The 71810-nt window shown below is 48.5% G+C and overlaps 1 protein-coding gene across 1 annotated transcript; it reads right to left on the bottom strand.

The window, feature by feature from the left end:
* Window positions 1-17101: 17101 nt before the first annotated feature.
* On the bottom strand, window positions 17102-58610 carry MYL3 (myosin light chain 3). Its single transcript, XM_073329601.1, has 7 exons — window positions 58479-58610; window positions 38852-38879; window positions 28780-28929; window positions 25456-25629; window positions 21408-21485; window positions 20938-20973; window positions 17102-17941 (listed from the first exon to the last, which is right to left on the bottom strand). The coding sequence occupies exons 1-6, from the start codon at window positions 58608-58610 to the stop codon at window positions 20945-20947; spliced, it is 591 nt and encodes a 196-aa protein (XP_073185702.1). The 3' UTR covers window positions 17102-17941; window positions 20938-20944.
* Window positions 58611-71810: the final 13200 nt, after the last annotated feature.

Raw genomic sequence — 71810 nt, forward strand, 5'->3', positions numbered from 1 at the left:
ATCCAGACTCCAGCGAGAAACTGCTGAATTGGAATTCATTTGCAAATTGAATACTATTAATTTAGGCTTAAATAGAGACTGGGAGTGGCTAAGTCATTATGCAAGGTAGCCTATTTCCCCTTGTTTTTTCCTACCCCCCCCACAGACATTCTTTTGAAACTTGGATTTATGCTGGAAATGGCCCACCTTGATTATCATACACATTGTAGGGAGAGTGGTCAGTTTGGATGAGCTATTGCCAGCAGGAGAGTGAGTTTGTGTGTGCGGGGGAGTGAGAAAATCTGGATTTGTGCTGGAAATGGCCCACCTTGATTATCATGCACATTGTAAAGAGAGTGGTCACTTTGGATGGGCTATTACCAGCAGGAGAGTGAGTTTGTGTGTCGGGGGGTGGAGGGTGAGAAAACCTGGATTTGTGCTGGAAATGGCCCAACTTGATTATCATACACATTGTAAGGAGAGTGATCACTTTAGATAAGCTATTACCAGCAGGAGAGTGGGGTGGGAGGAGGTATTGTTTCATGGTCTCTGTGTATATAAAGTCTGCTGCAGTTTCCACGGCATGCATCCAATGAAGTGAGCTGTAGCTCACGAAAGCTCATGCTCAAATAAATTGGTTAGTCTCTAAGGTGCCACAAGTACTCCTTTTTTTTTTGCGAATACCGACTAACACGGCTGTTACTCTGAAACCTGGCATTGTTGAAACGCTTTATTTCAGCGGGGAGCAGCGAACAAAATGTCATTGAAATCAGCACTTTTTAAAAACCTTTTGATTTCAATTATGACTTTTTTGGTCGAAAAATGATTTTGACCAAAAAAATAAAATAAAATAAAATAAAATTCTGGCCCAATCTAGTGCTGAGTACTTTGGAAAACTGGATGCGGTATTTGGTAAAGCACATTGGAATCGTTAAAAATATCAACTTTTGGACTACATTTTACAATTAAAACAATAAAATGGAACATTTGGAGATGATCTGGGGAGGGGGCAAGGTACATTCCTCCATTTTTTTTGCCAGCTGTAGAACTGGTTGAATTTGTACAACATTTCAAATTTTGTAAAAAAAAAAAAAAAAAAAAGAGAAAAATATTTGAAAATGTTGCTATCTTTTGAGTATATTTTTATTAATAATATTTATTTAATTATTATTTGTATTCCCAATAGCACGTAGGAACCCTAGTCATGGACCAGGACCCCCGTTAGGTGCACCTCAGTGATCTAGAGGCCTAGATGCATAGGCATGGGAACTAGGGGGGCAGAGGGTGCTGCAGCACGCCCAGGTTTTACACGGGTCTCCTCTCCCAGCCCTGCACCTGGGGCTCCGCTCCTGGCCCCGCTGCTTGCCCTGTGCCCAGGGTCCTGGCTGCCTGCCCCCGCCTGGGTCTCTGGTCCTGGCCCCGAGCCCACCCCCAGCTGTGGCCCCAGCCTCAGCCCCCTTACCCCTGTCCAGGTTCCCCCCTTCTGGAGACACGGCCCTCCTCCCGGCCCCAGCTCTGGAGGGGGTGGTGGAAAGGGGTGAGGGGGCTGGCTTTCTGCACCCCCACTATTAAAAGTGTTCCAGCGCGCCTGCCTAGACGGGGACTGTAGGTTGCTGAGTTCTTTAGAAAATCTGGGCCTGGATGTTTATCCTACATTTGAGAAAGACAAGGTGGGTGAGATAATCACTTGTATTGGACCAACTTCTGTTGGTGAGAGAGACCCGCTGGCAGCTTTCAAGCTCCAAAGAGCAGAAGAAGAGCTCCGTAGAACTCCAATGCTTGCCTCTCTCACCAACAGAGGTCAGTCCAATAAAAGATACTACCTCCCAGACCTTGTCTCTCACATATCCTGGGGCCAGCATGGTTACAACAACACCATAGCCTACATCTAAGCATTTTGTGCCCAAGAGAATTTGAAGAACAAAATCTCCAACAGCTGAACTTTAAAAATGTTCCCAACTTTCTGTGCAGGAGATGAGAAAGAGAATGAAGTTAATTCCCATGACTCTTGGCTGCAAGGTAGTACTGTACCTAGTTGAGCTTTGAGTTCACCTCATTTTGGGACCTCTATCTGCAAGGTGCTAAGCACATTCAACTCTCATAGTCCAAATCCAATATTATTAAAGAATAAAACATTATTTAAAAAAGAATACCACGTCCAGCTGAAACTACAGTGGGATTACAAAATGCTCAGGGCTGAACGTGGCCAGAATAAATGAGAATTACAGACCAACTCATGCAAAAAAGTGCCATAGGGCCATGGTTTCCCAGTGTGTTTAAAATATTCATCTTGATCTCTATTGATCTATACTCCTTAGATCATGTCACTAGAAATCAATAGACTAAACAGCGCCTGCTTACACTTGCAATTGGTCCAATATGGAACAGCTTCCGTACAAGGAGAGATTAAAAAGACAAGTTTAGAAAAGAGACGACTAAGGGGGGATATGACAGAGTTCTAAAAATTCATGACTGGTGTGGAGAAAGTAAATAAGGAAGTGTTCTTTACTCCTTCTCATAACACAAGAACTAGGGGTCACCCAATGAAATTAATAGGCAGCAGGTTTAAAACAAAGATAAGGAAATACTTCTTCACACAACACACAGTCAACCTGTGGAACTCATTGCCAGGGGATATTGTGAAGGCCAAAAGTACAACTGGGTTCAAAAAAGAATGAGATAAGTTCATGGAGGATAGGTCCATCAATGGCTATTAGCCAAGACAGTCAGGGATGCAACCCCATGCTCTCTGTGTTCCTAAACTTCCAACTCCCAGAAGCTGGGACTAGATGACAGGGGGTGGATCACTTGATAAATTGCCCTGTTCTGTTTATTCCCTCTGCAGCATCTGGCACTGGCCATTGTTGGAAGACGCTGAGCTAGGTGGACCATTGGTCTGACCCCATATGGCCGTTCTTACGTTCTCTTGCTTACGTTTTGATTATTAATTATTATTATTATTTATATTAACACCTAGAGACCCCAACAGAGATCAGGGCCCAGGGACATCAATGGAAAGTCTCTTGTCGACATCACTGGGATTTGGATCATGCTTCAAATAAACAGGAGACAGACCCCTGCCTCAAACTGCATGCACTGTAAAGAGGGGGAAAAAAGCAGTGTTAACAGTCCCATATTACAGATCACAAGCTAAATACGAGTCAACAGTGTAACACTGTTGCAAAAAAAGGGAACATCCTTCTGGGATGTGTTAGCAGGAGGGTTGTAAGCAAGAAACGAGAAGTAATTCTTCCGCTCTACTCCACGGTGATTAGGCCTCAACTGGAGTATTGTGTCCAGTTCTGGGTGCCATTTCAGGAAAGATGTGGACAAATTGGAGAAAGTCCAGAGAAGAACAGCAAAAATGATTAAAGGTCTAGAAAACATGACCTATGAGGGAAGATTGAAAAAATTGAGTTTGTTTAGTCTGGAGAAGAGAAGACTGGGAGGGGACATGATAACAGTGTTCAAGTACATAAAAGGTTGTTACAAGGAGGAGGGAGAAAAAATGTTCTCGTTAACCTCTGAGGATAGGACAAGAAGCAATGGGCTTAACTTGCAGCAAGGGCAGTTTTGGTTGGACGTTAGGAAAAACTTCCTGTCAGGGTGGTTAAGCACTGGAATAAATTGCCCAAGGAGGCTGTGGAATCTCCATCACTGGAGATTTTTAAGAGCAAGTTAGACAAACACCTGTCAGGGATGGTCTAGATAATACTTAGTCCTGCCATGAGTGCAGGGGACTGGACTAGATGACCGCTCGGGGTCCCTTTCAGTCCTACGATTCTATATATTGGAAACTGAGGCATAGGAAGATCAAGGCCACACAGAAAGTTTATGCCAGGGCTAATAATTGAACCCAAATCTCCTGAGTCCCAGTTCAGTGCCCTAGCTTAAAAACAATCCTCCCTTTCCTGGATGCTAGTAATGAAGATGAAGAAACTGATTGAGTGAGGCCTTCACTAGGGGCCCACTCCTGCTACATGCCGAGTGGCTCTGTAGAACTAGTTGAGCATCTTGAATGACCCGAGGACACTTGGCACTGCTCAGGCGGGTCTCTATGCTTTGCAGACCCCCCCTAGTGTATTATTTCTGAAGAGTGACATTCACCCCTGTGCAGACACCCATCACAAGGTTCATACATCACTTAAGCCCTACGTAAGGCCCACATGGTCCTTGTGGTGGGCCTCTGCTTAATTGCACCCTAAGCAGTGCAGAGTCTGCTCATTTGAGAAGCTGCTGAGTCATCACCGGAAACACAACCCCCAAACGAGTTGTGTTTTCTCGCCCTTTTTTTAATTTCCCTGGTTTCCTAGGGCTCATGTGGGTGAAGGATATTTGCTGAGTGAGCTGAAGACCAGGCCTGCGGATTGTGCAAAGACCCTCTGAGAAAACATTTGTCCACCCTTAGGAAAATATTTAGCTTGTCTGTCCTTTCCCATCCCCACATCCCTTCATCTCGGTGCACTGTAAGTCATGATAAAACACACTGGCTATGACTTCTCCAGGAAGCCAGGACTGGGTGAGGAAACTGCCCCCCGGGAAGCAAATTCACCCAGAATAGGCAAACTGATCCATGTTTAGCACCGGTGTGGGGGCTTGGGTGTAGCCCAAAGCTGTTTTCTTTGGCAGAGTCACTCTGTCACCAGATGCTTTCAGTCTCTCTGAGGTTTCCTTCTTCCATACGGTAGCTGGCTCTTCCTTGATATTCTAGCTCCTTTCCCATGTGGGAAAACAATTCTTTGTGTATCCAGCGACAGAGGGAGAAAGAGAGAAAAATAGGACCTTTCCATAAAAAATAACCCCACTCTCCACTAAATCTCCGGAGAACTCTTCCAAGGACAGTGCCCTGAGATAGACTGGGTTTTATGAATAGCCAGTGGCTTAAAAAAAAAAAAAGGCTTCCAAAGCAAAACTAGTGATCCTAATCCTCCCCACTTACATTACACACATCCTTCATTGAAGAAGAGAGAGACTGCTGGCTTCTACCTGACACTGGAGATGGTATTTCCTTTTCATCTTTAAGTTATACGAGGCAGATCACCCTGCGTCCCAGCGAGCATGCAACTGGGGACCTACCCCATATTGTTGCTTTGCTTAAACACTGTGTCTCAGCTGGGTTCCTGCCTCAGCCTGCTTTGCTCTGGAGTGTTCCAGATGCCACGTCTTCCACTGGCATTGTCGCTTCCTTCACACGCACCCTGCTTACAGGGTGACACACATGCACAAAAGTACATGGGCATATCTGCCCCAGCCAGCATGCATGTGGCATAAACCAAAACATGCTCCTTTAAATTCATCCACAAGCATGTATTCAGACCCACCTGGAGACAGAGACCCATGTGCACACCTGGACTCAGACACACACACACACACACACACAATCATGCAGATTGCCCACAGACACCAAAATACACCCGTACGTATAAGTGCACATATGCAGAGAGATACATGCACTGCTAGACACAGCTGCATGTAAAAACATGTGTAATTATACATATACTCACTCAGGTAAACACAGTACCCACACACATGGAAAAACCTGCACACACCTACTTCAAACACACATATGTGTGCGTGTGTGGGGGGAGTGGCTTTGGTCATTAGTAGGCGAGGTGTCTCTAAATTATAGTATCGTAGATTCTGACAAGAAAGAGGATTCCCTAGAAGGTAGGAGGTAGATGTTCCGCCAAGAAACTGGGAGTTCATCTGACTCCAACCTTCCAGTTCACCTTGATTCTAACCTCCCCAAGCTGAACTGAAAAGAGCTCCAGAGCTGAGCAAAATTTTTCAGCTGAAACTTTTTGGGGGGAGGGGGAAGGGGTGCTAAAAATTTAGATTCAGTGACACCCAAACGTTGGGTAAATTCATGTCAGTTTCTCTGAGGTGTTTGTGTAAAAAAAAACCCAACACAAACTTCGGAAAAAGTCAAACTGTTTCATTTGGACATTTTTGAAAGGAAACGGGTTTTGTTTCAAAATTTCCTTCAATTTTATTTTTAAAAATTCAACAATGTTAACCAGCGGTTCAAACAAAAACAAAATGTATGCTTTCAGGTCCAAGAAATGTCTCATTTCACCTTTAGAGATTTTTTTTTACTTTTTGATTCACCGAAAATTTTGAAAATTTTTATTTTTCACCCAAAATGATTTTCTTTCCCAATTTTTCAGAATTGCCAGCAAACTGATAAATCTAGTATTTGCACAGCTCTAATCATGAATTTTGCAGCCTGGTCAGTTTCAGGATAGCAGCCTACTATTGCAGGAAGCAGGTGGAGCCACTCTTTTAGCTCACTGTGACATACCAGGGTACGATCCAGACCAGAGGAGAGTTGTATCACCCATGTCCTGTAAACTGGGGTGCCTTGCAATGCATTGCTGTTGTAGCATCCAACCTGGACTTTTCAACATCAGCCACCAGTATGCAGGTCACTCTCAGATGTGTTTGTGTAACTGCAGCCTGCCAGTCACACCTTGGCTTTCACCAGCCTTTGTTATACTGCAGGGTGACCCCAACTTACTCCTAGTCCCAGACCTTCCCACAGAAATGTGTGTCCTATACTGCCCAGCCCTCTCCTGGACAGTCCAAATATATTAAGTCTTTTATTCCTTTAACGAAATAATATACAGCATATTCCCTTATATAGAGTTACCTGGAAACTTCAATTTACACATACTGGATTAGATAAAACAATAAAACAGATTTGTTAACAACAAAGAGAGAGATTTTAAGTGAGTACAAGTAATGAGGCATAAAAGTCAGAAATGGTTACAAGAAAAATAAACTGAAAAGGCTTTCTATTGCCTAACTTAACAAACTAGGTTAGATTCAAGCAAAGTTTCTCACTACATGCTTCCAGCAAGATTACTGATCAAACTCCCCCAGAGTCCAAACTCCCCCAGAGTCAAACGGTGTCCTTTGTCTTCTCAGTTGCAGAGAATGTCATGGGCAGGAAGAGAGAGACGTGTCCCTTAAGTATTTGTCCCTCCTTTTTATAGTTTCATTTCCAATCTTGAAAAAACATTTCCAGCTGAGAACCAAGAGACAGGCAGTCTATGTGGAAGGATGTTCCCTGCTGTTTTTTTTTTCACCTGTTTGAGCTTTCTTTGTTTTCCCTTCTTGCTTGATGACTCTGTTTACTGCTTATATGCAAATTAAGCAGTGCACACATTCCTTTGTTGAGGACAGACCTCTTTGCCAACTTCTGCCTGAGCAGGACTGTGGGGTTTGGAACATGTGTTAATAGCATCATACCGGGGGATCTTATAAGTTCATGTACAATGTTGCCACACATATTTTATCAGGACAATACTGACCAGCAAATTATGAGTTTCCAGATGTTACCTTCCAAGGCCTACCTTGTACAGTGATTGTTACAATAGTGTGTAGGGTGTATTACATCACACTCACATGTAAGAGGTCTGTGTTGCACTGCTAGAGTGTGAACCCTGCTGATGAGCTCACTGAGGGGCGATGGGGTTGTTACACCAAAATCTCACAGCTTCTTCTTCGACATCAAAACAGCCCCTGAATCTTTATCCACTGCTCCATCCATTGCCTTTTCTCTCCACTTCCTTTGGTTACTGAGTTCTCAATGGCTCTTTGAAGTGATCCTGGGCACAGAGCTGTCTGTGGCTGCTTCATATAAAACAGTGTGTCTTAAATTAGCTTTAGTGAGTTTCCACAGCGAGCTGCTCCGTTTTCTCGTTGAAAGAACTTCTATTAAGTTTTCAGTTGGTGGCTGTATTTAATCCCAGCCCGGGAGCAGCATGGAGTTGTCAACACACCTAAGACACACCCGAAGCCACCCACAATTACATATATTTGATACTCAATATAACCCTCATTGAGAGAGAGTATTTGTGAATTATTCCACAAATATGTGTGACCCTAAGAGCCCCTGAATGGCAACTGGCAAAGGGTTCGTTGTTCTATAACAGCAACTCCTATCAGGCCAGACAAACTCACTACACTTAACGCTGATTTAATAGTATTTATCCAAAAGGGGTTGTGTGAGGCATCTAATAAAAGGTTATGTCACACTGAGCTTCATGACTGCAGTGAGATGTATGTACAAGTGATATGTAAGAATTAGCAAAATATAGTTTGCAGTCTGCGTCCCGGGCAGGGTTGGCAAGCAGGTTTTGCCAGATAAAGTCATGAATCTACATCCACCTGCCTGCCTAAGTTCATATGTCAATTAAGCATTGTAAGCCAACACAAGGGGAACCAGTTTTACACAGGGAGTCAACACGAGGGTGTGAAGACCAGGAAAGGATCCAAGTGGGTTAGCCTATCTCTGGGACAAAAGAATGAGTTTGGGGGAAAATAAACAGAAGCAAAAGGGCATGTTGTTATCCCTCACTGAGGTAGCCAAAAGGACAGCGCTTTTTGTATTTGCGAAAGATGGATCCCATTCAGGTTGAGTAGTGATGCTGGGGAATTGCTGCAGGGGAGAAATGACTTTAGACAGGGATTTTAGCCTGTTGAAGTTAAGGTTAGACTCTCAGAAGTGTGTTATCCTTTTTGTTTTATATGTGTGAGCAGGGTCTGAATGAGCTCTCCCCTGACATCTAGTGACGAGCTGTGAAAAAGGACTTCAGGAGCTGATCTCGTTTGCATGGGCACACCCACCCTGCCCAGGTGCTCAGCATGATGGGATTCCTTGCCCAAATGATCACTTTTGGCTGGTGCTGGATCCCCAGACTCTTTGTTATTGGGACAGGCATAATAAAGGGTTGTTATCCTTGCTGTGTGAATCAAGGGCAGCAGAACTGTGCTTGGCATACCCTGATTGAGGAGCTCACCCTCAACTTACTAGCACTCCCTAGGCAGGGGACATGGGTTCCAAAGCCCAGTGAGTGGAGAGAAGGTGGGTTTTGTGTAAGGGGTTATATTGCAATCATGTAATAAAAAAACAAAAGAGTCTGGTTACGTACACCAGAGCTGAAATCACTGATATCTATGTCTAAGTGTTAGACCTACTTTGGGACAGTGTCTCTGATGCAAAAGGTTGCTTAGTGTGCACCAGCAATGAGGCTTCCCCATTAACAGCTGAAATCACTGAGAGCTGTGTTAAGTGGTGGGAGCTGAAGACATCCTAGTGAGAGGGTGCCCTGTGGAGAGGAATGGCAAGTGAGTCCCTGGACAGAAAAGTGAGCAAGGTGTCTTCTTACGCGCTCATCCCCCCATGGTGGGAGGTGAACTTGGCAGATGCACCTCTGGGCCTGCACTGACCAAGGACAACAATTGTGAGTGGGGTGTGGAGAAGAGACAGGCACATTGAAGGGACTTGTGGTTGATGGACTTAAGAACCTGAGGGAAAAGGACACTGTCCAACTTACTTGGGGGTGGGTCTTTTGCTCATGGTTTATGTTATGAACCCTGGTTTGACAAAGATTGTTTGACAAAACAATGAATAGGGATGTTTTGCCCAAGACATCAGGAACAAGGGAAGGTAACAAACAAACGTCATGATATACGTAAGGTGGCGTGTAAATTGTGTATGTTAGTTTGGTTTAGCCTATAAATGTAGGGGTACTTCGCCTTCACTCTTTCTTTGGCCGAGGGGGCAGCAGAAGCGCCCGCCTCCAGCTGAGCCATTCCTTGCCACTGGCACTCATGTGTGAGCGTATCTGTAACCATGGAGCCAGGGCACCAGGACTGTGTCATGATGCCAATTAACCTGGCCAAGTGCCTTTGTCACTGAACAGTGCCTGTGGTCTTTCTTTATAAGTAACATCAAGGTCTGGGTGAACGAACATGCTGCACTATCTACTAATAACGTTGAAGCTTCAAGGACAGAAGGCCGGAGCAGCCTAACCAGTGTTATTGCGGTAATGACATTCCAGCCTTCAGTACTTAACAACAACGAGTAGTATTATCGAGACCTGCTAACCCAGCTAGCTATATAGGGCTGGACAGCGCACTGAAGGAACACACAAGCATGTAAGCCCACTGACAACAGCCATCACAAAAACAAGCTGGAAAGATGTCAAAGGGTACGTCTACACTGCATTGTAAATCATAGGCACCGAGTTTCTAATCTGCCAGGGGGTGCTCCCCCCAGCTCCACCCAGGCCCCTTCCCCCAGGACCCCACCCCCACCCTGCTTCTTCCTGTCCTCACCACGTCCCTTCCCTGCACATTTCCGCCCCCTCCCTCAAGCAGGCTGCGCCCTTGCTCCTCCCCATCCCCCACAGCGCCTCCTGATACCGTGAAATAGCTGATCTGCGGCAAGCATGAAGCTCTGGGGGGAGGGGGAGGAGCTGATAGGGGGGATGCCGGTGGGTCAGAACCCACCATTATTTTCCCATGGGTGCTTCAGCCCAGGAGCACTGACGGAGTTGGCACCTATGTTGTAAACTCAGCGCTTCCAAGCCTGTGACTGAGCATCCTCACTGTATTGTAAACCTGGGTTTACAATTGCTCGACCCAGGTCCCACAGCTGTGCTAACATGTCCATACCGCACTGCACAGATCTTCCGGCTCGGGTCTGTGGCTTGAGCTGAAGATATGCCGCAAAATGACAGAGCTTGGACCCAAGTCACAGGGGGACTCGGGCTCTGACCTTCCCCCACTCCAACAGGGTCCTAGGACCTGGATCATGAGTGCTTGCTCTCCCTAGTCACCCTAATTTGTGTGTGGACATAAGTGAGGCTTGGGCTCAAACCTGACTTATGAGGAGAGGCTGAGGGAACTGGGATTGTTTAGTCTGCAGAAGAGAAGAATGAGGGGGGATTTGATAGTTGCTTTCAACTACCTGAGAGGTGGTTCCAGAGAGGATGGTTCTAGACTATTCTCAGTGGTAGAAGAGGACAGGAGAAGGAGTAATGTAATGGTCTCAAGTTGCAGTGGGGGAGGTTTAGGTTGGATATTAGGAAAAACTTTTTCACTAGGAGGGTGGTGAAACATTGGAATGCGTTACCTAGGGAGGTGGTAGAATCTCCTTCCTTAGAGGTTTTTAAGGTCAGGCTTGACAAAGCCCTGGCTGGGATGATTTAATTGGGGATTGGTCCTGCTTTGAGCAGGGGGTTGAAGTAGATGACCTCCTGAGGTCCCTTCCAACCCGGATATTCTATGATTCTATGATTCTGAGTCAGAGCCTGGGCTTAGTGTACAGTGTAGACATACCTTAGAAGGCCAGCTGTGCATCCCCCTATGCCAGGACACCTGCTCCATAAGGCAAGTCCAAGCCACTTTAATCACCTGTGGGACTCACCATCAGTTTTGCACTTCTCATGCCTGGGCAGCCCAGAGAGCACTGTGTACCTGCCATGGGAAGCATCACTTGGCAGCATCGTTGTGAAATTCCCTCAGAAGCTTGCAGGGGATTGGTGTGAAGAGCAATAGCACAGCCAAAACAAAGAGTGTGGCCGAGCAAATAGGGCCTGGGCCTCAGGAGACCCTGGTTCAAATTCTGGCTCTGCTGCTGAGTGACCTTGGGCACGTCTCTCCCCGTGCCTCAGTTTCCCCAGCTGTAGTAAAGCAGTTGGAGATCTGCTGATGAAAAGCAAATTATAGGCGATTATTATATCTCCAGCAACGTGATGGGGCAAGATGTCCCCGTTATTAACCCAGGAGCTCATGTAAGCTCCCAGTGGAGCTCTGTACAGGCAGCGGCCAGCAGCCTCCTTTTGTGCAGGTGACGGGGGCCTGCCACGGAGAAGCCGAAAGCCGGGGCTTTGGGGGAAGCCGGCGCGGCTGGTGCCACGTGGCTCGTCCCGGCAGCGAGCTGGCTTTCGCCGCACGTGCAGGGGGCGTTTGTCACCCTAGCCAGCGGTGAGACCCACCCCCCCAGGGTAAGACAAGGAGAGGGGGGAAGGGATCAGCCCCCCCCTCCCCTCCCCTCCCCTCCCCCCCCGAGCGGCCGCAGGGTCGGCCTCACAGCATCGGGCTAATTTCGCGATCGCCGCACGGTCCACGGAATCGTGTTTCCCCAGGGCCACAGTTACCAGCCAGGGGCGCCCAGTGCGCCCTGGAAACCAGCCGCCCCCCCCCTCCCCGGCGCCGAGCCTTCCGCGGGCCGCCTGGCAAGGCGGGGTGCCGGGGGGGGGGGGCGGGTGCCCGGCTACACCCCGCAGCGGCCTGGGCGCGCGGGGCCGTCCCCCGGCCGCGGCCCCGGACCGCGCCATGAGCCGCTTGGCCGCAGCGGAGGCGAAGCCACCAACGCCGCTCCCAAGCCTCGCCCTGAGCCAGAGGCTGCTGCTATAAAAAGATCTGCGAGAAACTTGGCGAGTCTCCCGGCCCCATTTTAAGGGGGGGGGGGAAGCAACGTTCTCCAGAGAGGATGTCGTTTTCTTAAGCGGGGGTGTGTGTGGGGGGGATTATTTGTTTATTCTTGCTAGCTTGTGAGTGACTCTTGCGCTCACGAGGGCCTGTAACGGCACGTCCCGGGACAGGCCGAGCACGGGCTGAGCACGCGGCGAACCTCCAGCCCGCGCCTCAGCGCCCGCCACGCCGGCCCCGGGCCCACAAATCGCTCCGCGGACGCACCTCCCCCGGCACCGCGCCGGCCGGTTCGGCCTCTCCCGCCGCTTCGCCTCCTTCCGCCCCTCCCTCAGCCCCTCCCGAGAGCCCTGCGGCAGCCGGCCCCCCCCCTCCTCCCTCGCCGTGCCCTGGGCGGGACTTTTCGGCCCTGGGCCGCCTCCCGCGCTCCTCGCGCTCGCTGGGTGAAGCGGGAGGGTGTTGCCCTACGTTCGCAATACACCCCTGCGGCGCCTCCTGCTGGTCGTGGGGGGAATCAGCTCTTTCCAGCGCGGCGCGCCCCCTGCCGGCCGGTGATCCGCACGGGTCTGCCCCCCCTTCACGTGTCCCTCACAGACCCCGGTGCCCCTTTCTCTGGGTGCTGCCCCCTGGCAGCAGCACCCCCCCCCACACACACACACACGCTGCCTCTGGGTCTCCCCTTCCTGGGGAACCCCCAACCCACTATCCCCACCTTGCCTCAGGCTGGGCTCCTGCCAGTCATCACCGAGCCCCCGCGCCCTGGGGCAGACTGCCGTGTAAAGGCCACTCCTCTAGGCAAGGGGGTTCGGACCGGCTGCCTTCCTCCGCCTCCCAGTACCTCCATGGGCCTTGGACCAGGCCCTACAGCCTGGGGAGTTGCCAGCCTGGAGCACCCCCACTCAGCCTGCTCCTTCCCCAGCACGGCACCACCCTCAGTACCCGGACGGGCGGGCGGGCAGGCCCGGCTCTCTCCCGGCCTGGCGAGAGACTCCTGGCCCGCTGGCTCACAGCCTTTTCGTACAGGCCAGCTGGGGCCTGATTGGGGCATGGCCCAGCTGCGGCTGCTTCCCCAATCAGCCATCCCCAGCCCTCTGCAGGGCTGCTTTTAACCCCTTCTGTTTTAGGAGCAGGGTAGCCACCCCGCTACAGGCACCTAGAAAATTACAGGGACGCGAGGTGGGGAGGTGCCCAAGCTAGTCAAAGCCCACCAGAGGGGGGCGCCACCCCGCTCTCAGAGTTCGGCACCTAAGTCCGGCCTGCTGGGAGGTGCCGTGGTCTGCTTACGATCCACAAACCAGCGGGAAGATGGGCGTTCGGGGGTGATCCAGTCAGCGTGCCTGGAGGGCGCTCACCCTGCCGATCCTTCAGGAGAGTTCACACAAAGCAGCAGGGGGTTGGAGGACCACTTCCCTTATAACCTGTAGCCAATGGTCAGAGTACTTGGGTAGGGTGTTTGCCACGTCCCCCAGCTCAAGTCCCGCCGGGATTTGAACAGGGCCATGCTACTTCTCGTGTGAGTCCCTAACCACCAGGCTCCAGAGTCATTCTGACTCCTTCTCTGGCCCAATTAATATTTAATTATTCAGTTACTTAATTAAAATGGACCAGCTGTAGTAGGAGAGACTGGGGCAGACTCCATGGGAGACTATCCCAGGGTTTAGAGCACTTACCTGTGAGGTGGTAGATCCCAGTTCAATCCTCCCCTGAGGTGAAGAGGGGACTTGAATGGGAGAGGGTCTCCCACCCCCAGGTGAGGGTCTCCCACCCCAGATGAGTACCAACCAGTGGGCTAAAGGTTACAAGGGAGCTCTTCCCCTTCCCCCGGCCCAGCTGTTTTGCGTTGAACCCGCCTGAGGGGCCTGATCCAGTGGGTCGGGCCCCGCATGCAGCGTAGATGGCCAAGCGCCCATCTTTCCGGGGTTGTGAATCGCCCTGGGGCCCAGCTGGGAGAGGGGCGCCTCGAGAGAGGCAGCAGAGCACAAGCCCAGAGGCAGACACATCGGCGCCTTGGGAAATTTCACTGCACACACTTAGGTGCCAAGTGAGGTTAGGTGCCTACAGCATTCGGCAGGAGTTTTGTGCCGCCTAAAACTGGTCCTCGGGCACCTAACCCTGTGATTTAGGCACCTAAGTCTAGGGTGTATTAGCCTACGGACCTTTGTGGGTCCCACCCTAAGTGCCCAATACCAACAACCCATCTTGGGGTCTGGTTAAAATTCAAAATAGATACAGAAGACCCTCTTCTGAGCAGCCGCTCCCAGGCCTGTCTCCCCAGAGTCTGACCCTGCACTTTATCGCTGCAGGACCCCCAGACTTTTCCACCTGGAGTCTGCCACAGGCTCACAGCAACCAAATGACCCTCCCAAACCCTTCCACCAGCCAAGGGTCTCCTGCAGGGGCCTCCGGAGCAGAGTAGCTGTGGCCACAGCTTCTTCTCTCTCTCTGTTTCCTGGCCCTTTCTGGCTCCGTAGAGATGCCAGCTGTTCCCTAGCACAGTGGTTTTCAAACTTTTTTCCTCGTGACCCAGTTGAAGGAAATTGTTGATGCCCGTGACCCAACATAATTATATCTTTTGACCAGAGTTTTCATAAAATCATAATATTGCAATACATTCCAGCTTAACCCACTTACATAACTAACACTAGACACTAGCATTAGTAAGCCAATGGTAAGGAGTCTGGTAGGTGGCCCAGGGTAGGGCAGAGGGTGCTGAGGGCTCTGTCTGGGGCTGAGGGCTCTAGGGTGGAGCTGGGGATGAGGGGTGCAGGGTGCAGGAGGTGGCTCAGGGCTGAGGCAGAGGGTTGGGATGCAGGGGGTGAGGGCTCTGGGGTGGGGCCAGGGATGAGGAGTTTGGGGTGCAGGCAGGCTGCCCTAGGGCTGGGGCCAGAGGACTCCCCCAAGCCCTCTCCCAGCTGGCAGCAGCTAGTCCTGGGGAAGGGCCTCTCTCTCCCTATGCACGGAGCTCTAGGGGAAGGGTCCCTCTCTCCCCGCTGGCAGCAACATGCTCCAGGGCCAGGGGAGAGGCCCACAGCAGCCCTGCAAGCCCCAACTTGTTCCCCTTCCCAGTTCCCACCCACCCCCTACCAATCTCCTCTCCAGGCCCCTGCTGCGCGACGATTGTTATGATTTGAATCAGCAAGACGACCCAGTGTCTGACATTCCAAGACCCAGTACTGGCTCGTGACCCGTACTTTGAAAAACACTGCCCTAGCAGGCCCCTTAAAAGTCTATTCATGAGCCACAGTGGGCTGGACCCAATCCCTCTTTAAGGGCCCAGCTCTGCTGGTGCTCATGACTCCTAACGAGCGATGCTCTTTGGTCGTCTAGTCCTGGGCTCTCACCCAGTTCTGCCAATGACCCTCGGTCCTTTCCTGCAGTGTTACCCGCCCTCATGGTTTTATTGTGAGACTCCTGATGTTTGGGGTTTTCTTAAAGTCCCAACTCCCGAAGTCAGTTGAATGTGTCTTCACACTGGGGTAGGAGATCAAAGTTTGGATTTCAGTATAGTTTTGTAATCAGCACCTTGAGCTCAGCGCCCTGTGGTGAGGGGAAGTCCTGGGGCCAGGAGCCTCCTGATTCCTGCATGAAAAGGACGCCTGCCAGCAGCAGTCAGCAGCCCCTCTGCAGTGACTGAGGAGTTCAGAGTCCTCTCTGAACCTGAGGCTCATTCACATAATTATGAGTCACTATCTTTTAGTTAGCTAGTCAGGGAAATTGTTTGGGGGACCCTCTACTCCCTGAACTGTGTCCTCAAGCCAAGGGGTCAGGGTTTGGGGATTTAGTTATCTGCTGCCCATTAAACCTGCAAAGGGACTTACCACCTTATCCCACTTGTGAGTCTTTTGGGCTGTACCGAGTCCAGTCAGCCACATTGCTAACTGCTGCACAGAAGATATCATGGTCACAAGTCATCGAGGGCCCCTACAAAGTTTGTGTACCAATGGGATACTCATTTTCATTGGTTATATCAGGTCACATGACTGGGAAACATCACAGGTAGTATGAGCGTGGGCACCGGTGACCCTGAGAATAATGTTCTACCCTGTTAGGTTATATTTCTCTCCTGTTTAATATAATGACTGTGTTCAATATATTGTAGGTGCCAGGAAGGAGCAAGGAGGGGAGAGAGGCACTGCCAAATAACTTCCTATGGAAAGAGAATAAAGAAGTTACATATTGATGAGTGGGTGGCAGGATCCAGAAGAACCCAGGCCTGTCCATCACAACCTGTAAGCAGATTGGCATTTAAGAAGGTAACTGGGTAGATAGGGGTTGCTATGTACGCAGCTTCAAGTCAGTGCCGCCAAGGTTCTATCAGTTGCATGGTAGCAAGTGTTTGCAAAATATTTTATATATAGAAGTGCGTAGCAAATTTCATTGTGACCTAAATCATTTTGGGGACTTGTCTAGAAGGCATCTAAGTGATGTTTTGTCTCCCCTTGGAGAAAATGGCTGAGTTTTATCTATTCAGTTGGACCTACCCAGAATCTCAGCTCGAGATTCCGATCCAAGTTTGCATCTTGAAACTGTACAAACCGGCTCAATAGAGCCATAGGTTTTAAGGCCAGAAGAAACCACCGTGATCATGGACTCTGCATTCCTGCATAACACAGGCCATAGAAATTCACCCAGGGATTCCTGCAGTAGAAGGAATTAAGCTCTCAAATGTACGAACACAGAATCCAAATGCCCTGCCATCAGATTTGGAATGCATCTCAAACCACCACATTACAGAAGGGTTGGAACCATGATTTTGTTATGCCCATCACAGCAATGAGAAATTGAGACCCCCATCTGCAGTTCAGACTTGTGGCTTTAGCTATGGCCCCTCTCTAATACACACACACACACACAAAATGCAGCAAACAAGGAACAAAGACTCCCCCCCTCCCCCAAATGAGAAAAGAATGCTTTAATGAGAAAAGCTACAGTAACAATAGGCATGTATATTAGAACATTCTCCAATCTGAACCGGGACAGACATTTCACTTACTCCATCATTCAGGCTGTTGACCTGGAAGAGACCTTTATGGACAAGGTGGACTTTTTTTGTGACACCTTTTAACTGACACAAAAACAAGTTAAAATGCCCACACTTAATGCCAGAAAAGGGTTTTTTTTCAGGTTGAAACTAAACTTGAACCTTCTATATCCCAGAAGCTGGTGCATTAGGTTGCATTTGTTGGCGCATTGGTGGGTATTACGCATATCCCTCCCCCACTTTCCCTCAAGGTCCAGTACACCCCCAGACAATATTTCCTGCCCACCAGAGAGATCTTTACACTAATCAGTGTTAATTCCACCTATTCCAGCTTACTTCTGAGCTAACTTTGAAGCCTCAAATTCCTGCGGACGCAACAAATGCAAAGAGACGGATCCAGTTGTGTTAGGGGGAAAAAAATCTCTGCTACATTTCAGATCTTCCAGTTCTTTTTTGGTATGAAATAAGTGAAATATCCTTCCCCCAGCCTATATGATTCAAGTCGCTGTTTTATCTTAGGTATCAGAGAGCAATGAGAGTGCCCAGGTACTCAAAATTCAGACCCCAGTTCCTTCTGATTGCCACATCTCTGTAAAGGCCACCCATCCTCCCATGAAAAAAAAAATTATCCAAATAACTTCAGGGCTGGGACATTTTGTAGCTTTGTAACAGGAATCTGGGCTGGCAAATGAAGAGACATTCCGTTACGTCAAAATCCAAGGCCAGCATCGGGGGTTCATCGGAATCTGTCTTGTCCTAAAAACAAAGTTATTTTTAAGCACGAGGAGGGGAAAAAAACAGCAAAAAGCAAAGCCCCAAGCAGTTCCAGTTTCTCTTGGATCTGCACTCGGATTATCAATAATGAAACATCAAACTGATTCTCACTCCAATGTTATTATTTATATTGCAGTAATTGCCAGAGATTGGGGTCCCACTGTGCTAGGCACTGTACAAAGTGAAAGACAGTCCCTGCCCTGATGAGCTAAGGGTCTTAAATAAAAACACAGAAAAGGGAATAGAAGAACAAAGAGGCAAAGTGATTTTCCCAAGGACATATGGCAACCCAGTGGCAAAGCCAGGAACAGTGAGTTATAGCCCAGTGTCCTATCCTCTAGACCATACTGTCTCCCTATCTTGTTTCTTATATTGCACTCATTACTCTTATCTGACCACAGTTTCCATCCCACAGAGAGGGAACAGCATCGCCTGTGCCTTGTACCTTTTCTGAGTTATTAGCGTAAGAAGTGAAAAGAGCAGCAAATCTGGGAATGCTTCCCTACGGCCAGGCTGAATGTGAAGCAAGAAGAGCTGGCTGAGATCCAGAAAAGCACTTGGCCCAGAGATCTAACAAAATAAACTGAGGATTCACTAGCAGAGGATGTAACAAATTATACTTTATTATCAAGAGTTTGCAGCAGCCGGTTGGAGAGTAAGTGGAGGGACCAGTCTGTGGTTGAGAATAAAGATGCAAACAGGCAAACTAGTGGTGATAACCCATGATCATAAACAAGAAGAACACAGATGAGCTTAAGCTGCTATATGTGGCTCCAGATCCATGCTTCCCTCAGTGCTTGGGATGTTCAGGCCTGATGCTTTGGTTTGACCTCTTAAACAGAGCCACGCTCCTAATTCAAATTCAGATCCAAACCTCCACAAAACTCGAATGGATTCATGTCCAGGGTTTGGAGTTGGCTTGTTATACCATTAGGGGTCTGTTATACATTTGGGCTCCAGATCTGAATTTTCCCAAAGCTGCGGTGGGGTGACGTGCATTCGATTTGGGACTATCTCTAAATAATAATCATGATGCATTATGTTAGCTGTGGGCACAGTCCATTCTGGATGTGGGCCAGCAGGATTTTAAATGTGCCAGGCATTTGCTAAAACAGTGTGTACGTAGGGATGAGAGAGGAAGGCCCAAAAGAAAGAGAACTGGACAGTGACAAGAAAACAGCAGCTGTTTAAAGCCAACTCACATTTTAGAGGCAAATTATATTTTGGAACAAAAGTATTGGAGACCTGGACTTGACTCCTACTGAAATGAACTCAAGCTCTAGGGCCTCAGCGAGCACAAAACCAAAAAGCCACTATTCTGCTGTCCTGTCTGTGGGTTGTGACAGTGCCAGATCTCACAAGCTAAGCAAAGTTGGGCCAAGTCGGTGCACGGGTAGAAAAATAAACCAAAGCTGAAGAGAAAGGAACTGGTCCAAATGAAGCCAATCTCTTTCCCGGCCTATCAGATCCTTTGCGAAATAAGTGGGGTGGTTGGTTCCTAGGTCAGACTTTTCCCATGGGCTGTAAAGATATCAATACTGGGATAAGACACTCAGAAATGTTTTCCAGGAAAGGATAAAAAAATGATGGGCAGTAAATACTGGAAATGAAGTTCAGCCAGTTTGGCATGGCGAGACTTGCGTTTGGGGTACTTAAGCTCTATTGTGGTTTGGAGAACACATTACTGAATGGGAGGCCAAAGGTACTGCCTGGAACAACTGAGGTCTTCATCTGGAAAACTGGGATAGCTGCCCATAAAGGTGGAGAATCTGTGTTGTGAATGGCCAGTAATTCTCCTGAGGATCTGGGTTTAGAGCCATAAGATTGAGTTGCTTCTTTCTATTTAGACATCATTTTTCATTCACCCGTGACTTCCTCCCTAATCGGTTTCTTCTCGACTTCCCTACAGGGAAAGACTATGACAGCAAAGCCTTTAAATTACACAACTATATTTTCAAAAGTGATGAGTGATTTTAGGGTCCTCAGTTTTCAGGTGTTCAGCTTGGGACACCTCTTAAGGGGCCTGATTTTCAGAAAGTGCTGAGAGCTCATCTTCTGAAAGTGAGGCCCTTTTAGGGTGCCTTACATTGGAGTATCAAAAATGTAAGCACCCTAAATCACTAGATAGTTTTGAGACGGTAGGTCACAGGGTCATTGTACTTTAGTTCCAGTGCAGTGTGGAAAATTATGTGTAACTCCCTTGAATGGAAGTTCTCAGCTGAGTTCCTCCTACAGTCCACTGAAAATTTTCATCCCCTGTAACTGATCATTTGCATTTCACGCCATGATGGGTTTTCCAAGCCGAACTCAGAGACATAGATAGATTCCATGCTCCCCCCAGCCACCCTTCACTCTCTTCTCAAAGGCCTGTATTATGGCATCTAGCAAGAGATAAGCCCAAACTAAGAGTGAGTTTCATTTTACACCCCCCAAAATTGGTGGGGTGGGTGATCAGACAAATAGTTATGAATTGGGCCTCTCATTATCAGTGTAATGGGGATAAATTATTTCCAGGCTCTTGTGTAATAAACTCTCGATTTAAGAGCTGAAAATCTAGCCCTGAAAGATTTCATCTCTGAAATGCCCTCACACCCAAAAGTGCTGTTTTCCAGAACAGAGATGGAAGAGCAAATTGGAAATATAACTCTGAACAAAACTGAAAAGAAAACATAGCTTCAGATTTCATAATGCTCATTCACAATAGTATTTTTCTTGTGGTCTCCTGAAAATGATCTGAAGGGGATAAATATCCCTATTATACAAACTGAACAAGAGATACCACCTCACAGTGGAGGGGTAGCTGGCCAGGAGATTCTCCTGTGTCCAGGGCATCTTTGACAGTGGCTTTGGAGAAAACGGCTGAGTTCCAGCTACATGGGACCCCACCCTATACCCCCAAGATGAGGCGGAGGCTGCAAAGCCAACAGGGGAAACTGAAATAATGGTGGGATTGGGGGATGAAGAAGGAAGAGGCTCACCTAGTGTTCAGTTGGACATGATGTGCTTCACAAAAGCTGGAATGAATAGAAAGAGATAATTTAGCATCTATTTCCTTCACTTCAGGAGCATTCTGCATCTGTTCAGCACTGTTGTTATTTAATTCCATTCCCCACTCATCGTTCTGCATAATTAATACAATTTAGCTTTGTAAATAAGCCCCCAGGTGCCATGGTGGCAAGTGCTCTACAGATCTTTAAGATAATATCTACAGTATGTTCTAATGGTCTCTCTAGCCCACATCTGAGTGGCCAGCCTCAGCTGCTTCTGTGGAAGGTGCAAGGAATCTCATTAAGGACAATGGACTTGAACTGCATCATGGCACCCAAACTTTGGGGAAGGTCAGATTCAAATCTTAGCTTTGGGGTTGAGGCCCATCATTGCGCCAAACTTTCACAGGCTTACTGACACCACGCCTTGTGAGATGAATCCAACCCTAACCACCTCATACCTTCATAGTTGATACAACCATTGGCATCTTCCTGGCCAGCCATTAGCTTATCAACCTCCTCTTCACTCAACCTCTCACCTGGATAGAAAAAAACAAATTCCTGCTCAGTGATTCGGAGTGTCCGAACCATCACTTGGGTTGGGTAGTGGTCACCGTCCAAGAACTACCTACACGATAACAGCACCTTCTTACTCATCTTAGCTGCTATCTGTCTGTTTGTCTGTCTTCAAGTCATAGCTGCTGACTTGGTGTAGAGAAATCAAACTTTGCAATTCTCATACAGGTGTGGGAGAGACACAGATTCTATGCTACTTCGCATACCTGCTTCATTTCACACTGAAGATCTAAGTAGCAAAAAGAACCTGGAAGAAATAAGGTATTGGTAATGTGTGTTTTTAATACTCAGTAAGTGCTCAGGTGCTATGATGATGGATGCCACATAAGAAAAGAGAGAGAGAGATCCCAAGGTGAATTTGCAATACTGAGTGTTAAAAATCCACTTTAGGGCTTGCAAACAGAGGAAATTTGACCTAAAAGCCAGTGACTCTGAACAAATATGGAAATCCCCACCATATCTTTTTCACATTATCACTTTTCTAAGTATAACCGTACTTTAGGGGCAAAATCTTAAAGCCCTGAGGTCCAGATTTTTAAATATGTTTAGGCACCTCACTTCCATTGAAATTAATGACATCAATTAAAATCAATGGGACTTTGGCATCGATGGGACCTTTTTCCCCTCAGTTTTCACTCAAGAAAAACTCATAGTAAAGTCACTTCAGTTTAGCTTTGAGTTTTAGATCCAGGAGGGATCCAAGATGTAACACAGGACCAGTGCTCTTTCAGGGTCTGCTCCCGCTGCCACTGAAATCAGTGACACAACAACTATTGATTGAATTGGTGCTCTTGGGAGCGAAGCATGGAGCCATCTGGAGAGTTAACAGAGACTAATTTATAGAAGGAATTTATTTTAGATAGTACTAACTATGATTATGATTTACAATGTTGCCAACTCTGGCAATTTAATTGTGAGTATAGTTTTCTTAAAGCCCCAACTCTGGGAGTCCTGTGATTAAGTGAGAATCTCAGCTCTCGTTTTTTCTAAAAAAGTGAGTTTCTAGTTGTAGGGAAAACCCTGAGAACATGACCCAGGTTAACCTAATTGCTCTGAGATCAGAAGATAAATAAAAAGAACCGAGTTTATTTTTAAAAAGTATCATGTATTTAAACTGATGGCATGATTTTTGAGTACTTCAGGTTAGCAACACTGTGATTAATATATTTATGGTAGTGCCTAGGGACTGCCTAAGAATGCGGCCGCATTGTGCTAGGTGCTGTAGAAAGAGTAAGAGACAGTCCTGGCCCCAAGCATCTTACAGTCTATATAGGCAAGACAGATTCAGGGTAGGGGACAAGGAGTATAACACACAATTTGTGATGGTTGGTAACTGTCATGTTAGTGTCAAAGTTTTTCTTTTGAATTCTGCTCTATTAGGAGGGGATCAGAGAATGGAAAGGCAAGGGGAGGGAGAGAACTTCAAGAAGGAGGGCAAGGCAGGGCAGAAGAAAGAGAAAAGAGAGGAGGGGAGAACAGAGGGCAGTTGGAGTGAGGCTGAAGTGAAGATATTGTGGGTTGGGGACAACAGTCAGTCAGCACAGGGCAGAGGCTGTCCAGAGTCCAACCTGTAGGAAGCATCCAGATGACATCATCAGTGCCTGGCCAGTCCCTGCTACAGTTTCTGCTCTGGCGGCTACTCTGCATGCCCCTGTCCACACAGCGGGAGGCTGGAGCACGGGTCCTATTGCCTGCATCAGGTGGATGGGAGTTCTCCCCTGCACTGTACTTGTTCTGTGGGTGGTCCCGGCTGGGCCCCATCTCCCGTCACCTTCCCCCAATGTTGCAGAGTATGCACAATCTCTCCTGCCCCTTGGTTAGGATTGAACTTTCCTGCCCAAGTGACCACAACTTGAGCTGAATATTTAGCACATTCCCTAGCTCCCGGTCGCACCTCTCTGCCCCCAGCCTGCCATGGTGTCTGCCCCGAGCCCATTCCTGGCTCATCCGCTTGTCTCCCCCTCTGCTTCCTGGCACCTTAGCACGTCCCATTTGGAACTGAAGACTGGCGTGGTGTCTGCTTTAAAATCTGAATTCTTCGTGACGGCCCCATCACAAATGCACTGGACCAATCTGGATTTCAACACTGGTGTAAATGAGAGCAGAGTCAGACTCATGGACTAATCACATGAGGAAGGGAGCTTCTTCCTCTCTCTGGGCCCATTTCTTCTCCCAGCCTGTGTCTGTCTAGTCTCTTTAGAGTGTAAGCTCTTTGGGGCAGGGACTGGCTCTTTTTATGTGAATGGGGCCTTGGTCTTTACTGGGACCTTTAAAGCAACACCATAGTAGCAGTATGTAATAATCACCCGGAGCAGGCCCACAATGAGCTGTCTAGCAATTTTACCTTGCTTCACATACCTTTTGCAATGAAACTTCAAAGTTGGACGCTGACAGAGCAGCTACATGCCTGCCCATTGGTGTGTAGAACGGCCCAAATCTTCAGCTGGGATAAACTGCTGGAGCTCCATCGAAGCCAAGGAAGCTGCACCAGTTTTCACTGGGTGAAGATTTGGCCCTGCTCAAAAATCCTTTGAAGTCAATGCAAATGTTTCCAGTGACTTTCATGGAGTTTGCTTAAGGGTCTTATTCAGCACCGTATGTGACTGCCAAGAAAGTATGTTGCAATTAAAGGGTCCGCGGATGTGAAGTCACACTCAACAGGTTTTCTATTAACTGCTTAATGGCGAATTGAAAAGCTTTCCCCCCCGAAACATAGAGCCAAATACATGTAAAAAGCCACTTCAGATCGGCTAATCAGTAACAAGATATGTGTGCCGATTTTAAAAAGGTGGGGTCAATCAGTTTTTCAGCTGGAAAGTGAAATTGTCAGGTAGCTTTAGCCAAATATATAGATGGCATTTAATATATAAATATACTGGTCAGGGTTCACCTCTGTGTTAATTCAATTTTACATCATTGATTTTGGGCACATTGGGCCAGCTGGTGGAAATCTATGTCATTCCACTGAACCCAGATTTACACCAGTTGAGGCTCTAGGCCATTAATTCTAAATCTTAATCTGAATAAAAATGCACTGACTTTTTTGCTAACTCAATGATTTTCCTTTGGACTGAAATATTCCCCACCAGGGCTTGAAAGCCAGACATTACAGTGTTGTGCTGGGTCAGGAGAACCAGAAAGGGGAAATGTCAAGCTAAAGAAGTGAAATTGACCAAACTGAGCAAACTAGTTTCTTTGTCCAAGATGCTTTGAATGGACGCAGCTCCCCTGACCTCACTGACATGGGCCCACGTGCCTCGGCACTGAATTTGGTCTAGGGTGACCAGATATCACGTGTGAAAAATCAGAATGTTGTGTGTGTGGTGGTGGGGGTGGGGGGCAGTAATAGGTGCCTATATTAGACAAAGCCCTGAATACTGGGACTGTCCCTATTAAAATCGGGACTCTGGTCACCTAATTTGGACCCCAAAGTAAACAAACACCATACATGGTAAAAAGGGAATTTGACATTTAAAATTCTATTTTAATCTTCTCAAGTGTCAGTAGCAGAGATGGGCCTAAAATGGAATGCCTTCATCATAAGTCTATGCAACTAAAGAAAAACAACAAAGACACAGATGAATTTTTCACAGTTTACAAAGAAAGTGTCTTCCAGAGCTGGACAATTGACCATATAAATTAACAGTTGTCAGGGGGAATAGAATGATAGAACTAGAAAGAGAGAACTCAGAATTCAGAAAGAGAAAATCTGTGAACATTTGAGCTGAAAGATAATGATCCTGAGCTGGAATCATTTTAGGAGTTCTTCGGATCCCTGCCGCTAGAGGGTGACATAATCATCCCAGATGCTTAAGTGCACCTGTCTTTCTGTCCAGCAGAGAGCAGTGGTGCACATTCACACCAGTCAGTACGTTACCAGCTGTTCTGAAAAGACCTCAGAGTTGAAATGATATAAAGAAAGCTTCACCTTACCCAGAGTCGCCAAAACATGGCGGAGTTCAGCACCCATGACCGTTCCATTCCCCTCCTTGTCAAACACTCGCAGGCCTTCCACAAAATCCTCATAGGTGCCCGTGTCTTTGGTCTGGGAGATGTGCTGGAGCATGGGCAGGAAGGTCTCGAAGTCAATCATTTTGCTGTTCATTTCTGTAAGATCACAGGTTCAACAGAAAGGTGCAAGGGATTCTGTGGAGACAGTGTGGCTCAGGGCCATTCAGAAGGTGAACAACACCTTGCAGGATGTGTGTGAGGGAGCTTGGCACACTGTCAGCTAAACAGAAGGGCAGGAATATGGGACCAAGATAAGAACAGAGGGGAGGGAGAGAGAGAGAGAGAGAGAGGTGTATGGAGAATGCTAGATAGATGGATATTTGCAGTGGTGTTGTAGCCGTGTTGGTCCCAGGATATTAGATAAGGTGGGTGAGTTAATGTCTTTTTACCTCAACTTAAGTTGGTCCAATAAAAGATATTACCTCACCCAGCTTGTCTCTCAGATAGATAGATAGATAGATAGATAGATTAGATTAGATATGTGTGAGGGTGGATGGATGGATGAATGGATGGATGGATGGATGGATGGAAGGGTATCAATAGGGATGGATGGATGGATGGATGGATGGATGGAAGGGTATGAATTAGGCTAGATAGATAGATGGGTATGAATGGGGATGGATGGATAGACGGATATGAATGGGGATGGATGGGGAGATGGAGGGGGATGATTGGATGGATGGATACATGGGAGGGATGGCTAGATAGATGGAGAAGAATCAGGATGGATAGATAGATAGATGGAATGGATGGGTGCATAGATGAATATGTATGGGTATGGATGGATACATTGTCATGGTTGGGAATGGATACATGGGTATGTATGGGGATGGACAGACAGCATCTGCAAGTATTTGAAATATGTAAATGTCATGGAGGGAAAACAATTGTTCAGGGTTAATCAATGCTTATTAATTAAGACTAAGTACATGAAATTGAGCAAATGAAAATTAATATCTGGAAAACAGTCCTGGCAGTGGAATCACTTTTGCTTTGCTGTAGTCTCCCCAGGGCATCAGGGCAGTGGTGGCAGCCCTGTAGCATAGGCATGTTTAAAACTGGGGAGCAGGCAGGAAAGGGGCTGGTTATCAGATGGGCCTTTTCCATCTCTAATTTCTATGATCCTGTGCCTCCCATACTGAGCTAAGGAACGAGGTCCTCGTAAGGTACAGTTCTTTCTTGGATAGCCCCAAAGTCCACCCTTGTGTCATCAGCCAAACTTGCTGTATCTTGATTGATCACAATTATTCAACAAGAGCCTGATTCTCCAAGGTGCTGAGCGGCCTCCATTCCAATTAGCTTAAATGGAGATGGCAGACAGTGTGGGCAGGTCTGCAGGGCTAGTTTGTAGGTGTGGGTCAGGGAGACTAAGCCCTGCATTCCTATGAGCAGATATATTGAGTGTGGGGAGCTTTCAGAGGAGACCTGAAAACCCAACATTAAAGATCATGTGACACTTTTTTTTAAAGAGCAGAGAATGCCCTACAATCCAGTCTACCTATCTGTTCATTTGACCCTCAGAATATCTGAGCACCTGCTCAACAGAAATGAATTTTATTCTCAAGGCAATCCTGTGAGGCAGGGAAGTATCATTATCCCCATTACAGAGATGGGGAATCGAGGCAGAGAGAGATTAAGTGTTGAGGGCTGAATGCACAAAAGGAGATATGTGCCCAAGTCCCCGTTTTAAGTACCTCAGTCTCCGCTTTGGGACCACTGCAATGCTGAACCCTGAAGGCACCTAAACACGCTTGGCGCCTATGTCTCTGCAGTATGAGTTCCCTCGTCACCTATGTTTCTACCTTTGGATCTGCACACGGCTGCCTCCTTGTGGGTGCCCAGGGGCATGAGCCCCAAAGCCATCCACAAACTAAGGGAAGATGGGCATGTGGACGCCTCCCTCACCGGAGGGGCCCGATCCAGCAGGCATGCCCAGAGGCTGCCTGCGAGTCCCCATAGGGGAGCTTACCCAAAACAGCTGGGGGTGGGAAAGAGGAGAAGATGTGGAATAGGCCTTCCCTCACAACTTACAGCCCATGGTTAGGATACGCACCTGAGAGAAGGGATCTGAACAGGGATCTGCTACCTCTCAGTTGAGTGCTCTAACCTTTGGGCAATGGGCTTTTCTCATGTGGGGCTCCCTCAGTCTCTCCTGTTGCAGACTCTCCCTCCCTCCCTCAGTCTCTCCTGTTTCAGAGAGAGGGAGAGCACACCCACATGAGCATGACTCCATAGCCTGCTGGTTAGAGCACACCCAGGATGGGGGGGACCCAGGATCCAGTTCTCCTGTTCCAATGGGTCCTTAATTATATATCCGCAGTGCAATAGTTTCTCCACTTCAGGCAGAAGGAGAGGTGAACACCCTCACCACCGGGCGAAAAGGTCTCCTCTCCCCCTGGCTTCTTGCTAAAATGGCATGAGGCACCTAACTCCAAGGAGGGTTTCCAGCTTCAGAATCACAAGCAGAACTAGGTGCCTCCCTGCAGCTGGAACTCAAGTGCCTATCTCTGTGAGAGGGGACACACCCCTCTGGCCAGCATCTCCCAATGGCTAGCTTAGGCGGCTGCCTGCCTTGTGTGGTGGCTTTGGTGAATCACAATGTAAGGTTAAATAATTAGCCTCTTAGAGTTGATATGGCAACTTCCACCTTTTCATGTTCTCTGTATGTATGTATATATATGTATCTTCTTACTATATGTTCCAATCTATGCATCTGATGAAGTGGGCTGTAGCCCACGAAAGCTTATGCTCAAATAAATTTGTCAGTCTCTAAGGTGCCACAAGTACTCCTGTTCTTTTTGCGGATACAGACTAACATGGCTGCTACTCTGAAAAATGTAAGGTACCTATGTCTCCCCATTAATGTGTAAGAGCTTAGGTGCCTAACTCAGGCTTTGAGAATCACCGTGATTTTTCCAGGCACCTAGAAGTTAGTTGTTGTGACACTCATCATCACAACACCAAATTCCTTTTGAGCATTCAGCCCTAAGTGTCTTGCCCAGGGAATGCATAGTAGAGCTAGGAATTGAGATCAGAGACCCCAGATTCCACTCAAGTGCCTTGACCACAACGACCATCTCTTCTCATTGCCCCTGATTGACTTGGAACCCCAGAGGAGGCTGCTCCAGGTTGTTATGTTAACCTCAATCAATCTTTCCACCAACCGAGGGAGACACGATCCGATTGGCCTGACAATTTACTCCTGGAGATCTCTCACCGAAAACAAACAGAAAGAGGGTCACTGACCTTCTGGTTTGGGTCTGCCAAGGACTTTGTGGACCTCCACTTGGGTTGGATTCTGCCCCAAAGCCCTCAGAACATCTCCACACTGCGCATATGTGATCTTCATCTCAGAGCGAGGAGTTCTGTCGAAGAGCGAGAAGGCTTCCTTAAATTCTGGGAGACACAAAGAGAAAAACACAGAGAGAGATAAAGTAACAGCCTGTCTGAACCTTCCCCCCAAACTCTCACTCAACCTGACCCTGAACCTTTTGGTTTGCAATTTGGAAGAGTTCATTAACATTGTAGTTCTCTGACATGTTTACATTCCTCCTCCACCACACTTCCTGCTTCCAGCCAGGAATGGAATTAAACAGGTCAAACGGTTCTTCTTGTGGTATTTCCGACTCAGGGGAAATACAGGAAAGCTCATGGGAAAGCCAGACCTTGAGAGCTATGCACACCAGTGAGAGTGCGCTCCATGGCCCAGAACTCTCATTGGCTTCAATAGCAGCTCTACATGTTAATTGCTTGCTTAACAATCCCCTGCATGAGTCATCCGTAGGGTTTTACAATACAGGAGCTTCCTATTCCATTTGAGTTAAAGGGGCATCTCTACTGGCTGGTAGCATTTGCAGGCTGTTCTCTTGTAGTGGATGCTCACTTGACACACACTGCCAATGTGTGGATCAACCCCCAAGACGTTGGGGTGCTTATCCAGGGTGAACCCTACCTCTGACACTTGAGGTGACTAATTATAATACAGCCTCTTCACCCCTTCAAGAGGTATTGTCAGTAAAGACAGGCTAATGTAATGGCCTAACTGTACAGTCTTTGCTCAGATAAAAGCCCATTGAACATAATGACCGAATGACGATTGAACAAATTCAACCTAAGGGAACTATATAGTGAGAATAATTGACTGCTAAAGACGAACAATGTAATAGTGGTTAGCAACCGACTAGGAAGCTTCCCTCTTGGCAATCTGATGAAGCAACGGCAGAACAGGGAGGATTGGTGTTGCTATTTGAAAGCCCTGGGAATCAGAAAGTCTTTTAGGCCTTAAAAGTTAAGGGCTAGATTCTGAGCGGCACAAAGGAGTAGCTGAGTAGCACAGTGGAGCCAGAATTTGGCTGTAGTGTAAAAATGGTAGGAGCTGGTTCCTGTACCAACAGGTCACCTATGCTGTGTGTCAGGGACAGGCAGAGGCAGGCAGTGGGCATGCAGGGGGTAGCAGAACAGAGCTCCACTCTCCGCTACTTCAATGCACAGTTGGCATATGGTCTCTTAGGGGTTGTAAGCAGTTGTCATAATCAAAAGCAGCCCCTAGGCTACTCTAGTTGCTGTTGGGACAGCTTGAAAATCAGCCAATAACTTACACCACGAAACGTTTTCAAGAATGATAGACATTATTGGTGGGTGGATTTGAAATGTTCTGCTCTGTGATGAGGAAGTGACTTTGCAACACTAGAACTGTCAAACTTCCTGTTTCGCTGTTCCTGTGTGACCCTTGCTTTGCTGTAAATGTGAAGACCTTGAAGTGCAGCAATAAATACATAACCTCACACCCGCGGTCAGTGCCAAGTTACCATCCAAATCTGTTATTTCAAATTGGAAAGAAAGGCCCAGGCAGTCAATGATGTGTAATACGCCCATTGTCCCATATTCTCCTGGTTGGGCTGGGAATGGATTGAACTGGCATTGGCAATGGGTATGTATTGGACGGTGTATTTCTGGTCTCTTTGGGACCAGATTCCTTAATGGCTGGACGGAGGAGAAGAACACAAGCTATTCAAGCTGAGAATGTAGGTAGCAATTAGTCATAATAATATATCCACTAAGCCAGCAAGTGGTTTAATGGCTAACTTAAGAAATGAGGAGGGACGAGCATCCCCGGTTTCACTGCTCTGAGTACAACTGTGCGAGCCATTGAGCTCAGAAAGAGGGATGCTTTTGTATATGGCCACAAGCGATCCCCCAAAGCCATAGACCTTGTGCTCTAGTGAGAGCACACTTTCATTACGATAAAGAACCACCCGAGCTGCAGGTGACTATGGCGCAGCATGTCCTATTACAAGATGCTGCAAGAGGCCCAGTTTCAAATCAAGTTCAGGCCTGCCCTTAAGCTTTCTTGGGGCTTCCACAGCACGGTGAGAGGTTAAGCATCTAAGATAGATAAGTGGATTTCCCTGCTGCCCCGAATCCCAAGAGAACAGCTGGAAATGGAGCAAATTTGAATACCACGCACTATGGCGTTCTCTGTCCAGCCATCAGCAAGGGTACCGTGAGATGAGCCCCATGCTGTAGCAAATAATTCCCAGGGGATCTGGTGTCTGCCCTGACTATGGGGACAACGCCCAGGAGAGGGAAAGAGAGAGAGAGTAAGAAGAAAAACAGAGAGACAGGGAGAGACAGAGAGACTGTGCATATCTAGGGAGAGAGAGGGGATGCAGAAAGAAGCAGTGGAAGAAAAGAGCAGGGGGGTAGAAACAAGCAAAGTGCTGCAGGAGGAAAAAGGAGAGTGGAGAAGGAAGGGACTAACAGGGAAAGAAAGAGAAAGCTGCCAGGAGATGCCAGTGGAAAGAATGAAAAAATGGAAATAAAGGAGAGAGATGATAAAAAATGAGAGGAGAAGTGAGCAAAATTCTGAATGCAAACTAATGAATAAGTGAATGAAACAGGATCCAGGGAGGGCTAAGGAAATCTAGTCTCACCAGACTCCCATGACATGCAGACTGGGGAGAGAAAGGCAGACAGGAGAGGAATAACTGCAATATGAAGGGCCAGATTCAGTAATGTGTAGCTGTTAAAGCTAGAGTGACAATTGTGATAATCCAGCCTGGGGTCCTGCATCACACAGGCCAGAGAACCTCATTCCTGCATTGAGCCCCCCACTGATGGTGGGACTGGAGCCTAGAGGTTGGTGAGCATGGACTCCAGTGAGACTGCCCGTGTGAACAACTGCTCACCAGCTTCAGGGGCTCATCCTCTGACCCATAGTCCACAGAGCGCTAGGAGGTGAAGGAGAGATGGAATTAGGACAAGTCTGTGATGGGAAGTACCTGCTTGATGATGCATCCAAGCACAAGGTTTGCGAGGTGGGTATAAAACCAATTCTTTGGCAACATTTACTTCTCCTGACATGAGACACATTTCTGGTGACTGTATTTGTTGGCGTACAAAGGTGGAAAGTCTCCACAAGCGATCAGAGCTGGAACCTGGATCTGGGGCATGGATTGAAGGGTTAGAGGATCTTTCTCATAGACTCATAGACTTTAAGGTCAGAAGGGACCATCACCATTATCTAGTCTGACCTCCTGCACGTTACAAGCCACAGAACCTCACCCACCCAGTCCTGTAATTGACCCCTAACCTCTGGTTGAGTTACTGCAGTCCTCAAAGTGTGGTTTAAAGACCTCAGTTACAGAGAATTCACCATTTACACTAGTTTAAACCTGCAAGTGACTCATGCCCCATGTTCAGATGAAGACGAACCCCCCTGCCCACCCGAGTCTCAGCCAGTTTGACATGGGGGGAAATTCCTTCCTGACCCCAAATATGGGGATCAGTTAGACCCTGAGCATATGGGCAAGACCCACCAGCCAGACACCTGGAAAAGAATTCTCTGAAGTTACTCAGAGCCTTCCCCGCTAGTGTCCCGTCTCCAGCAGCTGGGGATTTTCTAGATTTGTCTGTCCTCATTATTAACTGACTGCTAGCTTGTTGGGCCTGATTCACCCAACGGCCCCTTTACATGCTTTGCCAGTGTAAAGGGACCTTGATGTGGATGTAAATGAACCTTTCCACCGGAGCCTTAGTGTAAATGAGAATCTGGCCCAATAACTTAACACCAAATCAGTTTCCCAAGAAGCAGCCCACTTCACCAGAGAACCATCCTTTCTTGGACTCGCCTCTCCTTTACCACCCCAACCCACGTGTGCGTGGCTTTCAAAACCATTTATTTTGTGACCCTTCAGTGGCTCGTCTGTAACAAACCAGGGTGACATACATACAGGCTCAATAAGCTGTCAATGCGGATTGAACCCAGCTCTTTCTGCGCCCATCTCCCAGGCGAATGGCAAACTCTCTTAGGTGTAAGTAGCAGGTTGTTCTACTTATGGAGGCCACACACTAGATGGCGATATGATCCTGGGATATGCTTATAAAGTGTGGGTTCTGTCCCCCTCCAGTGGCTGCACCATGCTGAGGATAACAGCCTGCTACTGCTGCCAGCTAAAAGAGTTACTCCTTCAGTTCCAGCAGTGGAGGTCCATGCTAAAGGTGCTAGATTCAAAGCCTGCTGACTGCTGGAGGCTACAATCACATCTCTTCACCCGCAGTGACACACCTAGACCACAGTCTGAGAATCATAGAACTACATCAGGGACCACTCAGGGCACTGAAGGCTGGTTGTCTAGGAACAAGAACCATAGACTGGGCTTGGCTAAGCTCCTTCACTTTGATGGTTTGCCAGGGACAAAAAGAGGCTCCTTCTGTGCTCTGACCACTTAGACAGCCCGGCCTCTGAAAAATTCATGGCCTTTGAGATAGAAAACAAAATGCCCTTTTATCGTACCGCCTGGAGTGAAACAAATTGATGCCTCTGGAAAGCAGACGTGGAAAGAGACAAACTTGGAGATAGAAGCCTGGCCAGATTCAACACCAGACACGGTGCAATCGGTCTGTTTCCTCCACCCTTTGCTGCCAAGAATGAGGTTCTCCCCAGCCTGGCTGGTTATCACCACGCCATTTGCTGCGAACCTGTCCGAAGATCATGGCCCTTCCATCACCGTGGGCTGAAGGTGAAAGTGGCGGCTCTGGCCTGCCATTGTGGCGGCTCTTGCCTGACTGCAGCTGAAAAAACACACTGGGTTTTACTCGCAGTGTTTCTCTCTCGTTTGCTTTGGCCTGTCCTTAACGATTCGAAAGTCCTTGTCAGCAGGAGCTCCGATCTCCGTCTAGCTCATTCAGTGGTGCTCGCAGAGCTGTGGCTTTGAATTCCAGCGCAGACCTTGGCCTGATGCTGCCATGCATTGCTTGGGGGCAGGCGGGAGGGAAAGGGCTGTTGCACTGTGGGAAAGCAGGTCTGCTCTGATTCCATTAGCCCCCTCGGCAATGCTGCGATTTGGGAACTTCCACTGAAACACCCTCTCGGAGACATTGCTGAAGTTCCCGTAATCTACCCATCATCTTAAACTGTCCAGACCAAACAGCAATGGGACAGGCCTCTCTCTGTTTCCTCGTCTCTGTATTTCTCCTCCTTCCTGGGCACTCTTCATTTTGGGGCTCTTCCCCACCCTATCTCTCTGGTCTCTCCTCTCCCTGTAGTAGCAGGATGAGCGGCAGTAACCATGCTCCACTCCACGGGTGGGAAACTCACTCGAACGCCTCCACTCCATCTTCCTCTGCCTGTTGCAGAATCAAACAGACTAGATTGCTCTCATCAGTTTTTTGCTGCAGCTGACTCCTTACGCAAAGGGAAAAGGGGCCAGGCATCTCCTTTGATAAAACTCCTAGGTTGAGCCCAGAAGGCAGCAGGGAAAGATCAGGGCTTGATCTACAGCTCATTGAAATCAATGGAAAGACACCCACTGCCAATAACTTCAGGGCTCCAGTCCACAATGAGGGTCAGGAAGGAATTGCACCAAGGACCGGATGGGCGGGCAGTATTTTTAGCTCATTCAGTACGTGATGCCTTTACTGACCGGTGCTTCTGCCGGCACTACCCTCACAGCACGCACACCATGGTCTGTGGAAGCGTCAATAGAGCAGAGTGGAGTTGGCATGGGCTGGGATTTGGTGCCCTGTAGTGTTTTTCCTCCCCTCAGTAACTCCCACTGTTGCTGATGCAGTGTGGGAGCGGTGTGTTGCGCTTCATGGACACAAAGGCTGACGTGGTCCCTGCCTGCGGGTCCCACTTTGAGACTGGCACTAGATAATATGGCAAACCTGGATTCTCAGCTCTGTCTGGTATCCTGTGGGTGAAGGAGATGGGCATGGCTCCCTGATTCGAGGGATGGTCTATACCAGCCCTGGACCTGCTGCACTTTAGAGCAGCCTTAGGGCTACTCCAAAATACACCATATATCTGTGGTCTCCAGAGGTTCTCTCCTGGCTGAAAGTCAGCAGAGTACAGAAGTGCTCCAGCCATGCCCTCTCCTCTACCCTCCCCTACATATCTCCTATACCAAGGGCCAATGGGGCAGTGGGTGGGGACAGAGCATAGGAGCCAGAAAGGGACTCTCCAGCCTTAGGAGAATCACCTTTTAGGGGCAATCCAGCTGTTTTCAAACCCCTTTGTGCCACTGAAATGGTGCAAGGGGGCTGGCTTGCAGCTCAGAATGTAGCCCTGTGAGCTCAGCATTTGCTCACACACAACCTTGGATGCCAGTAGCTGTGTTCAATGAGATGGGAACTGTTGCCTAAGACATGGGGCGTTTCTCTTACCCTTTGTGGAAAGCTCTCTGGGATGTGCTTCAGTGCAGCATCTCATTGGGAGCAAAGTGGCTCTGTGTGTCAGGCCACACAGTCTGGGCCCCAGAAATGGACACACACGGAATCTCTAGTCATTTTTTTTAAATGATCTATTATTGTCAGAAGGGAAACTGAGGCACAGGGTGGTGAAATTACTTTCCCAAGTCTTGCAGTACATCAGTGGCAGAACCTATGGCTCAAGACAAAAGGCATGAATCCAGTACGTCCTGGATCAGAAAAACCCTTGAAAGTAAGAAACCCATCCTCCTTCCCTTCAATCAGCCTGTGGTCCCATACCCATAGGGGAGTTTTCCACTGTGCTGATAACCAGCTTGTCAGCTCTACCTTTCAAACATTTGAGAACCTGTTAAAAACCCCATCAGACGTTCAACCACAAAGCATCAATTATGTCTAAACAAATCCTACATTGGGTGCCAAGCTACAGGCAGCCAGCTACGTCATGTGGTATTTGCAGCACTACATGAGATCGGCTTCCGTCTCAGTTTCTGGGACCGGGGTGGCCGGCTAGGAAATTGAGCTTGATGTTTTTCCTTCAAATGAAATAAATTAAAATAAAATAAATGCTCTGAGTTCCATTATGTAGCTGCAACAGATTAAATTCCAATTTAACTCAGGGAAAAGTTTTCAAAGGCAAAGAAGGGCTGTTTTTTGTTTTTTTTTTAAAGAAAGGACATATGGTTACATTGAGTGATTTTATTCTTTCTCATTGGGGCGTTTGTGTTTTCCTTAATGTAATAAATCTGCTTTGCATGTCTGTAATCTGAACGACGTATGATTTTCAACCCTCTGCCGAGCACCACAGAGCCATTTGGGAACGTGTCTTAATTTCATCAAGGAGTAAATTAAAGTGCCCTTCCCCTCAGTGTATTGTGCAGCATGTCTCCATGGCAGGCATGGTAAGAACAGGGCAGACACGGCTCAGGGATCAAGTGCTGTGAGATCGAGGAGGAGATGTGTGTAGCTTATAAGAAAGAAAGCATTGGTCATTGTGAGATAAACAAGCTGTGCTCACCAGGTGGGTAAGGGTCAGGAGATACACCTCATCCAAAGGGACAAACAATGGAACTAAAAAACCCCACTTACTGTTCTGAAGGAACATTCATGTGGAAAGTCTCTGTTCCCCTCTGCAGCATCTCGGTGTGACCAAGCGTCACCAGGCCAGCCATATGACCAAGTACCATCAATGATCACTTCTCCAGACTCCGCCAGGGGGCCCACCTCACCCCTGCTTTACATGCTAGATGGTGACTTGCCCAAGGAATTCAGTCTCTCTTGCACCCCTGCAGGGTCTGCCCAGATCTTGGGTCCAGCAGCACAGGGGCCAGGAGGTACTATGCACCAGCTTACTCCATGCCCAGAACTGGGGGCGGGGGGCACTGGTGGAGCCTTGGCTCTGCCTTTTCTCCTTGCAGAGAGATGTTGTAAATTGCTTCTGACATAGACCACTACTCTCCCCACCACATAGCAAGAGACCGATGTGCTAGACACCGTGCATACACACAGCTAGGGAACTGCTGTGGAAGGATCTGGACCCAAACAAAATTAGCCATCAAAGTAAGAAAGAGAAAAAGAAGAGAGGGACATTTCAACGATTGTTTGGTACATAGGCCTCGTATACACTACAAAATTATGACAGCACAGCTATGTCAGCAAGGAGTGTGAAAAAAATCACACACAGCCCAGCCGACACAGCTATGCTGGCAAAACCCCTCGTGTAGACGCAACTAGGCCATACCTACAGGATGTAGGGGCTCTGTCCTGGGAAGCAGTGACTCTGACAAAGTTTTGGAGGACATGGTGGATAGTCAGCTGAACATGAGCATCAAGTGTGACTGAGGGTGTGTCTACGCTGCTATTAGACACCCGCCGCTGGCCTGTGCCAGCTGATTCGGTATAAGGGGCTTGGCTAAGGGGCTGTTTAACTGCAGTGTAGATGTGTAGCTTGGACTGCAGCCTGAACTTTGGGACCTTCCCACCTTGCAGGGTCCTAGAGCCAGGGCTCCAGCCTGAGTTGAACATCTACACCACAATTAAACAGCTCCCTAGTGTCAGTCCTCCAAGCCCGAGTCAGCTGGGTATGGGCCAGCCATGGGTTTTTAATTGCAGCATAGACATACCCACTCTGGCCAAAACAGCTAATTCTGGGATGCATAAGCTGGGGAATCTCAAGTAGGAGAGAAGAGGTTATTTTACCTCTGTATTTGGCCCTGGTGCAACCAGTGCTGGAATCCTGTGTCCAGTTCTGGTGCCCATAATTCAAGAAGGAGGTTGATTAATTGGAGGGAGTTCAGAGAAAAGCCACGAGAATGATTAAAGGATTAAACACATGCCTTATAGTGATAGATTCAAGAAGCTCAATTTACCTTAACAAACGGAAGGATAAAGGGTGACTTGATTACAGTCTATAAATGCCTAGATGGGGAACAACTATTCAGTCTAGCAGAGAAAGGTCTAACACAATCCCATGGCTGGAAGTTGAAGCTAGACAGATTCAAACAGGAAGTAAGGCATACATTTTTATCAATGGGAGTAATTAACCATTGGAGCAATTTACCAAGAGTCAAGGGTCCTGCCATGAGTGCCGGGGACTTGACTAGATGACCTCTCAAGATTCTTTCCAGTCCTATGATTCTATTCTATGATCCTATGGTGGATTCTCCATCACTGACTATTTTAAAATGAAGTTTGGATGTTTTCCTAAAGGATTTACTCTAAGAATTATTTTGGGGAAATTCTACGGCCTGTGTTGTACAGGTGACCAGACTAAGATGATCACAGTGCTCTCCTCTGGCCTTGGAATCTATGAATCTATGGCGGCAAAGTGCTAAAGTTGTATGGAGAGGTGGTGAAGCCATGCCAGTACGTCTGTTGGTTTACACTGCATCTCCACTAGGGCCCTCAGCAGGCATAGCTATACCGGCAAAGGCTCTGTAGTGTAGACAAGCCCAAAGAAACATGACCACTGAAAGGACTAACGCTAGCTGAAATAACTGAAACTACCTCAGTTTACACCAGCTGAGGATCTGGCTCCAGACTTGAAATTAGGGACAACCCTATTTTGCTTAAGCCCAGAGAAAAAACACAGTTGTGATGTGCCTTTTACTCACATTGGAATATGCTCTCACTGTTAGGTTTTGTGCCCCTGCCTTTAGAGAGAACTTGCCCTGACCAGAGCATTTATCTGTTGCCATGGAATTACCCCAGTGGACTGCTGGCATTATGGGGTAGAAAGCTGGGGTGATATGACAGTTTGTTCAGTGACTAAGGCACTGGCTGGGAACTGGAGATACGGGGGTTCTAGTCCCCACTCTGTCCTGCTGAGTGACCTTGGGCAAGTCATTAGCTCATCTGTTCCTTCCCCCAGCCCCCATTGTCTGTCTTGTCTATTTATCCCAAAGGGGCAGGGATTGTCCTTTTCTATGCGTTTGTACAGGACCTACCGCAGTAGGGCCCCAATCTCAGTTGAGGCCACCAGGTGCGACCATACCACAAATAGCAAAGCTGTTAATTAAGTATCTTCTTTGTCAAGTTAATTATAAGCTCCAGAGGCTGTGTTCATTCCGCCCACCGCCACCACCTGGAAAGAGAAGCAAATTCTCCTCACCTTCAATCTGATCGGGCGTGAATTCAAGCTGAAAGAGAGCAAGAAAAAAAAGTCACAGTTTAGTCCCTCTGCTGATGTACCTCAGGGACTGCGATCTCTGACATATGGTGCTGGCCACTGCTGGAGAAAGGCTACTTGGCTAGGTCGACCCCTGGTGTGATCCAGTCTGGCACTTCCAATGGGCCTGTGGAAACCCTCTGTGTAGAGAGGGTCAATGTGAAATAGGGTGAGGAAAATAGGGCCCTGCCACTGTCAACCCAGCACCTTTCTCTGCTCTGTTTCTGATCAAGGATTGTTTTATTAAAAAATTGAAAATATGTCCCATTTTAACTCGGATGGATGGAAATCAAAATGTGAAAATATGGCCACTTATTTAGATTACTCATTCAGCACTGAAAATCTGGCCCATAATGCCCAAAGCTAGGCGCTGACTAAATGATTTCACTATTCACTGCTCTTTGCCTCAGTTCCCCATCTGTAAAATGGGGATAATGACCCTGACCTCTTTTGTAAAGCACTCTGAGATTTACAGATGAAAAGCACTAGAAAGATCTAGGGACTATTCTCAAGGTAACTTTTCTTTCCCAAAGACAATATTTTACACCCACTATTACTTGCGAGTGAACCACGGTGTTTGTTTTAGCATGACACTGTTATTTGGAACGAGTCCAGCTTTCACTAGCGTTTTCTCTGCCAGCCATTGTGTTTCTGAGCCCTTTGGGGCAAGGACAGTTACTGATTATATGTTTGTACAGCACCTAGCACAATTAACCTCATGTGGTTGTGGCCTTTGTGTGTGTGTGCAGGGAGTTTGCACCGGCATTGTTTCTTGCATTCTTTTAAACAACGCAAACAAGGAGTCCCCAAAATGGAACCAATGTGTTTCTCTTCTACGGCAGGCTAAGGAATTCTAATGTTAATAACGAGGTTCTTAACTAACCAGGGCGGGGCTGGGTTAGGGATTAGAAATGCTGAGGATGGGAAGAGGCTCGGAAACCCATCAAGGTCTGTATCGTGGTGATGAGGTGGCATTTGTGCCCTGCAAGATTTTTTTCCACTCAGTCCTTTTTAAAGCTATTAACACACATTGTGCTCGGCAGCAAAACCCACAAACCCATCGGTTTGTGCACAGAGCTATTCCGTTGCATGCAAAAGCCTGCAGTGCCCAGGCCCATGTGTTTATTAGTGTGAGGTCATGCTCCCTGGTTCAGTAGTCCATGAGCTTTGGTACCATCTGCTTCTTGAAATTCTTTCTGATCTGTGGATACCTGAGGTTCTCCACTGCATAATCCACAGAAGAGAGGATGGAGAGAGAGAAATGTGTGTAGGCAGGGGAGGGGATAGATAGATAGATAGATAGATAGATAGATAGATAGATAGATAGATAGATAGATAGATAGATAGATAGATAGAAAAGGGTGTGTATGGGGTAGATATAGAGGTGTGTATGGGGATGGATGGATGGCTAGATAAATTAGATAGATACTAAGTCTGCTCTTAATACTGAGGATGAGTATTATTGTCTGTTCAGTGACCTCTTTAACCTTCCTACAACCCACACCTGCCTCAATGCTCCTTTCCACCTGCTGAACCTACTCCAAACCCTCTCACAAGCATTCTGCTCTGAATTCCCCCCTTGCTGGTCAACCCACCCACTAACCCTTCCTCCCACAAGTCCTCACACCCTCCTCCCTCTTTCCCAGCCATTGAATCCTCCCGCTCCCCTTTTCCCCTGGAAGGCAAACGGGGACCCCTGTCTGGGTCACAGGAGTTCCTGGGCTTGCTAAAAGAATAGGACGTGGCTGGAGCAAGATATCATGGGAGTTGCTTGCCTGGGGTGGCCCAGGGGCTGGCCTGTTGTTTGGATTAAGTGCCCTTCCCGATGATCGCTAGTCACACCTTCCGCAGTCATTGTGGAGCGTAAACTCCACAGGGATCCCCGGGCAGCTTTGGTGACTCACAGCAGCCCATGCTGAGTGACTTGCCCCAGGCCCTGACAGAGCTAGGAACAAAGCCCTGGTCTCCTAGCCCTGCACTGTAATCTGAGCCTATTCTTCCTCTCCCCGGGCATAAGCGGGTCATCTGAGGTCTGTCCCCATTAACTGGGTTTCATGATTCGCTCTGTCTACATTACATGGTAGGTGATGTATCACCGTTGTCTGTCTTGTTATTCCAGCACTTATACTCATGGTCTGGGTACAGACTAAAGCCCAGATCCTCAAAAGCCTTTGGCAGTTAGGAGCCTAAATACCTTTGAGGATCTGGGCCAAATTTCCTGTGTTTGGGGCAACCACTCAGGGGCGCTGTGCAGGGAAGAAGGGAGGTAGAGCCAGGTCAGGGCTTTAGCCTGCATAGATCTGCCATGCCAGGTACCTCTCCCTTCCAAGCTGTACTCTCTGACCCTTCTCCTCCCTCAGCCTGTGGAGAAGCTAAATGGGGGATGCTGGCTGCATGGGGAGCAGTGGCTCGCTGAAGCTCTGGCAGGGGTCTTCTCGTTGCTCTATGCAGTGACCAGTGCTCTCAGGCGAGGAGGAAGCATGAGGTTCTACCTCCTGTGTGAGAAGCTGCGGGAGGTTGTGGCGAAGGTTAGGGAGAGGGAGGAGAGCAGTACCGCTGCCAGGGCTAGGGTCTGGCTGGTTGACTAGCCTTGCTTAGAGAAGGGCCCAAGCTACAACACGTAGCTTCAGGTCTGCTCAGGGGCAGGGTTTCACTGCAGGCCCATCTCTTGTAGGGGAAACAAGAATTCTGTCTTCTGAAAAATGTCAACATGGCCCCGGTTGGTTTTGTTTCCACATCAGAACGAGTCTAGCCCTGATGAAAATGTTCATGAAACCACAATGAAAGCCCCGCCCTGTGAGAGGCACTAGCCCAGCAGTGAGCACGCCCTCCCTGATTCAGAGCAAGGTCTTGAACCTGGGTTAGGTTCGGAACTTCAGCTGAGCTGTGGGAACCCAGGTTCTGGGCTATTGGCTATAACGGGGCAGACCAGAGATTCTACCCTGGACCTGAGGATCCTTCCTGACATTTCTGTTGACACTGATACATTTTTGCAAAAAGTCGCAGTTTGACAAATTTGACACTCTCCGATGGAGTAATCGTTTCTGTAAAAAATTCCCAACCCGCTCTAATCTCTAGCCTGCAGCCACTAGAAGAGAAACCCACAAACCCTTGGGGTGTTGAGGGCTAAACCTAGCAGCCCATGGGGAACATGAGTCTCCAGTGCTCAATCTCCACTTCTGCAGGGCCACCAACCAAAGAGGAACAGGGACCACGTGCTCACACTTTAGTCTATCCTACACTATGGGTGCTTTGGTCCTGGCCTACAGCCAAACCACCCTGAGGTCTTTGGGTGGCTGACGAGCAGCAACCCGCCTTGACGGGGACGGCCATTTCCAGCCTCCTCCTTGCAAGCATACTTTTTCAGAAGAGACTTTTTGAGGGCCTGGGGTCGCTCTTTGTTCTTTTCAGTGCTAAGCCAAGTTGGCAGGGAGGCTTCAGTCTGTAAAGTGATAGCCTCTTTCTTTGATTGAGAACATGCTCCTCTTTCTTTTCCATAGCATGGGGAATTCTGAGGCATCAGCAGGAGACGTAGGGCCGCTTTGCAGAAACTGAGACAGTTTCTGGCAACATTCGGCCCCAGAAATGTAAAACATTTTAACCTCACTCTTCCCCTTCAGCAACATGAGCTTGGATTCTCTGACCACTTATTGAAGGCTGGCTCACCTCCTTCTCTCCCCCCCCGCTCCGCCCAACACACACACACACACACACACACACACCACAAGCCTTGCAGCAGATGTTTGTTCAGATGTTCTTAACCAGCAAAGTATTATGAAAAATTAAAAACACCCTTGGATAAATGGCAGGGGAAGCCAAATATTGTGTGTGCTGGCTGCTTAAAGGAGAAGACCATAAAGGGCTGGGCTGGGTAGATGGTGCGTTGCAGGAATTACCCTGTAGCTGGGCCTCCAAGGGTATGTTTACACAGCAACCAGACACCAGTGGCTGGCCTGTGCCAGGCGAATCAGGCTTGCGGAGCTGTTTCATTGCTGTGTAGACGTGTGGGCTCAGGGCTGGAGCCCCCACTCTAGGACTCTACGAGGTGGGTGGGTCCCAGAGCCCGGAAGTCTACACGGCAATGAAACAGCCCAAGCCAGAGTCCGCTGGCGCAGGCCAGCCAGAGTTTTTTCTTTGCTGTGTAGACATACCCCAGAGTGAATTCTGGCTGACTCAGAATTTCCCGAGAGTCACATAGCAGAGGTCCAGGACTGACTAGGCTATCGAGTCCAAAATATCTTCTCACCCCTAAAGACAGTCCTCTCAGACACAGCCATGTTGCTTTTCCACGGCTCCACAAAGGACTGTAGGAGTGGGTGGGTTGCATCAAGGAATCCCAGGTGGCCTTTGAGTCCCACGTGGATAAAATTGAGAACCTCTGCTCTATAGCCCAGCATTTCTGTCATGGGATGTCACAGTTACAACACTATGAACCTGCAGTAGTAACCGCACAACCCACAACAAAGCAACACAAACAGCATTGTCACAGTTTCAGGGTAACTGCACCCTTGTTCCCTCTCCATGGTCCACTCCAACAGTCTCAAGTCTGGCGTCAGGCCCCCAGATATGGTGTCTTTGGGCAGGGACAGAGTAGCTCCTTTCTAACCATGCATTTTAAGTCTTCACAGCCTCCTGCCATGTACTGTGATACCCCCAGTGAGCCAGTCTACCCTATAAGCCAGCACCTGTGCATTGCTTTCTCTCTGAGACCAACAGTGACCACACAGCTCTTCCAAAGCAAAGTACATTTATTCTTAGGGCAAAAGCACCACAGAGAAAACATATAAAACAATAAAAGGGTTTAAATGCGCACTAAATGTACCAGGAATTGCTCATCTTTTGCAGTAGGCCAATGTCCCTTCCACCTCTTCAACAAGGGTTGGGGCCTCCCTGTGGACAGAAGGGCCTGGCCCTTCACTGAATCAAAATGAAGCTCCTGGGTCTGTTTAAACTCAACCTTTTGTACCCAAAGCCCTCTCTTTGTCTCTTGGTCTCTGGAAAAGAGATGAAACCAGTCCCTTGCCCTGACCTGACAGTCAAGCTTTATAGACAGGCTTAGGTTTTTCATTAATCGCCCCATAGTGATTCCGGGAACCCCCAAATACACCTCACCTGTATTGATACCAAAGTCTATGAGTATTATACAACTCATGTTGCCTGATCCATCTCAATATAATGGCTTTTTGAGATTTTCATGCTTTCAATGTCAAATACAACAAGGTTCCCAAAGGTACTGACCGTGCTTGCAATATCTGTCACAATCATAGAATCAAAGGACTGGAAGGAATCTTGAGAAATCATCTAGTCTAGTCCCCTGCACTCAGGGCAGGACTAAGTATTATCTAGACATACCCTTACAGGTATTTGTCTAACCTACTCGTGACCCTGTGACACTGTGGTGAAAATCCCACAGCGCCGTCATTATGGCTATAACCGGCATGCTGTGGCATGCCATAACGGTTTTAGTTAGGCATGCAACAACTCATTTGCATGTCGTAGCCGGTCCAAAATGGAGTCCTCCATATGGCGTGGACAGAGACCACTCGTCAGGTTATAAACTAGACACACCTATTGGGGTGTTTTGTCCCCCGTCTGGTACTGAGACAAAACCGGAGGTGGTTCTGTCCGGTATGGGACAGGGGACACCATAATGGAGAGCGAGCCACTCTCCCCTGCTGGCGTGACCTCACACACACCGTACATGCAAGGTCATGCTGGTGGGGGCGGCGCAGAGAGCGCTTCAAAATGGCATCCCCCAGGAGGCATGACCTCACATGCACCATGCGTATGAGGTCATGCAGAGGGGGGGGGCGGGGTCACACTAGCGGGGGTAGGTTCATATCATTCCTGAAAGTGCCGGTATGTCTGGTATTCCGGGAATGTGTGAGTGGTCACCCAAGCGGCCTGACCATGCCCCTCTGGTGTGTGAGGTCATGCTGTGCCGAGGTTGGTTCTACAAAATGGCGCCCTCCATGGGGGCCAAATGGAATTGTGCCGTGGGCCAGATCTGGCCAGCGGGCCACCAGTTGGACAGCAGCCAGCCAGTCGGGCATGGTTTCCTGGCATACACTAATGCCTCGCCACCGCCATCCTGGCCCCACCAGTCTGACTTCCTGATGCTGCAATGAAGGCCTCCTGATATCGTGACACAAATGTCCCAACAGTGCAACCTACACTGGAATGGTGCAACGTGCCCCTGAGGATCCAGGCTCCTTGTAGGTTGAATCAGTGCCTTTGCACTCGACAGTATTAAAATTCCAGCAGGGTAAATCATAGCTAGCCAGCTAGAAATGTCACACTGCCTGGTGTCCTGTATAACCGCGTCCCTGAATAACTAGGGTCACTCCGTCTCTTCCAAAGAATCGCTGCGATAAAGAATTGGCACGAGAGAGAGAGCTCTGGTTTTGTTTCAGAGTTGGCAATCAACTGGCGTGCCTCTCCCGAAATAATCATCCTGGAATTCAGCCATGGTCTTTAATGGGCCAAACTGATCCCCTGAGCAAATCATCACATCAATGGATCTGCCCCTGGGGCACAATTGGACCCATTACTGTAATTTATTATTGTCCTACAGAGGACACTCTTCATTGCAAACTGACAAATATTGTGTTCTGAGTTTTCTTTGTAATCCCAACTGTCCTAGACACTTAGTCTGGATCGAGGAGTTTACTAAAACAGTGGGAAGCTCAGACGAAGTTTGCTGGTCGGTATTGTTGGAAATGTCAAAATTGTGATGCCCTTTTCCAGCAACATTTCAAATTATAAAAAGGGAGGAGGATCAAAAATTCTGCTGAACTAGACGTGGGTCACAGCTGCAGAGCTGAACCCAGATCCAAACCTTTCCACAGCTCAGGGGTGCTTGGATCCAGGTATTTGGTTCAGCGCATTAGAGCATCCAGGTTTGAAGGTTGGAGCCAGATGAGTGTGTTCAAACTTTGGCAGTGTTAATGAGGTGTGAACCATGACTGTGTGGTCCAAACTGGGAATTAGGGGGCTGTTTAGTTAATCTGGGAGTTAGAAGCCAGAGAGAACTACACAGTTTGTCTATGTCCAACAGCCTCATAAAGAATGCCCATTGCATTCGTACAGCTGAGTCTGTCCTTTTCTACCTCAAAGGACGCAAATCATTCAGATGAATGGACTGTGGTTCAAAATCTTGGGAAATCCACTCTGTGGCCAAGTTTGGACCCTAAACCAAGTGAATATTCTGCAATTTTTGCCTGTATTTTTCTTTCAGTTTGGGCTCAAACCTGTGATTCAAAATGAAACTTAGGGGGAGGAAGTGTCCAAATCCAGACCGATCCAAGCCCCAAAATTCCTGCTGATGGGAAACCTGAGACTTTCACCACCCCTAGCCATAAACCCTGAGGGGGTTTGCAACTCAATCTGTTTCCTTACCAATGTTTTTTCCCCACATCCAACATACACGTGCAAGTTTACTATTGTAAGGTCGCTTCTAAGCACAGTTGTGTCTTTATAGGGTTCTCTCTGTAGGGCGTGGATCAGCGTTCACTTTGCACTCCCCATCAGTCCCCGGTCAGGGGAAGCTAATGATCCAACTAGCGGACCAAATTCGGTGATGAATCCTGGTCACCTGCCACCTGAGGCACGTTGTGCAGACGCTAAGAAGGAGGGTTCTCTCTAGACATTGTTTTGTTATGGTAGGGTTGCACACAGGCACTGTTTTGTTCCCAAAGGGTCAGTAATAAGCACTGCTTTTGTGTCCTAGGGCCGGTCGTAGGCACGGCTCTGTTATGATAGCGTTGTCTGTGAGCGTCTGATGGATGGTGGCATTAATATGTGACTATCCGGACGTGCTCATGCACGTCCGTGCTTGCAGGCTCGGCTGGCCGTCTCCAGGGAGAGATCAAGGACTGAATGCCATCGTCAAGTCCGGGCACCATCCCTCCCTGCACATCAGTGGGGTGATGTGGGGGAGAGCTCGCCCATGCTGCACCTGCTTTAGGGCTGGAGAGAGGCCTTCACTCTCCAAGGAGGTCATGCCGCCACCTCCCTCCAGCTCTGTATTTATGTGCCATTAGCACCCCGCCCAAAGAGCAGCCAGCACCAAGGGGTGGGAGACATAAAGGGCCATATCCTCAGCGGGCGTAAACCAGCACATCTCCATTGAAATCAATGGACCATATCCACAGTTGGTGTAAATCAGCACATCTCCTTTGACATCAATGGGCCATATCCTCAGCTGGTGTAAATCAGCACAGCTCCATTTACATCAGTGGGCCATATCCTCAGTTGGTGCAAATCACTACAGAACCATTGAAATCAATGGGCCATATCATCAGCTGGTGTAAATCAACACAGCTCCATTGAAATCAATGGGCCATATCCTCAGTTGGTGCAAATCAGTACAGCACCATTGAAATCAATGGGCCAGAGCCTCAGCTGGTGTAAATCAGCACATCTGCATTGAGATCAATGGACTGTATGATCTGCTGGTGTAAATCAGTGTAGCTTCATTAGACTCAATAAGCTGGCTTCTCAGCTGGTGTAAATCAGCCTGGCTCCACTAAAGCGAATGGGCCAAATCTGCAGATGGTGAAAATGGGTGTAGTTCCCTTGAAGTCAGTAGCTCCTGGACATGGACATATTTTGTGAATTCAAGAGCTCTATGCTGCTTTTCACCAGCCGAGGCTCTGGTCCTGAGTGTAGAGAGATGCCACAAGTGAATGCATCTGAATCTTCCTCGGGCACTATTATTAGCAGTGATAACACCCGGCTCCCTGTACGTGACCATTCGGTACATGATTCTAGGAAGCAGCCACCTCATCTAGGAGAACTTGGCTCCTGGATGACCACATACCCTTGACATAACTTAACGCTTTCAGTTTAAATTTAGTTCCTCTGATGCCCCCCTCCTCCCTTACCACTCCTTGTGATTTGGAGTACAGGCCAAACAGAGAGAGCAGGGAACAATGCCTTATAAGATGTCTGCCTGCAGCGGGAGATGAAATTACACTCGGGAAGGGATTTTGCTCAGGAACAATTCTAGCGCGGGCTTGTGATTGCATTGCCCCTCTGGCCATATCGCTTCCCTTTCCTTTCCCAGGTTTCTTTCCAAGCCTTGAAACCTGCCAACGTAAAAAAGAAAGGATAGAATTGCTGAGTGTGCTGCCTGGCTCTAGCCCAGACTTGTAGCATGACCTTGGGCAAGTTTCTTGACTTCTCTTGGCCTCCATTCCCAGCCTGTCGGACAGGAGTAATACCTCTCTAGCTCTCCTTTGAGTGTTCATTCCCCTGCCATTGCAGGGTCCTCATGCATGGGTGCAGCTTGGCCCCTCCTGTTTTCCACCTGTGGCACACAATAATCTAGTCTCCTATGGGTCTCATTTCCATTGCTGGGTTTCGTGTGCAGGGGCCAGGTGGTGTTGGTGGCTCATGACATACAGGGCATCTGACTGGATGGTCTGGTGGGCCCTTCTGGACTTAAACTCGATGGCTATGATATAGTGCTAACCATAGGAGGAGGCAATGGGCCCAGTGACTAGACCACTGACCTGGGATATTAGAGATCTGGGTTCTGCTGCTGGGTGTCATTAGGGAAGTCCCATCTCCTCCTCCAGTGACTCAGTTTCCCCATCTGTAAAACAGGGTAGTGCTACAGAGAGCTTTGAGATCTACTGATGAAAAGCCGGCATTGGTACTATCCCCATTTTACACATAGGGAACTGAAGCAGAGAGAGGCTAAGTGACTTGTCCAAGGTCATACAGAAAGTCTGTGGCAGAGTCAGGACTTGAACTCACATCTCGGCCTACTGTCCCAACTGACAGCCATTCTTTCTCCATATACTAATATCTCCATTGCCTGGCTGGTCTACTTAGATTGTAAACTCTTGGTGTCAGGGGCTGTCTCCTACTGAGGGCTCAGTTGTGAACCCAACTAAACACCTGCACTGGGAAATCAAAGGGCATAAGAAAGGAGCCCTTTTAAGCCCATGTATATCTATCTGCATTGCCACAGCTTGGAAGGAAATAGCAACCAATGGTAGGCAGGGAGTGGGTGGACCCTAGGCTCTGACCCCCTAATGCGGGGTCAGTAAGCCGTGCCAAGAAAGGAACTGGTATATGGTACTCTCCGAGTCACATTTCAGTCCCTTTAGGTTTTACTGGTTTATGGGTGAAATAAATATTCCATGCCTACTTGCATAATGACAGGTCTCAGAGTAGCAGCTCTGTTAATCTATATTCGCAAAAAGAAAAGGAGGACTTGTGGCACCTTAGAGGCTAACAAATTTATCTGAGCTCGAATAAATTTGTTAGTCTCTAAGGTGCCACAAGTACTCCTTTTCTCCATGCCTACAGTTTGGCTTTTGAGTCACTTGGGAAAAGTTTGGCACTTTGGCTCCAGCATCCTGCATGTATTTAGTTGTGCATTTAACTTAAATTTAATAGAACAGTTATTGCACATTAAACAAATAGTGATTAAAACCACATTTATTGAGGTTTAGCAGCTATGTGAGAAATGCAGATCTTATTACAGAGTTGCTTGGTCTCCGGAGTGTGCTTTTAATAACTCCCTGCACATCAAGACACATTGTGGCTGGGTTTTAAAAAGAATCAATAAGGGAGGGCCAAGATCTGGGAGGGCTAGTGGATAGGGCACCGGACTGGGAATCAGGAGACCTTGGTAAAATTCACAGGTCAGGTAAAAATTGCCCGTGTGACCTGAGGTAAGATGCTTAAGCTCCTCTGTTCCTCCATTCCTTATCTGTGAAATGGGGGTAAAACTTCCCTACACTTGTAATGATTGTGAAGTGCTCAGATACTACAGTGATGAGGTGAGATAAACATGCAACTAGAAAGCAAATAAGATACTTTGTTGGTGTAAATCAGGGAAGCTTCATTACCAAGGTATACTAGCTGAAGCACAGCGCTCGTCCCCAATCTTCTGACTGGTACCAATAACATTTGTAACTATGCAGACTACGGTAACGAAGATAATACTAAACAACCCTCATGCTTCAAAGCACCATCGACTTGCCTGTGAGGGTCAGGAAGGCATTCTACTCTATTCGCCAAGCCCCAAGTACATTGATGACTAGAGCTAACAGGCTGTATTCTCAGCTAGTGTAAAGCAGGGTAGCTCCATTGAAATTAATGGCCATATCCTCAGCTAGTATAAACCAATGTAGCGCCATTGAAATCAGTAGGCTGGATTTTCAGATAGTATCGCTTCTCTGAAGTTAATCAGCCTCCAACTGACCTCAGTAAGAGCTAGATTGAGCCATGGATTCACACCAGGTCCTTTGCAGGAGCAGATTCTGAGCATTATTAGACACGGGTTGTCATTAGATTAATTACACCAGTGTCTTGGTCCGGACACAGCTCTATCCCTGCGTTCCTGCTTTACTGAACATTCCTGTTATGACTAGACCCTTAAAAGCCACAGATCTCACCTAGCTGACACCACCTTGGCAATGCAGGGGTAGCAATCTCAGCACATCCTGACTGAGCTCAGACAACGACTTCAAAGCAAAACCCCCCAAAAAGATTTACAAACATCTATAATGCTGATACTTAGAGTTGTGCTAAACTATTGTACCAAACTGAGATGCCAGGTGAGACTCTAAATTCAAGCCCGAAACTATGATGATGAGAATCATATAAGTATGAGAGAGAGAGAGAGAGAGAGAGAGATGGGTACCTATGGAGATGATAGATAATTAGGTGGATAGATGGACATGTATGCATGGGGATAGATGGATGGACAGGTATGCTTAGGGAGAGAGAGAGAGAGAGAGAGAGAGAGAGAGAGAGAGAGAGAGAGAGAGATGGGTACCTATGGAGATGATAGATAATTAGGTGGATAGATGGACATGTATGCATGGGGATAGATGGATGGACAGGTATGCTTAGGGAGAGAGAGAGAGAGAGAGAGAGATGGGTACCTATGGAGATGATAGATAATTAGGTGGATAGATGGACATGTATGCATGGGGATAGATGGATGGACAGGTATGCTTAGGAGAGAGAGAGAGAGAGAGAGAGAGAGAGAGAGAGAGAGAGAGAGAGAGAGAGAGATGGGTACCTATGGAGATGATAGATAATTAGGTGGATAGATGGACATGTATGCATGGGGATAGATGGATGGACAGGTATGCTTAGGGAGAGAGAGAGAGAGAGAGAGAGAGAGAGATGGGTACCTATGGAGATGATAGATAATTAGGTGGATAGATGGACATGTATGCATGGGGATAGATGGATGGACAGGTATGCTTAGGGAGAGAGAGAGAGAGAGAGAGAGAGAGAGAGAGAGAGAGAGATGGGTACCTATGGAGATGATAGATAATTAGGTGGATAGATGGACATGTATGCATGGGGATAGATGGATGGACAGGTATGCTTAGGGAGAGAGAGAGAGAGAGAGAGAGAGAGATGGGTACCTATGGAGATGATAGATAATTAGGTGGATAGATGGACATGTATGCATGGGGATAGATGGATGGACAGGTATGCTTAGGGGGAGAGAGAGAGAGAGAGAGAGAGAGAGAGAGAGAGAGAGAGAGATGGGTACCTATGGAGATGATAGATAATTAGGTGGATAGATGGACATGTATGCATGGGGATAGATGGATGGACAGGTATGCTTAGGGAGAGAGAGAGAGAGAGAGAGAGAGAGAGAGAGAGAGAGATGGGTACCTATGGAGATGATAGATAATTAGGTGGATAGATGGACATGTATGCATGGCGATAGATGGATGGACAGGTATGCTTAGGGAGAGAGAGAGAGAGAGAGAGAGAGAGATGGTTTTGGCTGGTTTTATGGTAGTTTGTACCAGGAGTTGCACAATGCCAAGTTCAGTTTTAAGCAACCCAGGGCCTACTTTCGAAGAGCCCCCAGCTTGAGTTTTGAATGTGCTATGGGTTTCCTGTGGTTCCATAACCTGGACTGAATTAGTGTAAACGGTGAAAAACATGTGACACTTGAAGGGGTCCCACAGTGGCTCTAATCTCCTGAGTCCAATACAGTTCCTTAACCACAAACCCTTTCTTCCTCTTGACTTTCTGATCCCTCGATCTGCCCTTGTGTATCTAACCTGGCAGCTCTGTCCCTAGCTCCCCATCCCTACCTTTCAAAACCAGTCCCTTCCGGGAATACCCCTCAACATTGGGCCTGTTTGTGCTCCAAGAGCTGGAGCAAGTTATGGTGACTCAAGCCCCATCTCTACTTACAAGGAAAGGGCTCGATCCTGCACCCTTTCCTTACATGAGTAACCCCCAAGGAACTGTCAGGTCCAGCCAGCGCTACTGCATACATTTGTTTCCTAGAGTCCAAATACCACCCGCCACGTCAGATAGCGACCAACTCCTGCACAGTTAGTTGCCAGATTCAAGTCAACCCAAGCCAGCTGCTCAGAAGGGAGAGAGGGGGAAAAACGGGCTTTCTCCGATGATTAAAAGCCTGCCCCGCAGTGCCCAGCCTGACGGAGGACAGTCTGTATCTCTGGCTTTACAGGCGCTGTGATAAATAAAGAGCAAAGCTGCCTTTAGAACTGTCCTCTGACTTTCTGGTGTTTCAATTATCTTTGCTGCTGGGATCCATCCACAAGCGCCAGAGTAAATTACTAATAGGGTATTCTGAGCATGGCATGGGCTGTATTGCCTACATAAAACAGACCCAGTCTTGGCTGCAGGCTCCTGAATGCTGAGGGAAAACTGGCTGGAGGTAATTGAAGACAACAACCCTTTGCAGCAGAGGAGGCTTGTGAGAGGAAACAGAGATTGTGTTGACAGGCCAGATCTGGATTCCTCTTGCTGAGATGCCCCCTCCCTGGGTGTACGCGCTGTGTGTAACATCACACTTTCCTGCCTCCTGTTACAGAAAGGGGACACAACCGGGGGGGGGGAGGGGGAAGAAAGACCCTTCCATTTATAGAAGACAAGAGCAGAGGGGGAGGCAGGCCTCAGCTGTGGTGTATGCCGAGGGTGGCTGCTGGACCCTGATAGAACACTGCTCAAGCCAAAGCCCATTGAAATCAGAGGGAAAACTTCAGTGAACTTTGGATCAGGTGCTTTGCCCAGGCCAAAACGTCAGTAAAGACTGCTACTCAAAGACTGCTACTCACAGACTGCGACTCAAATTTCTTTTTGCTCAAACTCCTCAGGGAAAAAAAATCACTTACAGGCAGAGGAAATAAAATTTCAGCCTAATAGGTGATCACTGAAACTTACAAGTGTGTGAGCAGAGGGGGCCGTAAGGGAAATTGTTCTGCAAGTATAAATCCACTGGGCAGCACTGGGCACCAGTAATAATAATGGGGGTGATGATTAAAAATATATTTCCTAGGAAAGAAAGAAAGAAAGAAAGAAAGAAAGAAAGAAAGAAAGAAAGAAAGAAAGAAAGAAAGAAAGAAAGAAAGAAAGAAAGAAAGAAAGAAAGGCCAGACTGTAGCTAACCTCTGGAGACTATAAGAAGTTTCCACCTCCTTCTTGGGCCAGAGCAAGCCAGAACCCCAGTGAGATTCATGTCTTCTGGCATCCTGAAAGATGCCATGTGCCCCAAGGTGGGTGAGGCCATGGCTCTACCTTTTGCCTAGCCAGAAGCATAATCTCTCCCTCTTCAAGGATGACCATGCCAGTGCCCATGTGTGCAGCATGGCATATCCAAGGCAAATCCCTTCTGAGTCAGGATTTTGGTTGCTACACTCCTCCTGGCATTACACAGAGCACCATATAGCCCGTGCAATGGGACTGGGGGAGCAGAGAGGGTGTCTAACTCATGCACTGTTATAACATCATGGAAAAAGTGACACAAATGTGACCAATTTTCCAGCTTTTCCCAGTGAGGAAATACACAGAGATTGGGTCGCTTCCTTTTTTTCTTTCCCTCCTGGCCCACAAACTCTTTAAAGAGATGTGTAGGATTCTTCCAGGAGGGAAGAACATGGTTTATGTTCGAGGCCCTGGCTCAGCAAAGTATTGAAGCGTGTGCCCAACTCCAAGCGTGTGCCCAACACCAAGATTGCTCAAGTGATTCTGGGTGCCCATCTTGCGATGCCAGAAAGGGCCCTGATTCTCAGAACATGCTGAGCAATCACCCTCTGAACCTCACCCTCTACTGAGGTTCTGGCCCACCATTTGGTAATGATTTAAAGTTATCAGTTGATGGCTGTTGAGTGGCTGATATGAGCAGAGCTGGTGGGTCTCAAACCGTCTCTCGTGGGTTCATGTCCCATAAGCAACCTTCTCACCTGGCCCTAACTGGTCTCGTCTAAGGAGGGTTCAGCACAGATGCCAAAGAATGACAGCGGATGGAGAATGTATGCAGTGTAGTTGTAGCCATGTTACTCCTATAAATGAATAAAATTCAGTTCTCCTCTCACTCTAGGGAGGACCACGTGGATCAGGGTTAAGGCATGGTAATGGACAGCGTGGAAGAAGCCAGCACTTTTGCTGCCCATTCTGCTCCATGGAGACAGGGCTCCAGATCCCAGGGCCACCGATCTGCCAGGTTTCACCAGCCTACTGAGACTTCAGGAATTCGTCTGTGCCAGGACATCCCAATCTTACTTCCAACAGGTGGATTTTTTCCTGGCAACAGAAGCCCACTTTGCATTTTCTTATGCAATCAGTCCATTCCCCTTTTCAAACGAGCCCCATTCCTCAGCCCCATACACCTGTCACTGGCCATTTAGGATTCTAACTGTGGCAGACTTTCATGTGCCAACATACAAAACACAGACCTACCCTCACAGGTTGAAATCCTCTCGCGTCCCCTACGCACGCATGACCCCCATGCCCTTCCCGCTTCTTGTCCATCTGAGTCTGCCTCTCCTCCACTACCCTGCCAGGGCACAGCATGGGATCTCTGAATGCTCTCCATGCCTGTGAACTGAACCCATGCCTCTGAGAATGGGTAGGGAACTCATCTTCACTGTCACCCACTGCAGAACCAGCTTCACTCCCTCATGGCTGCAGCAGTCCTGGAGCCTTAAAATCCTTCCTTTCCTGCCAAAAGAGGAAGGGAGCTTTGTAACCAGAAACTCAAGGTTATACCAAGGTGTGCAATCTTCAGGGCAAGAAAGCCTTGCAGGAGAGGTGGGCTTTCAAGGTTCTAGGACAGTAGGCGCCCAATGAAAATAAACCATGCCCATCCCGTCTCCAAGACACGTACATTCGTGAATATTGTTACGATGGGCAGGTGGAATGGACACATCTGCCCAAGGTTCTGGAATGGTGACCATTAGCCCAGCCCTTCTAGCTCCCTGCATAGACCTAGTTGGTATTGGTCCTGCTGTGAGCAGGGGGTTGGACTAGATGACCTCCTGAGGTCTCTTCCAATCCTAATCTTCTATGATTCTCTGACCTACTCCTCTTGGTCTTTGGACTCCGAACCCCCTGGACTCTCCACAGGCACCACTCTGGGGCCAAATCCTGCCTCAATTTATGCCCTGTGTAATCCATGGGAGCAGAATGCAGGACAAAATTTGGTACCCTGCAACATTATAAGCACTCTACAGGGAGTGAAGGCAGTTTGCGCTGTGTGTATAAAGAACCCAATGTTCTGGCTCCAGAACATCTGAAGGACAATTCATCCCTTAGGGGAGGGAGGCTCGGGTGCAGATTTATCAATGCCAAAAGTCTGTGCAGAAAGTTCACGATATTGGTCACAATGAGACAAAATCCAGGGAAGGGCTTATGTTTTTCATGGGCCCAGTCCACTGCCCACCGAAGTAAACAGAAACCTTTCCACTGACTTCAATGTGCTTTGGATCCCATCCAATGTCCTTTACAGTACCAAAGTGTCAGACCCAATCCTGTGCTCCCATCCACCACTGCAGCTCCTGAATCACTCCACTGACTTAAATGGAGTTACTCCAGATTTACACTAATGGAACAGAGACAAGAATATAGGGCCTGATCCTGAACCCATTAAAGTCAATGGCTTTAAAGTCCCATTCATTTCCAGAGTGTAAGATCAGGCTTTTAATCCATTATTTATTAAGATAGAAGCTAGAGGTAGAAAAGACCATTTATCTCCGGCCCCGAGAAGCAGAGTAGCTACACTCCCTGTGTGCATTTACTAACGTTTAGCCAGTCTTGTTTTAAATGTGTCAAGTAATGGCTTTCAGTCAGTTCCCACGGAGACCATCCCACAGACTGATAGATCTCATCCCTGGGAAGTTTTTACACTTCCCCACCAAAAAAAATGGCCCTTTTTCCTTTTATGAAAAATGTTGTATTTGAAAATTCTGGTCTAGGAGGATGGAAAATCATTCCGCTGGCGGAAAGGTGCAGTGTATTTATTTTAAAATGAAAAATCTGCCCACTTGGAAAACTAGTGGCGTGAAACTGTGTTCAGACGTTTTGAAAAGCTGGTGAATTTAAAAGATATAGATATATTTTGACCCGCTCTAGAATGCACTGATGCCCATCTCTCTAGCCTACTAATATGGCTCTCATTACTACAGAATGTGAGAGCCTTGCAGCCTTTAATGTATTGATGCTCAGAACGCACCATGAGGTAGGGTGGTGCTGTTATCCCCATTGTACAGATGGAGAACTGAGGCACAAAGAGGCTAAGTGACTTGTTCAAGGTCCCACAGGAAATCTGTGGCAGAGCATGGACTGGCACCTACCCCTCCCAAGTCCTAGGCTAGACCCATAACCACCATCATTAGAGTCCTTTTATGCTTGTTTGTCCTCTCTCTTACTAGGATGCTCTTACTAGGATGTTCTCCTCTTGCTGGTCCGCCGTTTGCAGACCGTTACGTCTGGGGCCCTTGCTATGTGAAAGAAACCAGAAGGAGGTCCCAGACCAGCTCTTCCTTCTCAGAAACCCTCAGATGAAATATTGTGTCACAATCTCTCCAGGGTAGCAAAGCATCCGCCATGTTCTGCTACTCCGCCTGTGGGCCAAGTTGCCCTGAGCTGAACGAGCACCCCACGTCGGCAGCAGCATGACACATTCACATCCTCTGGCATTCCCCGGCTCCTTTATTTGCCTTGACTTTTTAACTAGCAAGAAAGGCTGCTGGAGGTGTTGCTCCCCTCCCCGCCCCTCCACATCTGATAGTTAATCAGTGTCTCGTCAGAGAAGCCGGGCCAGATCCTCAGGTGGTGTAAATCAGCATGGCTCCATTGACCAGTCAAACTATGCCAACATGCAACAGCTGAGAGTCTGGTCCCATGGGCTTTGTACACCAGCTGTGGATCTGACTCCATTCATTCAAGGGAGTGACACCAATTTGCACCAGCTGAGAGGCTGTTCCACCGCAGGTTTTTTGGCCCCCTCTCCCTGGAATTACCCATTTTCTCACTGATGCCTTAAAATCTTCTGCTCGTCCTAAATGGAAACAGTCCTCGGGACACTTCCCATGCAACAAGTTGGATCATTATTAAAGCAATGGGCCAGATCCTTGGCATCGTTTTAAACCAGTCAGTGGAAATATTCTGATTTACACCACCTGAGGATCTGGCTCAGGTCCCCACAAGAGTTCGCTGCATAAATTGCCATGGTGGGTCCTTCATTTCCTAGCTCAAAAGCAAACCCTTTGCAAAAGGCAGACAGACCTGCTACTGCCTGATGGCCTCCATCTGTTGTGTAGCCTTTAACGCGCCAATGGTGTGAGAAAGTGCTTCCTAAAGACATCTGTGGGGCTTCTGGATTTCAATCCAGTCCAGAAAGAGCGAAGGGTAAATGTAGCTGCCCTGCCTTCAAATCTTTATTTCTTTCGTTAATTTTGTAGGAACCAACGGGGCAAACCCTCCAGTAATTCATCTCTGACACTGACATTTGGATGCATTCTTGCTCTCTTTCTCAGTCTGGGCCAGATCCTCAGCTGATGTACACAGCCACAGCTGAAGTCAATGCAGCGACACCGATTTACATCAGCTGAACATCTGGCCCTCTCTGTGCTATATAGGAAAGGAAATACACACAAACACAGGCATATGAACACGACTTAACCAAATACTCAAGGAATCAACAGGATCAGCTGTGTAACAGAGCGGATCTAAGAAAGGTAGAATGGAATGAGGCTCATTGCACTTGTTATCCTTTTGGGCAGTCCCTTAAGGCAGCAGGATGCTCAGTATGCATGGACTTTCGCCCGGCTTTCTCTCTGCATACCTAGCATACGTGCACACTGAGGCTTCATATGCCACTGTGTTGTGCTGCTCTTAGAAACTGTGGGGTGGATTTGCTCACTTGCTTTAAGGCAAACAAGTATTTCTTATTGGCATGGAAAACCTTGCAGCATTAGATTTCCCATCCCCGTGTGGAAAGGCGGAAGGGGAGGGATTTGCCTCTAACCGGGGGCAAGAGGATCAAACGTATCCCTTGTCAAATGGAATTCAGCCCTCAGCTTTTCTCTTGGGAAAAGAGAAGCCCCTGGGAGTTCCATTATATTGCTCAACTGCAGATTTGACTCCAAAAGCTGGCCCAAGGGCACAGTCCCTCTGCTGCCCACCTCCCGCAGCAGGACCTGGCCAAGTGACAAAGGGTAGCTCCAGATAGGCTCGGCTCTAACCTCATAATGCACAGAAGGCAACAGCCCTGCTTCAAACAGCCCTGGCCATGCCTCCTGCAGTAGGTTGAAAAGATACCTACTTTGATGTTAGCTGGGTCAAACAGGACTTCCTTGGGGGTCTCCGGCTCTGGTGGTGGTGCTGGCTTAGGTGCTGCCTTCGGTTCCTCTTTCTTTGGTTCGGGCTTCTTTGGGTCAGGCTTCTTGGGGGGCATGCTGCTTTTTTGACTGTTTTACAAAGAGGGAAAAAAAGAGAGACGGAGAGGGAGAGAGAGACAGAGTAGGGGTGGCTGCTCAAGGATAAAGCAGAGCACAAATCACTCCTCCAGCGGAGGTCTTTATCCCTGCCAGTCCCTTAATGTCACACATTGTGTCATTCACCCAGCCCATCACATGCCAGGGCCCACAATAGGGGCACTGCTATAAAAGGACAAGACATTTACCCTGCTATTTTAGAGCAGTCCGTTATGGCATTGTTATGAATTAGCACTGAAATGGAAAGAGAGTTTGGGGATTTTAGGCATGAGGTTGGAGCCTGATCAAATTTTTCTGGGGTGTGTGTGTAGGGGAGGGGGGAGTGGATTACACTGCAGGTTCCCATCTCTTTGTTCTGTGTCCAGTGGACTCTGACAGGTACCTTTAAAGCTCACCTGTTTCTGAGTGACCAGCTCTGCTAGAAGTGATGGAGCTCTGTGCCTTTGCTGTACAGTATTTAGTTGATTGTCAGTAAAAGCCCTGGTCTACACTGGGGGGAGGATCAATCTAAGTTACACAACTTCAGCTACGTGAATAACGTAGCTGAAGTCAACGTACTTAGATCGACTTACCGGGGTGTCTTCTCCGCAGTGAGTCGACTGCTTTCGCTCCCCCGTCCACTCTGCCTGCACCTCTCGCAGCGGTGGAGTACAGGCGTCAACGGGAGAGCGCTCAGGGGCTGATAGACGCAATAAATCGACCCCCGCTAGATCGATGGCTGCCCACCGATCTGGCGGGTAGTGTCAACATACCCTTAGTTCCCATCTGAGACAAGAACGGTCTCAATTTTAGATGTCAGCTCTCTGATTCCTAAGAGAGGATAAGGCACAATGGGTCTGTTCACATGGCAGTTAGGCACCCGTGGGCCAGCTGACTTGGGCTTGGGCTGCTTAATTGCGATGCAGACATTGGGCTAGGGCTGCAGCCTGAATTCTGGGACCCTCCCACCCTGCCGGGACCTAGAGGCAGGACTCCAGCCCAACCCTGAATGCCTACACTGCAGTTAAACAGCCCCTTAGCCTGAGCCCGAGACGGCCGGCACGGGCCAGCCGCCGGTTTTTAATTGCCATGTAGACAGACCCTAAGAACCCTGGCACCATACATACAGTCCTCTCCCAAGGGAAATTAAAGGAGCCAAGGTGGCCGGATACATAGCCGGCATTGTTTATCCAGCAGAACGCAGCGATGCACACACACAAGCATTCACACTCTAGTGCGATACCAAAAGTCTCTATCGAAAGACGGGTTTCACCATCGTGGGTGAGATTTCCGAAACTGCCTTAGGGACTCAACTGATGAATTAAAAACAACAGGAACTGTGTGCCCCAGTGTCCTAGGGAAGCTTGGATAATGTCAGCTTTTGTTCTGATTAAAAAAAAAACTCACCACCATCAACGTAGGGACTAGGGCAGCCTGACCATTTTTCAAACATCCCTAGAAATGATGCAACTTCCCCAGTTCAAGATCGACAATGCACTGGCAGTGTCCCCAGTATTTCAGATGAACAGCAGTTCCAGCAATATTCTTTTGCCCTCTGTCATTCTTTCTGGGTTAATGCAACATTCGGGGTTCCATCAGGCAAGCCCCTACGGGACCTGCATTGATTTATGTTTGACATCCTTGGTAGCTTACAGTCCCCGTCCATCTGTCTGTCTCCACCTGTTGTCTCGCTTCTACCTTGATTTTAAACTCTTTGGGCCAGAGACCGTTTTTCTGTCCTGTGTTTGCACAGCGCCTAGCACAATGGGGACCCGGTCCATGACTGGGGCTTGTAGGTGCCCTGGTAGTACAAATGATAAACAATCAAACTGTATTTATTCGTGTGTCTTGAACAATCATGATTGTCCATTACGTGTTGTCCAGCCAGAATTTCCCTCCTGTAAACCAAGGTGGATGTGAAAATAATCCAGACACTTGATCGGCTTTTCTAGCCTGATGCTGTTTCATTCCTTGTTCCACTGGCTAGTCACTGATTTCCAGAGATCTCTAGTGAGCTGTGGATTATTAGACAAGAGGATCGTTTTTTTGAAATGTAGCTTCACGTTATCATACTGGTTCCTACTCCTGACACCTCCTCACCCTCCACCGCTTGTAAGGAAGGTAGAAAGGATGCAAGTTTCTATTTGGCATTTCTGAGGAGGCCAATCCATAGGCCTCAGAATCTACAGGCGGGTTAGCACACTGAAATGATACGTACCAACAGCCCCTGCCAAACGGAAGGTCACCTGTTCTTCAGCTATCTGAGGCTGAATGCCAACAAGAGCCGCATGCCCGGCTGGCATCTCACATTTCTCTCTGCTGTATTTGGTCCTGCCGGGGCTCCCATCTGCAGTTGTCTCTGCTCAGGCCTGGCCCAGGTGAAATGCGACGTGCGAGAAGTGGTGGGATCCCGCTGAAATGACACACTCAAGAGCCTCCAGGTGACGGGACGAGCGGCTACCCCGCTGGGGCAAAAGTCGGACAAGCCTCCCATCATCTAAAAGGAAAATGTTGGCTCAAAGCTTCCCAGCCTTCTTTGCTTCTCCAGTTGCCAGGCAGATGCAAAGCCACCTCACCTGGAGTGTGAGAGAGAAGAGCAATCAGCAAGGGCAGCCCTTTGTCTGCTCACACCACAAGGACATTGCATTGCTGGCTTGACAGATTCTAGAGCCTGACACCTTCTATCCACAGAAAAGGGAAGGGACCGGACTAGGGGCTGCCAACTTTCTAGCTGCTGAAAACCGGATACCCTGCCCCTTCCCTTCCTCCCCACTCCCCACCGAGGCCCCAGTCCCAGCCCCGCCTCTTCCTCCAGGCCCTGCCCCCTGCTCACTCCTCTCCCCCTTCCCTGCATTGTCCCCCCCGCCCCTGGTCCCAGTACTCACCTGCCGCTGGCAGAGCTGGGCTGGGAGGAGCTGACGTGGAGCTCGCCTGCCTGCCCAATCAGGACATGGCAGGGCAGAGGGAGGAGGGTCAGGGCCTGGAGCGAGGGGATGGGGAGCAATCGAGGGACAGCGGGGCAGACAGGGGACAGACAGGCTCTCCCCCCACACCCCATACCTACTTCTCAGTCACTCAGAAGCCAGCCGGCCACTTCTGTCCATGAGGAGCTGAGCAGAGAGCAGCTCCTCCAGGCTCCAGCCACAGCTACTGCTCTTCCTGCCCCGTGCTGGCAGAGACCGGTTACTGCAGGTAACCGGTCGTTTAGTGTCCAGTCAGCAATGCTGACCGGACACTGCCAGGTTCCCTTTTCAACTGGACTCACTGGTCAAAAACCGGACACCTGATAACCCTAGGCAGGCCAAACTCCCATGTCAATGTGCCTTAGCGCTGCCCTGCAGGGGAGCTCTACTCACTGGTCTATCCTATAGCACTGACACCCAAGGGGTTCATTAGTGCCAGCGGTAACAGAGATGCCAGCCCCCCAGGAGCAGCACTCAGATCCAGCCACTCATTTCACTTAGGCCAAATTCCAGTGCTGTCAGTGTTCAGTTTTTGCATCATCATAACTGAGAGCAGAACTTTCCCCTCCCGCCGCAGGAAACTGGCTCTGCTGCAGTAGGAAGGGCAGGGAATGGAGATTAGGCGCTAGAGTGACAATACAAGTGCAGAGATGGACAGAAAGTGTGGCAATCACAAGAGCACCCCACTTGGTCAGAGTGGGAAGAGATAGATGTTCATGACCTTGCTGAAAGCAGAGGGAGGGAAGGTGATGGCCATATCCCAAGCCTTCCTCTACGTACTGCAAGGCAAGCATTGACAGAACTAGGATGCATCAAGTGCAACCACATTTTGCATGCACGTGACCACCCATGTGCCACTTAGCAGGTTATCCCCATACAGGGTGGTAGCTGAAATCCTGCCATCCTTTATGCCTTCTAAATGGTTGTGTTGCCTTTATGGTAAGTGTCCGTTTACTTTAATACTGTCTTGAGGGAAATTCACTGCCGGAGAAAAGTGCCAAATGGAAAACAGAAGTTCTCCATGAATAAAGAACATGGATCCGGCAAAGGCAGAGCCAACACAAGCTTCCACCACATTCCCCCTCTAATGTGCCTCAGCCTAGAGGGACCAGGTCTTAGCGTGGGAAGGGGAGTTCAGAATTCCATTTACTCCTTGATCTCATGGCTGAATCAGCCAACCGAGGGTGCTAATGAGTGCTCAGTGTGTGGGCGGTTTGGGGGCATGGAATCAAGCCCCCTCCCCGATTCATTTCACGCAGACCACTGAACATCCAGCAGATCTTATTTCTGAATTGGCCATGGCCATGAAGAGAGGGGAATATCAGGCATGCCAGAGACAGCTTAGCAGCAGCTCAGCATCTCGTCAGCTCGGAGGTTACAAGGTAATAATAACAACAAGGCGTTTTCTCCATCCAGAAGTTCACAGATCACAGTTAATTTCTCAGCCATATTCATAAAAAGACAGTGGAGGACTGATAGTGCAGGTGGAAGACCTTGTCAGGTCAACCTGTATAGACTGGAAAGCCCACCACAGTCTGATTGTACGCCCAGGTTCTGACAAGGGGACAGACAGAATGTAACCTGGAACAAAGGGCCCAAGAAATGCTGAATTCTCACTGTGCTCTTAGGGGCTGATCCAAAGGACACTAAAGTCAATGGGAGTCTTTCCATTCATTTCAATGGGCTTTGCCTCAGGCCCTTGCTGCAGAGATGCTTTTTGCCCTGGGCCACCAAAGACACAAGTTTCAGAGGGGTTGCCGTGTTAGTCTGTATCCACAAAAACAATGAGGAGTCCGGTGGCACCTTAAAGACGAACAGATTTATTTGAGCATAAGCTTTTGTGGGTAAAAAACCCACTTCTTCAGATGCATGGAGTGAAAATTACAGATACAGGCATAAATATACTGGCACATGAAGAGAAGGGAGTTACCTTACGAGTGGAGAGACAGTGGTAACAAGGCCAATTCGATCAGGGTGGATTTGGTCCACTCCCAATAACTGAAGAGGTGGTGTCATTACTAAGAGAGGGAAAATTGCTTTCCTGATATCTGATTTGTGTCCATTTATTCTTTTACGTAGAGGCTGTCCGGTTTGGCCGATGTCCATGGCAGAGGGACATTGCTGGCACACGATGGCAGATATCACATTGGTAGATGTGCAGGTGAACGATCCCCTGATGGTGTGGCTGATCAGCAGCGTATTAACAGCTAGGCCGACAAGGCCTAGGCCTAGGGTGGCAAATTTGCAGGGGCGGCAAATTTATAACAGCAGCCGGAGGCTGCTTCCCCCAGCGCTGGTTTGCGCCCTCCGGCCCCAGCCCCGCCCCAACTCCACCCCTTCCCTGCCCCCATTCTCGGCCCCCTCCCTGCCCCTATTGGTCCCCTTCCCCAAATCCCCACCCCGGCCCAGCCTCCTCTCCTGAGCGCGCTACGTTCCCCCTTCTTCCCCCATCCTTCGCAAAGCTATTTCACTCACAAGCACTGGCAGGGAGCGGGGAGAAGCAGGACCCGATGGCGCACTCAGGAGAGGAGGCGGAGCGGAGGTGAGCTGCGGCGGGGGGCCGGGAGCTGTGGGGGGGCGAGGCGGGGCAGCAATTATTTCATATTTAACTTGCTTGAGATCAATTATAGAGCTGGAAACCAGGATGCAGAAACCAGGAGTCCTGATTTCCTAATTCAGTGCTTTAATCCAGTGGTTTGCAACCTTTTTTCATTTGAGGACCCCTAAAATTTTCAAACGGAGGTGCAGCCCCTTTGGAATTCTTAGCCATAATCTTTGGAACCCCCGGGGTCTGTGAACCACAGGTGGAAAACCCCAGTTCTATGTTAATGACACCCATTCGCGGACCTCTTACACACGGTCTGCGGCCCCTCAGGGGCCCACGGATCACAAGTTGAGAACCACTGCTCTAATCCCTAGCTGCCATGCCATTGCTATTCTGATAGCATCCCGGGAGCAGCAACAGATGCAGGAGGCATTAGCAAGAATTTTGCTTCCTATTAATTGACTTTCAGGTGCAGAAAAACATGTTTTTCTGTTTTCAGTCATGTTCACGCAACAGATGTTAATGGCAGCTTTCTGTGCCAGAAAGCTGTTTCAGAATCACCTGTGCATTTTATACAATATAAGAATGTAAGAACGGCCACATTTGGTCACACCAGCATCCATCTAGCCCAGGATCCTGTCTGCCGACAGTGGTCAATGCCAGGTGCCCCAGAGGGAATGACAGAGCAGGGAATCATCAAGAGACCCATCCCCAGTAGCCCATTTCCAGCTTCTGGCATAGGCTTGTTGTGGATCTCCTGAAATACTCTTGTTTATTACGTTTTGAGAAGTTCCACCTGAGAGCTGGGTTGGGGTAATCACCAAAGACAGTGGAGCTTATCGGAAAACGGGCATTTCCCAGAGATAATTTCACCTTTTTTAGACAAAAAATAAATAAATCAAAAGCCAAAATATTTCGGGACCAAACCGGAATATTTCCATTCAGAAATGCTGCCGTGGTGCCCCATGGGAGTTGTAGTTCTGGGATCTCACGTGCCCATTCTCCTCCATCAGTCCAGCTCCCTGCTCAGACTACAGCCCCTGCGCGCCTCACAGAGAGGTGAGGAGAGTGCATCATGGGAATTCCTGGGAGCGGTGAAAACGGGAGATGGAGACCAGCCCATACGAAAAATGAGGGCACGAGGAAACTGACCTACAACGCCCGTGAAGCGCCACAGCGGGACCTTTAACTTTAAATATTTTGATTTTCAGATGCTTTTTTTTTAAACCCATCCACCCCCCCAAAAAATGAAATTTTCCATGGAAAGCAGGCACGTATTATGAAAATTTAATGTAGTCAAAATCTCAATTTTCCATCTAAAACTAGGTTTGATGGAAACATGTTTACAAGACCTAAAAGAGATCCCGGGAGGCTGTTGTGTGGCGTTCCCCAGGCAGGAATGTCCTCTTTTGGCATTAAGACAGTGTTCACTTTCAGCATCTTTCCTGGAGAAGGATAGCAGAGAGGCTTTTGCTGACTTGCCTGCAGAAGCTGGTGCGTGTTCATGTTCCTTCAATTCCCACCCCACCACATACCATGTCAGTCACTGAATGGAGAGGGAAAGCACTAAACCAGAGGTGGGCAAACTACGGCCCGCGGGACCCTCCTGTCCGGCCCCATAGCTACTGGCCCGGGAGGCTCGCCCCCGGCCCCTCCCCTGCTGTCCCCCCTCCCCTGCAGCCTCAGCTTGCTGCGCTGTCGGCACAAGGCTCTGGGCGGCCAGGCAGCGCAGTTGCAGGGCCATGGCCTGACCCAGTGCTCTGGGCTGTGTAGCTGTAACACCGTCAGCCATCGGTGCTCCAGGCAGCGCAGTAATGGGGCAGGGGGGTTGGATAGAGGGCAAGGGGAGTTTGGGGGATGGTCAGGGGCCAGGGGTGTGGATAGGGGTCGGGGCGGTCAGAGGGTGGGGAACGGGGGGGTTGTTTGGGGCAGGGATCACGGGGGGCAAGTCAGGAATGAGAGGGGTGGTTGGATGGGGCGGCAGGGGGCAATCAGGGGTGGAGGGTCCAGGGGTAGTCAGGGGACAGGGAGCAGGGGGTGGTAGGAGTTCCGGGGGGACGTCAGGGGACGGGGGGGGGGTTGGATGGGGCAGGAGTCCCAGGGGAGCTGTCAGGGGGCTAGAAGTGGAGGGGTCAGATAGGAGGCTGTGGCCAGGCCATGCCTGGCTGTTTGAGGAGACAGAGCCTCCCCTAACCAGCCCTCCATACAATTTTGGAAACCCGATGTGGCCCTCAGGCCAAAAAGTTTGCCCGCCCCTGCACTAAACAGATGGCAAGTTGAGATCTACACACTGAACTGGCCAAATATTTCAAATTTTCAATCACATTTCAAATGTTGACAATTAAAACGAAACACTGGAAACATTTCTATTAAATTGTCACCATTTCCCCACCCTATTTTTGAACAATTGTACAGCTATTGAAATTATTTTCATCGTCAGAAATTTTGAAGTTCACAAATTGAAATTTTTCAGCTTTCAAAATGTCAAATTTTGGAAAATATGGGGGGAAATTGAATAGCATGGTCCCTACCCCTTTTCCTCTCCAGCTCTCTTCAATTAGTTGTGTTGAAAAATCTGCTTTAATGGCTGTGCAGTTAATATATATACATAATGTTTTCAATTTGTAGTCACTTTATGTTAATCTTAGAAGTGGAGGGTAAGAGAACAGTTGGAAGACCCAAAACTAGATGGATGGATATCATACAAAAGGAACTGATTAGCTGAAGAGTTTCCCAGGAACTGCTTCAAGATAGAGTCCTTCTTCTCCATTCCAGTCTAAGAACTGACCCATATAGATGGGACTAAGGCTAGTAGAAGAAGGAGATTTTTAGTCACTTTATGACTTATAGCACAATGGAGCAGCACAACCATTCTGTTATCGACCTCTGGGCAACTATCAGCTGACCCGAACTGGCGTGTCGTGAATGACTATACCAGAACATACATGTTAGTTTCTGCATGTCTGTATCCACATGAAACTTTCTACAATGCTGCTGTAGGAAGAAGTTATTAATAGAGTTGGGCAACAGTTTTCCAGTTTTCAAAAGGCTGTTGAAATTTTTCCTCAAAATGTTGAACTTTGATGACCAAATTAGCTTCACCCAACGGACTACAGTGGAGCGGGGCCGACTTTCTGACTCTTTCCCAGTCTTCCCCTCCCCTTGTCTCTTCTCTCCTGCTCTCTCCCCCTCTGGTGACAAGCTAGATCCTCGGTTCATATGACACTGTAACTATTTTTTACAGCCTTTGCCTCTTCCCACATGTACCGCAATGCGGCTGCCGTAAATTAAAAAAACTGAGCATTGCGGAGACAGCTGCCATGCCGGGGGAAGGTGGATTTCTTTTCTTCTCTCCAGCTCTGTTGTTTCCAGCCAGGTCGACTGGAAATCAATCCTGGGGGTATACAGTAACAGCTGCTTGCTTCTGGCAACCTGTAACACATGTAGGAGTCGACATAGGCCCAGGCTAGGAATATGACCTCCTGCATGTCCACAATGGAACCAGCGCTGCATGTGGTTTGACTGAAAGGTTGGACCAGGAAAATCCATGTTCAACCCTTATCAGGGTTTTCTGATGCAAAGCTCAGTCGGCAATTAAATCATGCTCCTCCCTGTAGAGATCAGAAGGAGAATTTTAACCTGGCACGTTAAGCACAGGCCTCCACCACTTCAACTAACTGCTTTAGCTGGTAGTACTCGGCAATCTTGCAGTGGATCGGCCATGAACGGGGAATGTAGCACATCCTCTGCCAGAACATCATGCTGTACCCCTTATCACAGAATCATAGAAGACTAGGGTTGGAAGGGACCTCAGGAGGTCATCGAGTCCAACCCCCTGCTCAAAGCAGGATGAATCCCCAACTAAATCATCCCAGCCAGGGCTTTGTCAAGCCGGGCCTTAAAAACCTCTAAGGATGGAGATTCCACCACCTCCCTAGGTAACCCATTCCAGTGATCAGCAATGGCTATTTTTCCTACTAGTGTAGACAACCTGAGAAGGAAAATAAGCTGCCCTTGTGTGACCTGCACTGTTCAGAGTGTGCTCCAGGTCTCCCTTCAATGGCTCAGGTCTATGACTTGGCTGCTGCTTCTACTTGTCGGGCTTATTTCTTTAGCTCAAGTGGTAGTGATTCCCGTTTTCAGCACTAAAGGAACTGGCCACAGGTTCTGCTGTTCATCTCCCCTGCTCCAAGAGAAGTGTGAAAAGCCAGCAGGTGAACATGAAAACTGAGCTTGGATCCAAACTAAAAGCGCAGCCCTCCCCCCATGTCCTTTCTTAAAAATAATTCACATGCAGAAAGCTCACAGGTAAGAGTACAGACCCAGATCCATTCACTTACAGCGGTTCTCTCTGCCCACGCCACGGACGTGTCTGGCAGGGGGGCTGGAGCAGTTTGTATAGTGGGGGTGCTGAGAGCCATTTAGCCAAACTGTAGACCCTGTATATGATGGAAACCACTTCAAGCCAGGGGGTGTGGCAGCCCCCCATACTCCTGGGTTCTAGATTGTGCTCTAAGAACCAGTGTTTATGGCTGCAGAATTGTAATTACATCACAGTGTGGCTGTGGGTTTAACATCCTGTTAAACTGAGTTCTGACAAGCATCTCCTAAGGGTAAAACTGTAGGTATAACATAACCCACTGGTGTGTCTTATGGGATTGCTGATGGAACTGACCCTCAGAGCATAGGAGTGTGTTACAGCCCCAGGGGGGAAGCTCAGTCTCTTTATCTCATGCTGTAACAGATTGGGCTTTTAGCTCTGGAGGTCCCCGGTGTGCCAGCCAACCCAGCAGTTATCCCAGCAGAACAAAAATGGCATTGGGGGAAGGTGTTTCACTGTAGCTCCTTGACTGATGGGGTGGCAGCAATAGGATGATAGGAAAAGAAGAGAGAAATGGTTCCCAGGGATGCTTGGGAGAAGCTGATGAGATGGGGACAGACCCAGCAGCTGTGGGACACGGCCCAGACCATCAGGCCCCTCGGTGTGGCTGGGAATCAACTACCGATGATTACTGACTGTCGACTTGTGCGGTCAAGTCTGACATTGGGTTGAGTGAGATTACTTATGCCAGCAACACTGAAGAGCCCAGCACAGGAACTGAAGAAGAATGGGTGGGTGATCCTGATGCTGCCAGGAAATGCTGGAATGGGTTACCCAGGGAGGTGGTGGAATCTCCATCCAGAGAGGTTTTAAGGCCCGGCTTGACAAAGCCTTGGCTGGGATGATTTAGTTGGGGTTGGTCCTGCTTTGAGCAGGGGGTTGGATTAGATGACCTCCTGAGGTCTCTTCCAACCCTAATCTTCTATGATTCTATGAATAGCCAGGGCCTTGAGGCAACTGGGAAGTAGCTGAGGTGCAGGACCACCCTGGCCTGCCCACGAATTGGGCCCACTGAAGTAGGTATCAGAGGACCTGGGCGTGATGACTGAGAGGGTTCTGAGCACTTGCAGCTCCTGTTGAAGTCAATGGGAGCTGAGGGTATCTAACATCTCTTGGGATCAGGGGATCACAATCCAGAGATGGAAAAGAGTCCTGTCCCAACATGTACCAGGTTGAGCATAAAACCAGGGATGAGCTCTCTTCTTTGGTTGTTCCCAAGTCCTGGTCAGGAATCGGGAGAGGACATTCCCAGGGCATTGCAAACCTTTCCCGTAAGCACACACAGCAGCGCTAAGAGTGTGTTGGAGACGCTCCTGAGCTAGTGGTGACTCGAGTACATAAGATACTAATCCCCCTTAGATGTGAGTCGAGATGGCGGGAAACCCCAGCTCACAAGAAAGAGCCAGAGCCATGTTAGGACTCAGGACGCTGGTGGTGTTTTCTGACCGGATGTCAGCAATTGAACGGCTGTTCACCTCGGGCCTGATCCTGACAGGAGCTGAGCACTAGCAACTCCCATTAGCATTATATGGGCCAAACGCCTTTAGGTCTTATCTCTAATTTCCATGTCACCAGAGCCCTGCCACACCCCAGCCCTGGTGCGGAAAGGGGACAGTGTCACCAGCAGCCCTGGTTAAAGCCACTCGAGCCCTATGATAATTTGTATCACAGTAGCACTTTGAGGCCCTGTTGTACCTTAACTATCACCTGCCTCTATTTCCCCTTCCCCAGCGCCCCTTTAAGAACCCACTGTTTCCCGTTTCCTTCTCAGCCCAGAATCCTTTAAGGCACCCTTCACCAACAGTGCTTATCAAAAATAGAACTCAAAAATCCCACCGAGAGCACAAAATTCCCCCCAGCCCCCCTGCTTTCATCAGTTCCAACTCCACACAGTTTCCTGGGGTTCCCCAGCTCCCTGCCAGGCCTCCTGGCTTGGACAGTCCCAGTAACTCCTCCCAGCCACCCTCTTCCCTGCCACATCCTGCTGCCTTTTATATTTGGAGTCCCTGGCTCCTCTCGGTGAGTCTCGTCTTGTAATCAGGGCTGGTTTAGCCCCAGGCTCTCCAGACCCAGGACAGCCACCCTGTTCCAGGCCCCAACAGAGACTGGAGCCCCATTGTATTAGGTGCCATACAGACCTGTAGATACAGATAGTTCCTTCCCTGAAGAATTTACAATCTAGAGAGACACGGCAGCCAGAGGGAGTATTTTCATCTCCATTTCACAGATCTGAGGCACAGGGAGATTAAGTGGTTTGCCTGTGGTCACAGAGGAGCTCTGTGGCACAGCTAGGAATTAAACCCAACTCTCTGAAGTCACAGTCTAGTGTCTTAACCCCCAGCCAGACCATCCCTTCCACATGTTATTATACTACCCAGTGGCTGGCTACAATCCCTCTATAGGGCACCTGGCAGGAGCAATTATTAATTCCCATGATAGTGATTCTCTCTTACAGTGATAATATTGACGGTGAACAATTTCTTTGGTGTGTACTTGGATGTTTGTAACAGGATTTCCACAGGGGGGCTTGGCACGCAGCCGTGGGATCCTTTTGCATGATGTCACGCGTGTACAGTAACACTGCCTCCCAAAATACACACCTTCCTTTCTCATTCAGTGGAATTTCTGGCCCCAGAGTGAAATCCAATTCCACTTGTGAGAGCTGTAACACAATCTACAGCAGCCGCTCAGGAACAATGCTTGCACGGGCTGACTGCAGAAGCACCTAAAGCCTGGCCTGGTGGTGGGGATTTCTGGGCTGCCTGTCTCCTCTCTGTGCTCCCGAAAATGTGGGACACTGTCTGACAGGTCACTTGGGTTGAGAAAAGGAGCCAAGCATATCGGAGAGGGCTGGTGGCATAGAAAAGATATGGGCCCATGTTCCCAAATTAGAATCCAGATCCAAATTTCTCCAAAGCCTGTGGGTGCTCCAGATCCGGCTTTGGTACTGAATCTTTATAGAGATACAGTCCAGTGTGACAAAATTCCTCCTTTGCCTTGGTGGGTCCTGCGCTTTCTGGAGGATTTGCTCGCCACAGAGGTTCATGGCAGTCCTCAGTTTGGCCACTTTTGCTAGAGGCTCAAACCTGCCATTCACTCAGCTAACCTCATCACTGGCCAGCAAGGGGGAGAATAATCTCCGAAGTCGCTGTTGTCCCACCTAGTGGGTTGGGGACAGGCCAGATCCCTTTCCAAATTAGACCTTCCCCTCTGGTGTGTCTCACAGACCAGGTCAACTCCTCCTGTGTCCGATCAGGAGTTGCGGGGCGGATGGGGGGAACCCGGGCCCAGC

Source organism: Lepidochelys kempii, chromosome 2 (genome assembly GCF_965140285.1).
Source record: "Lepidochelys kempii isolate rLepKem1 chromosome 2, rLepKem1.hap1, whole genome shotgun sequence".
Lineage (NCBI taxonomy): Eukaryota > Metazoa > Chordata > Testudines > Cheloniidae > Lepidochelys > Lepidochelys kempii.

Bases quoted from the DNA above. Each gene is read 5' to 3' on its own strand.
- MYL3 (XM_073329601.1), bottom strand. From the start codon at position 58,610: ATGCCCCCCAAGAAGCCTGACCCAAAGAAGCCCGAACCAAAGAAAGAG. The intron at 38,880-58,478 runs GTAGGTATCTTT...GCTCTCTTTCAG, and splicing joins TTGACCCAGCTAACATCAAA to CTTGAATTCACGCCCGATCA. The intron at 20,974-21,407 runs GTATGAGGTGGT...TATTCATTCCAG, and splicing joins TGGTTGTATCAACTATGAAG to CTTTTGTGAAGCACATCATG.